General features: G+C 34.8%; 3 protein-coding genes across 4 annotated transcripts; 1 reads left to right on the plus strand and 2 right to left on the minus strand.

Moving 5' to 3' along the window:
• Positions 1 to 44,297: 44,297 nt before the first annotated feature.
• Positions 44,298 to 46,114, minus strand: LOC127096913 (uncharacterized). Its single transcript, XM_051035444.1, has 3 exons — positions 45,553 to 46,114; positions 45,310 to 45,477; positions 44,298 to 44,666 (listed from the first exon to the last, which is right to left on the minus strand). The coding sequence occupies exons 1-3, from the start codon at positions 46,030 to 46,032 to the stop codon at positions 44,460 to 44,462; spliced, it is 855 nt and encodes a 284-aa protein (XP_050891401.1). The 5' UTR covers positions 46,033 to 46,114; the 3' UTR covers positions 44,298 to 44,459.
• Positions 46,115 to 48,770: 2,656 nt separating this feature from the next.
• Positions 48,771 to 50,633, plus strand: LOC127096915 (peptidyl-prolyl cis-trans isomerase, chloroplastic). Its single transcript, XM_051035448.1, has 7 exons — positions 48,771 to 49,080; positions 49,204 to 49,347; positions 49,441 to 49,582; positions 49,672 to 49,760; positions 49,866 to 49,920; positions 50,004 to 50,089; positions 50,230 to 50,633. The coding sequence occupies exons 1-7, from the start codon at positions 49,012 to 49,014 to the stop codon at positions 50,386 to 50,388; spliced, it is 744 nt and encodes a 247-aa protein (XP_050891405.1). The 5' UTR covers positions 48,771 to 49,011; the 3' UTR covers positions 50,389 to 50,633.
• On the minus strand, positions 50,215 to 52,588 carry LOC127096914 (uncharacterized protein C24B11.05). 2 transcript variants are annotated; one of them, XM_051035446.1, is made up of 8 exons: positions 52,517 to 52,588; positions 52,094 to 52,160; positions 51,905 to 51,970; positions 51,714 to 51,811; positions 51,504 to 51,629; positions 51,213 to 51,404; positions 51,048 to 51,113; positions 50,215 to 50,939 (listed from the first exon to the last, which is right to left on the minus strand). In XM_051035446.1, exons 2-8 carry the CDS (start codon positions 52,140 to 52,142, stop codon positions 50,787 to 50,789), a joined length of 750 nt encoding a protein of 249 aa, XP_050891403.1. In that variant the 5' UTR covers positions 52,143 to 52,160; positions 52,517 to 52,588; the 3' UTR covers positions 50,215 to 50,786. The 2 variants fall into 2 exon arrangements, with proteins under 2 accessions (XP_050891403.1, XP_050891402.1); XM_051035445.1 differs by lacking the exon at positions 52,517 to 52,588 and having other exon boundaries at positions 52,094 to 52,166.
• Between the last annotated feature and the right edge of the window lie 19,501 nt (positions 52,589 to 72,089).

Below are 72,089 nucleotides of genomic sequence, written 5' to 3' on the forward strand. Positions count from 1 at the left end.
GTTGACCAAAATTTCCCTAAAGTCCAATCTCAAAGAGTGTAGTATCGAGTATCAACCAACCCCAGTCGGAACCGAAGTCAGTTATCTCACTACTTTCTAATGGCTAGGATGAGTCAATTAGGGTTCTAAAGGTCTGGTTAATGCTTTGATGACACTACACAGACGCCAAATTTTTCCTCAAGTAAACATGAGGAACATCAGGACATCCAAAGTGTCACATTAACCGTAGCCATCATTTTAACCATTCCAGTATACGCCGGACAATCGCGATGATCTCTTGCTACTTACCTAAGGTACACTAGATCCGGGTGTAGGATCTTTCACTCAAGCATATAATACCCAAACAATCCCTTAAAAGTAAATAAGACAAAGAAACAATTCAAAAACATAAGTGATCTTATCTTTAAGGTAACCTCTCTTTTTAAGAGTCCCCAGCAGAGTCGCCAGTTCTGTGATACGGTGAACTGACTTTGTGTTTTTGCTTTGAAAAGCTATGTTGCGGATAGCAAGAGTCGCCACCGACTTTTCTTTTATCCAATAAGGAAAGGCGGAAAAGAACAGGAAAGACCTTGATTAGATTTTGAGTTCGGGAGGTACATTATACAAAGGGAAGGTGTTAGCACCCTTTGTATCCATGGTTATCCATGGGCTCTTAATTGCTTAACTCACTTATGTTTTCCTTGTTTGAGAAAGTGTTTAAGAAATGTGGTGTGTTTAGAAAATATTTTGAAAGGAGAGTTTAACTTTGTAATGATTCTTGTACGAATGTATACAAAGTGTTTATCTCGTTTGATTTTGAAAGATGTTTAGAAAAATATAACTCGACGATGATTCTGGTGCGAATGTATACCAAGTGGTGATTTTTTAAAAGATGTTTTGAAAAGTGTGAGGTGTGAAAAGTATTTTAAGCTGTGAGCAAGCATTTAAGAGTTATACCTAACCAAGGTCTTTATAGGTATTTCCTATCCTTATGAGGGTAAAACTGTCCTTACTATTGAGAAGTAAGTAGTCTTATCCTTTGGATGTAAAGGGACATCGTGGGGTCGTCGATTGGTCATTGAAGGCAACATTTGTAAGGATACCTTAGCATTCGAAGGGACGATCATCATTTAATCGTAGGCTACAACGAAGGGTCATCGAGGGACAAAGTCATATATTCGAAGGCAACGTTCGAGGGACAAGGTCATATATTCGAAGGCAACGTTCGAGGGACTATGATTTATCTTGTAGGGACATTGACCTTTTGATCGAAGGGACTATGACTTATCTGTTTAGGGATGATGATGATTTAATCGAAAGGGTCTTTGCTAAGGGTATCCCCACATTCACGGGACATGACCGTAATATCGTAAGGCAACAAAGAGAGGGTTACCCTAGAGGTGCAAGTGTGGAAATGATTGGATTCGGATATATTATCTTGAATTAATTTATCTAAGTTCGATTATTTATCTTTCCATGCAATCCTATTAGCATACATGTAGACAATTATATTCACAGTATGGAAAAATTAAAGTGCGAAAAATAAGACTACGCTATTACATGACTTCGGGATGGGGGGTACATAATTTAAAAGGGGATATAAAATATCTAAATCTTAATTAACGAGTACAAAATTAAAAGGGTATAGAAAGTTCATGACAAATGAAATAAATAAACTAAATTTAAGAATGAATTAAGAATATTTTTAGTCTATAACAATAGAAACTTTTTTTTAATGAATTTATGGAAAAACTTAGACTAAATTGATAGAAATTTTAAAAGAAAAGAGAAAAAATATATATAATTAGATTTTTATTATTCAAAATAGCCCATTTTAATTAATTAAGTGATATATGAAAATTTAATTAATAAACTAGATTAAATTATATCCTTAATTATAGTGGAAAGGGAGTAAACATGCAGTGAGGGGGAGCTACCAACGAGCCATGTTGGTCCATTCATTATTTATTGGCCTTCATTAAAATATATATTAATTCTACATGGATTTTTCCATTCTGACACAACACCACCATGCATGTTACAACTTTCTCTCTTACGGCAAGCTACTTTATTTTTTCTCATGCTGTTTCTTTCATGTGAATACAACAAACCTGTAACTTCATCTTATATCAAACCACACACATAAAATAAGATCATATGTAATTATCATGCAATAATAAAAATAGCCATGCACAAATCAAGAAGCTTATATTATTTTACTCATGTATTAGTTCTCTTTACTGCAAGTGATAATGATAAAACAAACCTTACACATACATGTTAAAGACAACCAAGGATTTATATTATCACCATTATATCATCATCATCATTATTATGTAATAACAACATGTGAAATAAACATAATCATGCTAGAAACAACACTCATATAATAATAATAATTAAATGGCAGATATAATTCTTTAATCATGCAAACAAAATTTCTCCAACATGCTATGACATATCAAGAACAGATGCATACTTGAATAAAGCAATATCAACATCCACCAAACCATGAATACATCATCTCAATATATATATATTAAACCAATATTATTCATACATGAATTAAGGAGTATTGCAAGATAATCATGCTGGATGCAAATTCCATAATGAACACTTACTGGGGATTTGATTCTTCTAGCTTGCTCACTGTATGTGTGTTGTTCTTATTCAGGCTATGAGTGCTTTATGGTTGCTTCTCTTTTCCCTGCCCGTGAATCTTCTTGCTTCTGCCTTGCCTTGTGTATCTTCTTCTCCTGTATCTCTCCTCTTTTTTCGTCTTCCCTTTTGCTGCAGCCATATGAAGTATTTATAATGGCGTGGATTAGGGTTTAACCTTGCTAAATATTTGGATCCTTTCCTATACTTTAGGGTTTAACCTTGCTAAATATTTGGATCCCTTCCTATACTTTAGGGTTTAACCTTGCTAAATATTTGGATCCCTTCCTATACTTTAAGAGAGTTAGGGTTTAACCTTTTGCATGGGCTTTAATAATAAACCAAAAATAAAATTAATTTAAAGCTTTAATTGCATAATTTAAATTTAAATTTTTGTTATTAAATTAGAGCCAAAATTATTTTTATAAAACAAAACCATCATATGATAAATAATACTATGATTATTTATATATTTTTGGTTTGGATTTGGTCTTAAATATCTATTATTATAAATAAATATTTATTAAATACAAATATTATTATAAATAATGAATAATTTAAATGACTTTTAAAAAATAAAAATTAATTTAAATTTTAGTTACATAATTGAATTAAAATTTAAACCTATTTCTATTTTTACTTTCATCATTTAAAAAAAATCAAAATTATTCTTACTTATATCAACCAAAATTATTTTATAATTTATGGACTTTTAAAAAAATGTTACTCTTATAAATAAATTTTATTAAGTAAAAAACGTGAATTACTAAATAAATACTATTTATAAATAATGAATAAATGGAACATGAGTCACTAAATTATAAAAAATAGTTATTATAATTTAATGAGCTTTAACAAATAAAATTAATTTAAAATTTTAATTATACAATTAAAATTCAAATCTATTTTTATTTATCATTAAATTAAAACTATTTTATATATATATATATATATATATATATATATATATATATATATATATATATATATATATATATATATATAATTTATTTATATCATACAGATAACCAAAATCATTATTATTTTTTATATCTGTATCACCTAATAAATAAATTAAAATTTATAATTTATATGAGAATGTATGCTAATGAATGAATGCAAATGTGAAATAAATGTCATGCATGAATCAATTTATCATAAAAATTAACAGGCAAATTTTGGGGTATGACACATATCTCTCAGGTAGGTGATGTATCCTACTTGACCTGCGTTGGTCTTGTTCTACCTGAGCATGTTGCTCTTCCACAACTACTTGTGTTTCCTGCTTTAATTCCTCCATAGGTGTATCAATGCTTTGTGATTCTTGAATTTCTTCAAGCTCTAATTTCCTCCCACTGATTCCTTTGGAAATAAAATCCGTTTCTAGGAAGACTCTAGTTCGAGCGACAAACACTTTGCCCTCAAAAGGATTGTAGAAGTAATACCCTTTTGTTTCTTTAGGATACCACACAAATAAGAATTTGTCAGATTTGGGCTCAAGCTTAGTTGAAATTTGTCATTTCACATAAACTTCACAATCTCAAACCTTCATGTAAGACATATGTGGTTTCTTACCACTCCATGTCTCATATTGTGTCTTCTTAACCTTTTTGGATGGAACACAGTTAAGTGTGTAAGCTGATGTCAATAGTGCATGTCCCCAAAAGGAGTTCGAAAGATCGGTGTGACTCATCATGGATTGGACCATGTCTAACAAGGTTCAATTTCTTCTCTCAGATACACCGTTCCATTGGGGTGTTCCAGGAGGAGTAAGTTGGGATAGAATCTCACACTCTTTCAGATGGTCATCAAACTCTAGGCTTAAATATTCACCACCTCGATCTGATTAAAGAGTTTTAATATTCTTACCTAGTTGGTTTTGTACTTCATTCTTGAATTCCTTGAATTTTTTAAAGGACTCTGATTTGTGTTTCATTAAATACACATAACCATATATACTGAAATCATCAATAAATGTGATAAAGTATTGAAAACCTCCATTGGCTGGTATGTTCAGTGGTCCATATACATCAGTATGTATGAGGTCCAAAAGATCATTAGCTCTTTCACCTTTTCCTGTGAATGGAGACTTTGTCGTCTTTCCAATTAAACAATAGTCGCATGTCTCATATGATTCATAATCAAACGAGTCCAAGAGTCCATCTTTATGGAGTTTGGAAATGTGTTTCTCATTTATGTGGCCTAATCGACAATGCCAAAGGTAAGTTGGATTTAACTCATTAGGTTTCATCCTTTTAGTATTAATGTTATAAATAGGCATTTCAAGATCAAGGACATATAGTCCATTGTTCATTTGTGCAGTAGCATGGAATATATCATTCAAATAAATGGAGCAACAATTGTTCTTTATTATGAATGAAAAACCAAACTTGTCCAAACAAGAAACGAAAATGATATTCATGTTAATTGCAGGTACATAATAATAGTTCTCTAACTGAATTATTAAACTACTAGGTAAAGTCAATACATAAGTTCCTACGGCTAAAGTAGGAACCTTTGCTCCATTGGCAACTCCTAAGTCAACTTCGCCTTTTGCCAAATCTCTACTCTTTTTAGCCCTTTCACATTGGTACTAATGTGAGAACCGCATCTAGTATCTAATACCCATGGTGCAAAAGTAGATAGATTTATTTCAATAGCAAAAATACCTGAAGTTGAAGTCCATACTCCATTCTTCTTATCTTCCAGGTACTTTGGGCAGTTTCTCTTCCAGTGTCTGGTCTTACCGCAATGGAAGCATGTGTCATCCTTTGTTATGCATCCACTAGACTTCAAAGCATGAGCAGTGGGTTTGGGTTTGGAAACTTCCTTGCCTTTCCTTTTACCACCCTACTTGGTGGGTCTTTTGTTCGGTGTCTTTCCATTTTCGATCATCAGAATGGACTTCCCTTTTGACTTCAGATTCTGCTCAGCAGTTCTTAACATGCCTAGCAGTTCAGGAATAGTTTTGTCTATATCATTCATGTTGAAATTAATGACAAATTGACTCAAGCTCTATGGAAACGATTGTAAGATCAAATCAGTCGCAAGTTCCTTTCCAATGGGAAAACCCAACCTCCCAAGGTTCTCCATATACCCAATCATCTTGAGCACATGGGTACCTACAGGGGCTCTCTTACCTAACTTTCCTTGAAAAAGGGCTTTTAAAACTTCAAATCTTTCATGCCTTGCCTTCTCTTGATAGAGCATCTTCAAGTGTCTGATCATATCGAACGTTGCCATGTTCTCATGTTGCTTTTGCAACTCTGAATTCATGGTAGCTAGCATGAGGCAAGCAGCTTCATTGGCATCATCGACATGCCTCTTATAAGCATCTCTTTCTGCCTTAGGTGCAGAACTAGGAGGTTCCTCTTTAGGAACAGGTTCCTTTAAGACATACAACTTTTTATCATGCTTGAGGATAATGCTCAGATTTCGATGTCAATCTAGAAAATTTGTCCCAAACAATTTTCCTTATCAATGATTGATCGTAAAATGTTGTTAGAGGTATTTGTTGTCATGGTAATCTACATGAAAAATATGAAAATATAAGTATCATAACATATTCAATTAGGGCTTTAATTAAATATGCTCCCACTATTTTACTCAAAACAAATGACTCTCATCATTTGATTCGGAAAATCCCCTTGGAATATTTTCTAGTGGGTCGAGATCCACATTTCACTTTGTTTTAAGTCCGCGTAGGCGGATTACACAAAACTAGGTTATTTAAGTAGGAACTCCTTCCAATTGTATTTAATACAACTCTCGAATATTTTAGTTGGGTGAATAACTCCTTATTCCAATCCATCATATGGATCATTTCCAACTCTTGCTTCTAAACATATATAATCTTATTATAATTTGTTTAGTTAAGTTTGATACATTGTTTTAGTAATTGAATATTACAATTATCCCATTGCACCTTACTAATATAGAACATGCACCCCGCATAGGCGAAACCTACATTATTCGATACTAGTCTTGATGAGTGCTAAAACTTGGAAAGCCTAAACTTAATATTTAATTTGAGGGAATTTGCAATTATTTTGATCTCACTGACTTATTTATCATATAAATCTTCTCTCACATGAATCAATATACATTCACATGTATCAACATACATACAAAATGAAATAGTTATGGCCCCTAGCATAATTGTCCTCTCAAGCCAATGAGAGAACCTAAGCTAACCTAATAACGATCTAAGCTTCTCCAAGCAAGATCTTCAAGGTTGTCCTCCTTTGATATTGTATTCTTATCTTTCTTCATAATATTACATTACATAAAAGAAACTCGTTTTACATACGGGGGAGTGAGATGAGAAAAGAAGTTACATTAAGAGATTAAAAGAGAGGCACGACACGCATGCCGTATTTTAAAATCCCAAAAACAAAATAAAGGAAAACTAAGTCCATAATTGATCACCACAAGACAATAATAATAAACACATTATTATTAGTTCAAATTCTATTAATTAAATAAACCAAATTAAATTTCAGTGATTGATCACACTACCCAGAGTTAGCCGGGGGTTCCGCTGACCGTTCAACGGACGGGGGTCAAGGGGGGTAGCTCCCCCTGCAGGGTTGTCAGGGGCAGCGCCCCAAAGCAAAATTTTAATGAACAATTCATTTGAAACCGACGTCGTTTTTCGCATCAACACTTGATACTTTAAAGCACAACCCTAATTGCATAACTCTTTCACAGCACAACCCTGGTACCATCATGGACTCTAATGCAACAATTTCATACCGTTAAACACACCTCGATTGATAATTCAATATGATTGATCAACACGTCATTGCTTCACCATACTAATGTCGAATTCCGAAGCAAATGACCATTGATCGCTCAAAGGAATAACAATCATTAAGTGTTTGAATGAACGAAATAGAAACAGTATATCATATATACCATATTTTGCATGAGAATTACTTATATCATATATATAAATTGATCGATCTCATTTGTGTAACCTATGGACGGTCGATTTATTGCTGCTTCACCATACTAACATCGGATTCCGAAGCATAGTCAACATCAATCATCCAAATCATACACACATTATGCCATATTTAATTACTCGTTTATTTTTTAATTTATTCTGTCTTTTAATCATATTAATACAAAAAATATAGAAAATAAATAGCTATCAGATGCATGGTTTCGTAAGTTGCTCAGATACCACTGAAGGAAAATTGTGATCCAAAACACAGCGAAAATTAAAATTTTCCCTTTAGTGATCCTTACGAATGGGCATGATCAGTGATAGAAACCGTTACCTCTTGTGGCGATTGAAACCTTTGATGCAGATCTAAGGAGTGATCACGAACGTTAAATGGTGACAACACCTCTACTCAGTCCACACTAACAGATTCCTTCGGACTTAGTGCTAGCTGCTACAAATGAAGGTTTTGAATGAGAGAGAGAGAAACAAAATTTCATTCAATGAAATGCTTCTGCACAAGGGTTCTATTTATAGAACCACTTGTATGGGATGCAAGATAAAAATCCCACTTAAGTGTATGTGGCCCATATCTTATGGTATACCGAAAATAACTTAAGCGTGTGGTACCTTACCACATTTCTTATTCTACTTAAGTGCACCGTACCTTACGATGTTCTACAATTCACTTAAGTGCCCCATACCTTACGATGTTCCTTATTTACTATGTCTCTCATCAATCTATCCTTTTAGGTGTGACCCTTTAGGTTTTCACGATATTGGCAATTATATTAAATCACTTATTTAACATAATAAATAGTGAGCGGTATCTAGCAACACATCACTGCTACTCAAGACACGAAAATGTCATGTGATATGACAAATCCATTTTTATGATAATACTTATGTGTATAATTATCCTTTTTCCCTTATGTCTATATTGAACACAAGGCATAGACTCTGTCATCTTTGTCCAATTCAATATTGGTCCCTTAGACATTTATCATGTTACGCAGGATGGGCAAATTCCATCTAGGTCACTCATGTCCCTGAACATGCTTCGTGGAGTATCCATCAACTGTCTTTATGGTCATCCAGTTACGGATAATGTTTGATCAGCAATAGAACACTCAACTCTACATTTAGGGTCCATAGTGGTTTCAGGTCGAAGGGTGGTATATACCACTATCACCATGAGAATAACTTATGACATTTTGCATAACATTCTATGTAGTATTCTCATAGCGGGTCAATCTAGTATAAATATTACTCATAATATTCATACCTATGTTTAAGAGCTGATAACTCCTTATCCATGATCCATGAGATGTGATCATCAGTCTATATATATAATAATCTTAATGCTTTAATTTTATCCCACTTCATAACAAAGCTCGACTGCTGATACTTTAAGAATAATGTCCTTATGTTTAATGGGATCATGATTAAGTCACACTTGATACATTAAATGGACTATCTATTCTAAGGACTTTATTAAACAAACATAATAAAGAAAAAGCCTTTTATTATTAATAAATAATTTAATACAAGTACCAAAAGTATTGGCCTCTAGGGCTTACACTAACATCAATAGGGGTTTGGAAAAGATTGCTTGGGTTACAAGGCTTTATGATGATGTCAGACGAATGCGATGATATCTGAGTAAAGCGACTTGATTAATGCATGACAGTGATCTATACGATGATGATATGCATGCTTTGTGACTGTTTTCTTGCCATGCCCCTTTTCTGGAAAAAAATCCATGACTACTCTACTTTGAAATAAAAGTCCCAAGGTACCCCCATTTGAAGAAGAAGCGCGACCATTGAATGGTCGAGGGTACCCTGCGTTTTTTTTTGCGTAGGGCCTCGGTCAATGAAAGGACAAGGACATTGATAACAATATATATATATATATATATATATATATATATATATATATACCCCTCGGTCATTCAATGACCGAGCTCCTTCTTTGCTGAATCTCACTTCATGTCCTCGACCAATGAATGGACGAGTGTGTTCAGAAAAGAGGGCAGTTGGAGACTTTTTTTTAACTTAGGGTATTTTGGGATTTGTATTTCAAAGAAATGGGTATTTTAATTAAAAACTCATGCTTTGTTGTTAGAGCGAAGCAACCTGATTTATGCATGATAATGATTTATGCGCGGTTTAGCAAATACTCATGTGACGAGAGATGGAAGATTTGAGGCTAGGATATAGGTTATAAATACATGATTCCCCGATGTCTACTTCAGGTTCAATGGTTGTTGATGTGCTTTTGCACTTGCCTAAGCAATTTGAAACATGGTGAGAACTTACATCTTCGTCGCCTATCTTTTCCCCTATATGTTGGGTATTTGCATGGATTGCCTCAATCACAAGTTATGAAACAACCTTGTCATAGGACGATCTCGAGCTACTTTGCCTTAGTGTCTTGAAAATGTATGCCCCTGATTAACCGTTTCTTGTAGCAGTTGACTTCTTGTGCTCTTGAGGTGGTATGCCCCAATACGAGCCTTGAAGTAATTTTTCCCCTGGCTGGGTGATCTTTAAGGGAATGCCCTTGACTAACTAATCTCGGATAATGCCCCTAGTAGGACCATATGATGTAGCTCATCATTGCAACCTTCTTGATGTTAGATGCTGATTTGCATATTAAAATTGTTTCTTAGAAATTGAAATTTTAAAGCGATGCTCACACATATTTTGAGATCAAAACCATTATTTAAAGCTTGAAAGATGATGTGGGAATTTGACATCAATACAAAATGTTTTTAGCAAATCTCTAGGAGTCAGGTTTACGCAAACTCGTTGTAGTATGCCTTCAGAATACCTTTGCTTCAATTAGGTCTTTTGAAGGTTGTAATGTGGTTTGGTTCACGGTTTGAGAAATAAAGGATATAAGGATCAAATTTTGATTTTAGCCCACCCCATTCTACTTGAGGTTCTTCAGTCATATGTTCAACTAACTCAGCAGGTGCATTCAATTCTCCAAAAGAAATTTTGGTGATTTTTAGAATCAATGAGGTTTTTCTTTCATTTACTTGAGTGGCAATCCCCTTTTTATTAGTAGTCACAATGTTTTGCTCTTGCTTTTTTTATGAAGATTTTTTTATTCTTTTGTTATCCCTGACTTTATCCTGGACTAATTTTTCAAGTTTGCAGTCCACTAGGATGCCCTAATTTTTGCCTAAGTCATTATTTTTTGCTTTTAACTTAGCGGATGTCAAAACCATTGGGAGATATATTGTCTTCAGCATGTCAGTTATTTTTCTTACAGAACAATGACTTCAATTTTTTTAGAAAGCAACTTAGTTGTTAATAGCATAATGTATTCCATACAATTTTGTGATCCTATATCTTTGAGTAAGTCCAACTATTTCCTAAAGTTTTTCATAGGAAACTTTCTGCAATACAATTGGCACGACTAAGAGGTTCAAGGATACTCGTTTAGGCTAACATTATGAAATTTGTGCAACCTGTAAAAATACCATCAAATCACCCGGCTCCCCCTTTGAATGCAATTGTTTCGACATCAAAACTCTGCCGATCACCAAGTAACCGTTACCTTTATTACTTAATCAATATGATATTATGAATTCTTCTGTATACTCTGTATCTAACTAACTATCTTTTCCTTTTCTATTAGGTTTAAAATTTAAATAGAGGTTGAGTATGAAAACAAGATCGGTAATTTCGTCTTCTGGGACAAGGAATGTATACCGTTTGTTGGCATGCCAGCTCATGATTTAAGACAAATTATGAAGCATGTTTGTATTTCTCAATCAAATATGTCATACAGTGTTGGACTGTAACTAAAACATAATAACTCCCATTTCTTGGACAATAAACTCCAATGATACTCCATTCAGAACAAATATATTGATAACACATTCAATTTCCCTATCATCAATAACTATACTATGTTCATGGTTATTTGTTATTATTCATACTTATGCAATTCTTGCTTCATCAATTAGAATGTGAATATATAATCTTACTTCAAGCATTGAGGGATTGCATTCAAATAGATCTTAGAATTCCTTCATCTTCTTGGCTTTTGTGAATCATAATCCACATGTCATTCAAATGCTTCTAATATGTGAAACCTTATCATTAAAGTAGCCATGCTATATTGTTTCATTTTGGCCTCATCATGCAACTTTCTATGTTTCCATAAATTCTAGCATGTTCATTACTTTTTCTACAATAATTTAAGCACAATACTACTAACTTTCTTATTACTCTATCATCATTCTGTAACATTTCCCATATAACAACAACATGATGGCTTATAGCTTTACATTTAAATTATATTTATTTTTATAAATTATCTGTCTAGATAAACGTGGATCATCCTAAAATATACCCAACACATCTAGACAATATATTAGAAAGAGATTTTGTTTTTCGTGTGAAGTACCAACCAACCTATAATCATACGTTTATCGTCAAGCTTACTGAAGATAGACAAGTTATCCAAATGGTTACAGATGCCATGGCTCCTACTGCGGTATGTTTTGTTACATTACTAATTGTAGCGAGGTATTCGTTACCATTAGAGATATTGGTTAAATCTAAGGTAAACCATACAAGTCGAGTCGCCACCGCACTTCTATTTATCCAAAGGAATGGTTAGAAAGCGAACAAAAACCTAAAAGTTTTATCGAATCAAAAACTAGTAAAAATGTCAGAGATCGGGGTAAGGGGGTTGGTTATGCAATGGGAAGGTGTTAAGCACCCAAAACATCCTAGGTACTCCTAGGGAGCCCTTTTCACATTTGTTGTAAGGTTGGTATTTTGTGAAAATTTGTTTGTGCAAACATGATTGAAAAGATGAGAAGAGAATATACAAGTTATTTACATTTTGTGATTGGATGGATAAACCCATTGCCTACGTACCATCTTAAAAAAAAGATTAGGATCAAAACCTCGTAGTTCGGGATAAAAATCTCAAAACAAGTTGGTGAATTGATTGGTCTAAAATCCTTAAGGTCTTTTGTTATCCAAGGGAAAAAACTCAACCTAAAACCACAAATCCACCATGTGAGGATATCTTCAACATGCTAGTGAGGGGTTAACCCTATAATAAGCATGGAAGACTCATTGTCCATCACTAAGGATATAGGTGAGTATTACATCTACCTCAAGGATAACTCAAACCTAATAGCTAAAGGTTATGAAAAGTTTTGGTTAAGGAAGTGGCCATTGAAACCATAAAAGTATTTGAATGAGTTATATTTACCAATGAAAAGTATTTACAAAATATGGTCAAAGTTGATTTAAAGGTTCAATTCAAAATAAGTGTTATGAAAAAGTTTGAAAATCAAAAGCATAAGGCTTAGGTTTCTAATATTTGAAAAGAAATGTTAAATGTTTGCACAAAAAGTTTTGGCTTGGGTTAGAGTGGAGGGAAGAAGAAGAATGACTAAAGTCCTAATTATATAAGAGATGAAGGAGAAGAAATAAGACCACAAATGGAGTTCCTCTCTTGAGATCATATTGATGATCCAAGTAGCTCTCATCCTTTGGAATATGCAAGCAAAATAATTGTAAGCTCAAGCAAACAACATAATCAAACAAGCTCTTAGAAGATCCCCCAATGTTTCTTGTATCTTTCACTTTGGATGAACATGGCAATGATTCTTCAATTTGAGCTCTCATAGAATCCCCTAGCACAAAAGCACACACATCAAAATGTTCTATGAAGTAAATCAAGAATGGACAAGAGTCGGTTTAGAAATTTGGTCCTTCTAATCCATCTTCAACATTAAGGTCCTTTTACTCCAATTTTGCATAGGGAATGTCCTAGAAACTAAGTCCATTTGTCCATTTTTGAATTTGGTCCACAACAAACAAAATAAAACACAATCACAATAATATATACACAATTATGTACTCAAGTGAGCAAAAGGCAAATTACATTAACATAAACATGTGCTCGAATGAGCAAAGGAAAAAGAAAATGAATAATATGTACAAGAATAGTAAATTGCATAAATGTAAAGTGCAAGAAGTAAATGTTAATGGTTAATGGTTAATGTTAATAGTTAGTGTGCCATAAGGCAAATTTAGCGCTATGTTAAGCAATCGTAATTGGACTTATGTAGAAGTCACAACTATCTGAGGCCGGTCAATAATAATATAGGCAACAACACAAGTTAGAGGTCTTGATTAGTGAATCAAACTCCAACAACTTGCCATGCCAAAAAGAAGATGAGAAATGATCTTGTATTAATTTAGGTCCTTTGCATGATTTAGGAAGCAACCTATCCTTAATGCAAAGCCATTCACTTGATCCAAGATCAAGATGAATTAGATTTAAATCAAAGAAGATTAAACCTCCATGTATCAATACTAACCACCAATCTTTAACTCATTGATCAAAAAGAAGAAAAAGGAGAAGAAGAAGATGAAGAATTAAAGTGCATTAATGGAAATGGTATGTGTTAATCAACAAGCTTTGACCAAAGATAGGGAAGATCAAGGTCAAACCATAGAAAACAGAAGCAAAATGAAAATTAGAAGTCAAGAAACAAATAAAATATTTTTGGCATTTTTTAATATTAAAATAAAACTTGAATTAAAATAATAAAGAAAGGTCAAACTTCAAACTCACTTCAAATCAACTTTGAAAAGTCCAAGTGAATTATCCCAAGTTCAACAAGGTCAAACAAAGTTTGACAAAAAATTTCAGCATTTTTAGAAGTCAGAAACTATTTTAAATCAATTAAAAATGCATAAAAATAACCTAATTGAATTAAAATCTCAAATCAATTAATAAATTGATGAGAATATTTTTCATAGATCTATCATCATTCAAAGAGGTTGGAAAAATATTTTTGTATTTTTTGAATATCAAAAACTATTTTAAATGAATTAAAAATAACCAGAAAAGAGAAAATTACTAAAAAATATCAAATGATAGAATAAAAAATATTAAAAATCATTTTTAGAAAGTAGAAATTAAAAGGAGAAGAATGAAATTGGTCCCATAATTTTTGGACCAATAATGAGAGAGATATGAATTTTAGAAATAAAATGGAATTAAAAGAAATAAAAGAAAATAAAATCAGAAATTAGAAAATAGGAAAAAGCTTGAGCCATTGGATCATCCTTCATTAATTGACGTGGATCATCACACGGCCTAGAAGCGCGCATTCACCAAACACGTGAGTCAAACGAGATACACCCAGCCTTTAATGAAGTCATAACAATGGATGCACGAGATTCAATCTGGAAAAACAAATGGAAGATCCTGATTGAATCTGGAGACCAGGCGGTGGCCAGCGCCACCGTCTTCTCCGGCCAGCTCCGGCGAGGGTCAAAATTTGCAGAGGAAAAAATATTAACCAAAATGCACGATCCAGGTATCATTCGAAAGCTGGGGTGATGTAGATCACCCCTGTACCACTCAATTCCATTCTAGATCTCTAGATTGAGAGAAATCAGAAGTGGAAATTCTGTGGCGTTCATATGAACTTCATGATTTTCAAAAATTGAAAGCATAGCAATGTTGCCTCTATGCAGAGGACTTCATATCACACAAGAACAAAGCAAATAGAGCAATATACAAGCTGGTTCGAAGCAAATAACAGTTGAAGTAAACCTGTGAGTTGCAAGGATTTGAGTCAAGATCTTTGGATTCTTTTGCAAACAGTAAACACTATGGATCAAGTAGAGAAGGTTTAGGAACTTTGAGATCTGAAGATTGATCAATGAAATCAAAATTCAGATCTGAAAAATTGGAAGAGAAATGAAATAGTTTCTTTAGTGATGGCTAGGATTTCAATTCAGTAGCAATTGGGGCGCCTTTAGGTTGCTAAAATGAGAGGCCAATGCATTGTATTTATAGCTGAATCAATGCTGAATGCATGAATCAAAACTTGCGTGAATGGAAAAGGCCTCCATGCATGGGCCTGTACAGGCGCATGGAGGGCCCAATTCCAAGTGGAAATGAAAGCTTATGCATGATGTAAGTAGAATGAACGTGCAGATTGGATTATATGAGCTCATGCATGGCAATTGAAATGATTTTCACAATATGCACTATTACATTCAAGTCTTCGAAAATGCCATGTCCAAAATTGAAATGCAACCTTATGAGTAATGGTTGGAAAGCTTATTGCATAAGGAACAAATGTTATGTTGATCAAAACTCCATTTGGGCCTTGTAAATTAGTGAAAATTGAACTTGAAGTGTAGGGTGCAAAACATGCATAAATGATATTTTCAAAATTGGCCAAAGTTCAAGCCCTTATGTCTCAATGATGCAAGCCCCAAATTACAAAACCTTCAACATGAAAGTTTTAGATCTTTTCAAGGAAATAAAATTGGACTTAAATTTTGCATCATTTGGATTTTTGATGAAGAAGTTATGGGCACTTGAAGTTGGACTTTTTCACATTTTAATGCATTTGGTCCAAAGTGACCTATAATGTTTTGCATTATCACATGTATTTCTTTTGCGATTTTGCAATTTTTCTCAACATAAAATTTTAAGTAGACATCTTAATATTTCCAATGCCTTTGATATCACCTAAAAATCATGAAAAATGAATGAGTTATGTTCTTGGGAAGTTGACCTAAAATTAGGGTTTCAGTCAAAATGACCTATAATGTTTTGGAGTGTATGATGACCTTCCAAGCTTCAAATAAATTTTTGATGAACATGAAAGTTGTTCATATTGTCCTTAAGAACCTTTTTTCTCTTAGGGTCATCTCCATTTGACCAACACATAAAAAGTTAGGTCCTAGTGTATTTCAAAATAGTCAGATGAATTGACTGATCAACTTCTCAAGTCCACACCTCATATCTTGATGAATTGATGATTGAGGGAACTCAAATAAGTTCAAATATGAATGAAATGATGAATTAAAGAACTTCCCTTGATTGTATTTGATCATGGGTTGAGGTTGCTATGAGCAAGGCACATTTGATGAGCAGATGAATTAGGGTTTCCTTGGGAAACAAGCCTCAAGCCCTTTGATTTTCTTTGATCAAGATGATGAATTGAGACACTTGGGAGGCATATTTGATGGATGAGGGCTTTGGGAACCATTTCCATGCTTGCTTTCATCTTCTCTTGGCCATATCAATGCACATAGGATCTCCTAGAAGCTTTGGACTTTGTGAGTGCTCAAGCTACAAACAAGAGATGTTAGTGACATATTTTTATGCTTTTGGTTAATGAAAAAAAATGAGAAAAGTGATGATATACAAATCAAGCATGCTTGGTGATCTCAAACCAACTCACAAGAGATCCCACCCAAAGGCAAAGGGAACCAAGATGCTTATGATCCTTGAGGCAATGTAAATGCAATGCTATGATGCCATGAGGGATCTTAGGGTATAAATTAGGGTCTTACAGATGCCTCTATTTAAGGTCATTCTAGCCGGAGAAGTGAAGGTTAAAATCTTCGTCTCGATGAGGTAGAATGGGCTTAAATAATAACAAAGAGACGAATTTTGGTCCCTAAGAGACCTCATGATGCAAATGTATGAATGTAAAGGTTACTATTCTGTGGGGATATGTATCCACAAAGAGAAAAGAAATCGGGAGAAACTGACAATCCATATGAGTAATACACTCATAAATGGGATAGAGACTCTGGGGATTCTTATGGGGATAAGAAAAGGAATAAAATGCGTGAGCAGGTCACGACTTAAGACTTACCGAGAGACAGGAGAGGAATTCCATGGAAATAAATCAATGGAGAGACTCGAGCTGACTCAAAGGTGTATGTATTGGGGAAATGTGCCAATACAGCAAAATTATCCACAAAGGATACTCCGGATGAAATCCGGACTCATATGGGGAAAATCCACTAAGGGATCTTCTAATCCCACATTAAGTTTTTCTTCATTCCTATTGATACCTTTAATAACAATAAGAACCTATTCCTTACCATGCTCATTTCCTTTTTCAGATTACCACTTCTACTGCCCATAATTGGAGCCCCGAACCTAGCTATAATAATACGCCATCTAAGAGGTTGTCAGGAGATGATTCTATTGAAGAACCAGGTTCGTCGGATTTCTTGTCACCAAAGTAATTTGCCACCAAGAGTTTAAGGGGAAAAAGTGCAAGGCATACCAAAACTAAATGATGGCCACACATTTGTACTCTAAGCTTATATCTTATGATGTGCATCTTCATTTTTTTTTGGCACATCATCATCTTTTGTGTAAGGATTAATTAATATCTACTTGTCTTTTGAACACTCTTGAAGTGAAACATTGAAAACCTATACTACAAGAGATCATGTCGGGTGAGATAATGATGTTAAGGAATCAACTTTTGAATTGGGAAATAAGGATGAAATGAGATTTTATTTGATGATTGGATAAGTGCATGTATGCAAATTTTATACAAAGCTCTTAGTTATCTTTGTTATTTATTTTCAAGAATGTTAAGACGTTTATGTTAATTTGTAAGCATTTATAAAAATAAAGAAGCAAACACAATAATGAAGCTAATAGAAATATATTTTTCATTCATTTGAAATTCAAGTACAAAGAGTTGCTAAAACTACATTTGTACCCTATGGATCATTTCAAGATTAGTCGTAAGTCCCTCTAACATCATCTTACAAAACTTTACAAAGTGAAATACCTCATGAGGGGTATTCTCTATACACATGATCTCATGAGCACTTTGTAGATTTTCAGGTAGATCTTGAATGATTTCATTTGCAAATGTGGAAATATTTGCAAATTTTCCATTCCATTCAAAGTAGAGACTGCAAAAATCATTGATGATAACATCTTTTTCAGCCATGAAAACCTTTATTCCTTTGTATAAGTTCTCCAAATATATGCTTTCATTCTTCAAGACTAAGTACGCTACCCATTGATTCTCGTCTTGTGCTTTGAGAGTCTTTATCTTATCAAGGGCTCACCCATTCGGTACCTCTAGTAGACAAGAGCTTGCCTCACCTCTTCCTTTTGCAAACACTCAAAATATATGCTTTCTTTGGACTACTTGATTCCTTGAGATCAAGTATTTGCTCCTTAAAGTCCAACCTCGACTATCTTTGCATCTAGGTAGATCTATCTACCATTCTTTGCAGCTCATATATTGTGAGTTTAGCCTTGTCCAACTCTTTGTTTCTAGCTTTGAGTTTAGAACCACCCCCATGGAGAGCATCTATAATCCACTCTTTCTTATTATCCTCATATTTTACTCTCTTGTTATTCTCATTAAGTGATTTCTCCTTTTCTTAACTTTTACCACTTCAAATATTTGTTTTCTTGGATGGTTTGGTCAAGCTTGAGTTGTAAATCTGAGTTTTCTAACTCATGTTTTTGGATTTTAGCTCTAAGCTCCTCGACCTTTTCAACTGAGATAGGAACAAGCTCGTGAATCTGCGGGAAAATGGAGGAATCAAATATGAAAGGAATCTTAATCATTTGGAACTTATCTTTACCCATTAAATGTAAGGTTCTCTAGAAATGTAGTTCCTTTTTCTAAACTATTTGCCCTTCCTATTGATATTTCCCTAAGCTCTTTTAATTTTCTTCATAACTAGGTTTTCTGCCCCAAAGTTATGCAAGATAAATGCTTCTAGGAGTTTGTCATTTGGTGGACCATCCATTGGGTATCCAAATTACCTCATTGATAACACAGTGTTATAGTTGATACACCTTCGAGTTCCCATTAGCGGCACATCGAGGAAGTCCCCACAACTAAGGATAATGTCTTTTGTCTCCCAATCTTGTTTATACCACTAAATAACATTGGAGGCAAGGGATTCCCTCCTTTGTGATCATTTAAGATCCTTGAAGACAAAAGAGCCTTCTTTAGGCATATGTGTCATGAGCCAAGCATGGAGGAGTGGAACAAAATATAGGAGAGTTCCACCTTTCTTCTTACGGCGAGTATGGACAGAGTAGTATATGTCATCTAGAAGATAAGATACAAGGTTACCTGATAAGAATACTTCAATAGCCAAGTTGTCCACAAAGTTGTCAATGTTGGGGAATAGTACAATCCCATAGATCAAGAGGGCTAGAAGGACACTAAACGCCTTCCAATTTTCATCCTTCTTTAATTCTATGGATCTACTCTCTAGAATCTTCCTTGAGAAACCCTTTAAGCCCCCTTTGGTTTCCAAGTTAGATATCACGTATTTGATATCAAGACCCAAAGCTAAAGCTATCTTATCTAGAATAACATCCTCACTTGTTTAGCTAATGCATTATGGTCTTTCAATGTTCAGCCCAAGATTCTCTCAAATTCCTCCAAGGTGGGAGAAAACTGGAAGTCTGGGAATGTGAAGCAGTGTAAGACTTACAAGGATTGGCACGAGATGATGCATTTTGCTTTTCACGGATACCAAACAGTTGTTCACACTTCAACATGAGTAACCCCTTTCTCTCTAGACTATGGCATGGAGGTGATGCTACCAATTGAAGTTGAGATCTCCTCGTTGAGAGTCTTGATGGAGACTGAATTAGAAGAGGCAGAATGAGTGCAAACTAGGTTTGAACATCTCGATTTAACCAAAGAAAAGAGACTGACAACATTATGTCACGGTCAATTATATCAGAAAAGGCTCAAGAGGGCAATTAACAAGAAGGTCCAACCTTGAGAGTTTAGAGTAAGTGACTTGGTGCTAAAGAAGATAATCTCCCTCTAAAAAGATGCACGTGAAAAATGGATCCTCAGCTATGAAGGACCATATATAGTGAAGAAAGCTTTCTCTGGTGGAGCTTTAATTCTCACGAACATGGATGGAGAAGAGTTGACACATCTCGTCAACTATGATGCAATCAGAAAGTATTATGCCTAAGAAAAAGAGATGGATAATAAAAGTTTGCTAAGTTGAAAACCTGAAAGGGCGACTTAGTCAAAAAGGAGCATCCCTGTGAGTTGAAAACCTGAAAGGGCGACTCAGAAAAAAATTAGGGATAAACAAAAAATTAAGCCCGGTAAGTCAAAAACCCGAAAGGGCGACTTAATAAAAAAAGGGTAAGTCTCCCGGTGAACTAAAACTCTTCGGAGCGGTTCACGCAAAAGTTAGGGAATATCCAAAGGCATAAGACTGCAGCACGCAAGTCTACACCGCAACATAACTCGGATGGAAGGGGAGAGTCCAATCACCATCTCCAAAAGCAAAATAATGAGGATTAGAGGACATATGGAAAATATCAAATGTTGTAATTTGGTGGAAATTCAGTCAAATTTTCATTGCCATTTATTTGTTTACTTTCTTTGTAATATCCTCTTAAAGGGATTTACATATTCATGTTTCCCATCTATGAGTTATTCTTCTCATTAAATAATTTTTTTTCAAGTTGAACACTCCTTTATCAATTATCTTCGTTTTTTCTACTTTGTTTGCATAATGTTATTTTTACTCTTGATAAAATAAGATATTAAAACAGTGGAAACAACATAAAGCTTTTGAAAACTTTAAATTGTTTTGATTTTTGAAAATGTTGAAGGAATATTTGTTGGTTTACAATAATGCATCCAAATTCACAAGACATGAGGCATCTCATTGATCATCTTGATCTAAGCAAGTCAAAAGTGTTTATTTCTCCCAGAAACAAGAATCAGTATGAGCCCTCCAGGCGGCAAAGTAGAAGTTTGAGTTTTGCAAACCATCTTCATGGTGTTAAAATCGTTCACGACCAGGGCATCGGGGAATCAGAGCTAGATACCCACTAAATGCATAAACTAGTAAATTCATGCATTCATTTTGCATATCATGTACAAAGCAAATCATGTATAAGCCTTAACCCATATTCATTAACCTCTCAAGGAGGTTCAGTGTAATCCTCAACATAATTAAGATTCAAGAGGTGTTCTCAAGAGTAGAACAATTATTTTCTTCAGTACAAGTTACTTTCAGAAGACCATTATTGATAGTTATGATCCTCAAAGGCAAGTTTTTTTCCCCAGCAAGGTGATTTATATTCCCCATTTGAACTCTGGCGTCAACAAAATTTCTGTTTGGTTTCCCCAGTAGATATCTCCCCACAAAATTTCCTCAGGATTTTTCTCTAGCCAAATTTCATGAACTCGCCAAGCAAGTTTCATATCAGCAAGATTCCTTAGAAAGGTATCCCCATCAACATTTTCCTCAGCAGGTCTCTTCGAAGTATTTGTCTGAAATGAACATCTCGTGACAAGTATAACTCAAATTAGAAATCTCCTCAGCAATTTTGTCGGGAAGGAGTTCCCCAAACCGAAAAGCTTTACTAATTGATTCTCAGTATATCTCCAACAAGTCTCTTATGTGTTTATTCCCTAGAGAGTCTTTTATATTCCCCAACAGATTTGACTTTCATCAAAGAGTAGATAGACACAATAGCTTTAATCAAGAGTAGTTGAACGCAATAATATCATCCAAGAATAGTTGTGAATGATATTTCAGCCAAGAGCAGTTGGATACATTATTTGCATATAATAGTTTCAGCCAAGAGTAGTTGGATACTATTTTGCACATATTTGCTTTCAGCCAAGAGTAGCTGGATGCCATAGCTTCAACCAATAGCAGTTGAATGCGATATTTTCAGCCAAGAGCATCTGAATGCAATGATTTCAGCCAAGAGCAACTAGATAATTGTTTTCATCTAAGAGCAGCTAGATACTATATTTACATAGTTTTACTTCCAGCCAAGAGTAGTTGGATGCAATAGCTTCAACCAAGAGTAGTTTGATGCGATCAGTTTAAGCCAAGAGCATCTGAATATGAAATGTTTAGCCAAGAGCAACCAGATATGATCATTTCTTCCCCAGGAAAGCCCGCCTTCAAAAAAGAATGTTTGAAGAACATTCGAACATGATACTTTGTAACAAATCCATCCATAGAGATGTCTATTGTCAGTCAAGAGCATCTGTACATGATTCTCTAATCCCAAAAAAATTTGCATTGCATCTAATGATCAAGAAATCAAGAGTATTTCTTATTTCATTCATATCATTTGCATTCATTTTTAAATAGTCAAGAGTACTTCTTAACATTCATATGATTATCATTTGATGATTAAGAAATCAATAGTATTTCTTAATTCATTTGCATTCATTTTTAAGGAGTCAAGAGTACTTCTTAACATTCATATCATAAATCATATGATGATTGAGAATCAAGAGTATTTCTTAATCTCTTTGCATTTATTCATAACCATAAACATATCACTCTATTGCATAAAAGGGAAGAATTTGGGTATGTTTGGTATTTAAATTATCTTTCACCATGATAATTTGAAGACAAGAGTTCTTCATATCCTCTAGTTCAAAATATTTAAATAGGGGAGATTTTTGTACCATAAATTTTACCCTGAGTTTTTCACATGCATCCGCATAGCATAACCATTTCATTTTATCATGCATTTCATCAGTTAAAAGCATTCATCGGGGTTTAGATGAAAAGTCAGGAGTTTTGGCATTTTATGTGATCTTGATGACATTCATTCTATCATCTATTAATTAATAATTCAAAAGGTTTGTCTTCTCAATCTCAGTGCATCATTCTTTCCATTTGCATCATGTTTTAGAGATCCAGGAGGATGACAATCAAGAGTACTGTTGTCGTTTGATTCTTTATAGAGTTTTGATTGTGCTTGAGAATTAGAAGTAAATGGTTTGAAAGTGATTATTTTGAATCTTACTATCTATTCACAATTCCTTAACAAGTAAATCAATGCATTCACCAAACATCTGCATTATCTACTCATCACAACACGTAGTTTATTTTGCATAATGCTTAAAATGTCAACAAGAATAAATTTTTGGATCTACAGATAGACTGACTGAACCAATTTTCAAATGTACATGGGATTATCGGGTGACAAATTTCATAATCAAGCTTGCAGATGTCAGTATTCTTAATCTACAGTTCGCGTAGTTTAACCTGGTGTGCTCATTTTATTTTTTCGACTACTTTTTTAGTAGCATTTTGAGCAGCCTGAACATGTTTAACCGATCATTTTTCACTTCAAAAACTTGTCTGTTTTCCAGAAGTTTATTTCTAACTGATCATTTTACTATATTAGGTTTAACTTTTTAGACTTTTTTGCACCTGATTTTTGTTTATTTTTTATCAGTTTATTATTGTTTTTAGCCAAAATAATCGTTGGAATTATTTAGAATTAATCGAGTAATAAGTTTGGGTTTTACTATAGGTTGGCTCATGTGCTGCATTATTAAAGCTTGTTGGCTCTGTTAGATATGCCGCCTCTACAGGTTGGCACATGCATCCAACAGGTCAATGCATGACCTATACAGATCGACACATGTGTCCTTTATAGGTCGACGCATGACCTATATAGGTCAGCACATGCGTCAAATAGGTCGGCACATGACTTGTATAGGTCGGCTCATGCAACATATTTTTCCAGAAATACATAACTTTTTCAAATCTCTTGCATTCCTTTTGCCTCCAAACATGCATGCATACAAATACTTTATACATTCATCATTTCTAGCAAGGTTTCTAGAGAGTAAAACCTATACGAAACCAGGATTCCAAAGCATTCTCATCATCTTCAACCTCATTATATGCATACATATAATTAAACTACACAATCATTTTTTGATTGAGTGCCATCTAGAATTAGGGTTGATAACGTCCAATTTAGGTTGATTATACTGTAAATTGGGTTGAGATCTTTGAGGGTTTCAAATAAGAAAGCTAAGTTGGGGTTTTCCTTCAAGATCATTTAGGTTTTGAAGGTTTTGGACAAGATTATGCAATCCAGATCCGACCGAATGAAGTCTTTGAAGAACAGAAGGTTCTTTCAAGTGAGTATCGTGGGACAATGAATCACATTGATAAATCTAGGGTTTCAAAAATTGTGTGTTTTGGATTCAATCGAGTGAAAACTTTGAAGAACAAGAGGTTTCTTGCAAAGAAGTAGTGTGAGACAGTGAATCAAATCGGTATTGTTGGGTTACTTGATCAAACTTTGATTAAGGGGAAAAAGTGTTAGAATCAACATCAACCTTAGGGTTTGTGTGATTGGATTGCTATATTTCTCTTGTATACTCTTTTTGTGAAGTAACGTTAATTACACTATCTCAATTCTAGTTTGAATTAAGGGCAGATGTACCCATAGCAATGCCGATTAGGGAACTTCCTAAACAAGTCCTTGTATAATCTCTCTCTCTCTCTCTCTCTCTCTCTCTCTCTCTCTCTCTCTATTTTCCATTTTGCAAATTGTTGATTTCATCGATCGTATGATAAATTTGTTTAGATAATATTTTTTATCACATTTTGAAATTGGTTATGTTGAGTTGATCACAATCCTTTAGATTGTGATTGGATTTTAAGATAAAAAATACCATATAAATTTCTAAACAATATCGATTGCACACTAGGTGTTCGACAAATTATCACAATAGATTTTTTTTATGAATTATCATTGGAAGAAGACTATCCTTGTTGCTTTGCATTCAACTGGTTGTGACTAATTATGTTTGGTCAATTTGTGATTCATTATCATACCGTGATTACTATTACGCATATCTGAGCTTTTTGATAGCGGGCTCGGTTAGACGATTTTGATCCGGGATGCTTCCGCTTGCTTTCGTGCGCCATAAATGTTTCAAAAATACTTTTGTCAAAGTTTTTAACCAGTGATTTATCCACCCCCTCTAGATCTAAGCATATCGTCTAATAAGTGGTATCACGAGCTCTGGTTTATTCTGTGCTTAAGTATTTGCTTGTTAGAACATGGCTATCGAACCTAAAGGGGCGTACAATAGAGCCCCAATTTTCACTAGAGAAAATTATGGCTATTGGAAAGCTTGTATGCGTAACCATATAAACTCGGTTGATAAGAGTGAATGGGATGTCATCATCAATGGTCCTAATCAAATTACAATTAGCAATGGTGAAAGCTTTGTGGTACCAAAATCATAAAATCAATGGAATGATAATGATAAGAAATTGTGGTCACATGATTGGAAGGCACAAAATATTCTCATATTCGCATTAGGTGTTCATGAGTATTATTATGTTTCCCGTTGTGAAAGCGCCAAGGCTATGTGAGATGCATTAGAAGTTGCTCATGAGGGAACTAATGAGGTCAAACAAGCTAGGATCAATACATTTAATCAAGAGTTTGAACTCTTTCATATGAAGCATGGCGAAACGATTGCCGAGATGCAAAATAGGTTCACACATCTTATAAATCGGTTGAATTCTCTAGGTAAGTCTATTTCTAATGATATTACTACTAATAAAGTTTTGAGGTGTCTTAATAGGGATTGGCAACCCAAGGTCACCATAATCAAAGAGGCAGATGATCTTAAAATACTTGATCTCACTACTTTGTTTGGAAAATTGGAAGAACATGTGCAAGAACTCGTTTGCTTGGAAAACATGAAAAATAGTATGAGAAGAAGATGAAGAAAGAGAAAGGTAAAGACAATAAGGTAGAGAAGAAGTTTATTGCTCTAAAGACTTTAAGCTCAAAGTCCTCACACAATGAGCAAAGTGATTGTGAAACAAGAGATAACAATGATTCCGATGAAGAAGGTATGTGGTTGTTCATCAAAAAGGTTAATAGATACATGTGGAAACATGTTTATAAGTACTCCGACAAGAACCAAAGCAAATCTAGAATGCTACCTAACTCCTCAAAGGAAGATGAGAATAAGAAGGGTAAACCTATAAGTTCAGGTTAAACTTGTGGAAAAGCAGGTCATTATAGGTTGGAGTGCCCTGTCATCAAGAAAGACAAAGAGAAAGGCCATCGCAGGAAATCTAGCAAGTATAGAAGAACCTATGTTGCTTGGGAGAAATAAGGAGAAATAAAGGCCAAAAAAGATACAAAAATGACTAAGTATGAAGAAATAAGGACTTAGTGAAAATCAGATGGAAAAAAGAGGAAAAAAAACATGCAGCTACTAGAATAATCACGTGCAACATCGCGCATCATCGCACGCGTGATAGAAAAGCAAAGTCAGCATCACGTGTGATGCAAGTTATCACGCGCACGATGGGTCTTTTTCTGGGCCTATTCTGACACATTTTAGACTGATTTGACTGATATAAAAGGGAGTTTGGGGCATCTTTTCAAGGGTTCTGTGTTTTAGACTGAAAGTGACGGTAAAGAGCACCAAAAGGGCAATTCTGAGAGCATTGGAAGCCATTTGAGGCCAATTCTTCAAGGATTTTCAGATGCAATCTTCATCTAATAAATTGGTATTTGATTGTATCATTATGGGTAGCTAAGCATCTCTAAGTTAGGTTTTGTTTGATGAACTTATTTTGAACATATTGGGATACATGTTTAATTTGTCATTGCATGAATAATTGGAGTTATATTTCTATTCAATTTCTTATTTTTCTTAATGATTTTTATGTGATATACTCTTTTAATCTTATCTTGGGAACATATGGAATACTGACCATTAGTCTATATGTTGGAACTATGGCAATTATTGTGCTTACGCTAGTTGAATAGGGATAAGAGACCTCAAGTAGTGGTAGTTGAATTAATGTTTTGTGCATCGCCTAATTTCACTTATGCTGGTCAAATAGGGATATGAGACCTCGAGTAGTGACAATTGGATTAACGTTTTGTGCATCGCCTAATTTCACTCACGTTGGTTGAATAAGGATAAGAGACCCTAAGTGGTAATTAGTGAGCTATACACCAATGGTTGTGTATAATGGTTGTGTTAATTCGCCATAGAAATGTGATAACATTCTCATTCATGTAATGCATTAGACATCAACAAAGGAGAAATAAGGGATTCTATACAAAACCTGACTACTTTCTTATTAATTCAAAAAAACTTTTATTTTCTCACATTCAAACTCACCCCCCCCCCCCACTTGTTATTTTGTATAATTGCATAATTGTTCTCTTGTTAAATAGGAGTCCCAGTGGAATCAATATCTTTTTATTACTATGCCATTATCAATACACTTACCGAGAAGTCATCAGCATACAATGCAAAAGGATTCAAAATGAATAAAGAAATTTGGTGGGACAAAATTAGGGTATGACAAAGAGTAGACAAAATCTACCCAAGAAGATTTAGCATTCTTTTAGGATTTGTTAGCACTTTTTTATGATTTTTGTACCCATAATGCACTAACATTTTCAAATGCAGGAAGGAGAAATGTCGAAAAGGGAGATAACCACCAAATTGGAAACATGACTCAAAGAAAACAACGGTGACTCTTCAAGGATTATACTCTATCATGAAAAGGAAACATAATATATCCAACATGTTAAATAATTTGTATGCAACACTCAAGTGTTTCAGTTCCCAAGAGTCATAATGATGACACCTCCAAAAAGACATTTGAAGTATATGGCATAAAATGCATGAATCCTTTTCCTCTTCCAAACATAAATGCAAGATTGGTCAGCAACTGAGGCTGAAGTACCAAACTCTTGTCTTATTATGCATAAACACGAGCTTTGTGGATAATTGTTTTGCACCGGTGATGATTTCTCAACAAGTATACTGATAATATTGCAGTAATAAAATAAGATCGAATCCACATGGATTGCTATTTAACAAGAAAAATTTATGCAATGCGTATAAAGTAGTAAATACGCGGGGTTTAGGTTCAAATGCTAAAATAAAATAATTTTGTTTGACAATAAGAAGCGGTCAGGTTGTGTATAGAATCCCCTTTTTATCTATTGTTGATGTTCGATGCATTAGATGAATGATATTGACACTATAATCCCATGCCGAATTAACAAAGCTGTTATACCCAATCCCTTGCAGTATAACTCACTAATAAGTACTCAAAGTTTTCTATCCCTAGTCCACCAGTGTAAGTAAGATTAGGTAATGCACAATGCATTAATTCCTAAGCTACTACTCAGGGTCTCCTATCCCTATTCAACCAGCGTAAGCACAACAATTGCCCTAGGTAAAAGACTAATGATCAGTATTCCCTATGTACCAAAAATCAGATAAAAATAGTATCTCATATAAAAATCATTAAGAACAATATGCAATTGAATAGAGTTATAGATTAAATTACTCATGCAATATCAAATCAAATATATGCCCCAACAATATCAAAATAGGTTCATCAAACACAACCTAACCTAGAGAGAATTAGCTACTCATGATTAAAATTACAATACCAAAATAAGAATAAGATATTTGCATAAGAATTCACTTGAAGAATTGGCCTCCAATGACTTTAAATGCTCTTCCAATATGCCTTATCGTGCTGCAAATCGTCACTTTTGGTGCAGAAATTTGTAACCCTCGAAAAAGTATCAACATTCCCCTTAAAAAGCCTTTAGAACGGACCAGAATGTGTCAGAAAAGCCCAAAAAAATGGGTCATCGTGCGCGTGTTAACCTTCATCGCATGCATGATGACCTGTATCATGTGCACGATGCAACTTTTATTTCCCTATTGCACGTGCGATGTTGTGCATGATTATTCCAGTAGCTGCACTCTTTTGGTCCATTTTCACCTAATTTTCACTAAGTCCGTATTTCTCCATACTTAGCTATTTCCCCTCTTTCTTTGACCTTTGTTCTTCATTGGCGCTCCTCTTTAACTTGTTTTAATCCATTTCTTCGACTAAATTCATGCAATGACGGAGTGTCATCACAACCCCAAACTTAAATTGTTGTTTGACCTCAAGTAACTTGCCTGCAATGCCAATTCCGAACAGAAAACAAGTTGCACAATAACAATTTAACATCATCATATAACTCTTTCTTTACCTGATCATCGTTCTAGCTTCCAACTTCCATCCGATTTACAAAAACATCCTCAAACGTTGACAAGTACTCAAACTATCTCTCATCTCACCTTGGTTCACTCATGTGATAGGGTAGTCTCTCAATCAACATGCAAAATAGTCTATATTGAGTTTGATCATGCTATAATATAATTTGTCAAAGAAATCAAAACACACACATTTAAGAGCTTTTTCAGTTGTATCTTGGCTTATGTTCGGGTATGATATTTTTGGAAAAGTATGTTTAAACCTTTGAAGTTAGGTGCCTAGTTCTCCTTCTATTATCATACTTCTTTATTCCTTCCTTATGGTACTAGATATATTTGAATTGTGATCCTTAATATGCATTCTTTTTTGAATAAGTTTCTTCTTTTTTTTCACTTCTTATTTTCTTAAACTTTTGAATTTTTTGACCATTTTTTTCTAGTACCCCAACCCCAAACTTAAAAATTTGCTCACTTCCAAGAGAAACCCTAAATTAATCTTTTTCATACCCTTTAAGAACTATAATTCTACCTAACTCTAAAGAAAGGGTGGAAAGATAAGATCTTTCAAGTCATATGGCTAAGAATTAAGGCTAAGTCACCAAAAGAAAGACTAACCTCAAAGTGGTTAGCAATAGATGTACCTATTACTACATGGTGGTTTACAAAGACTCAAAGTTAAAGAAAACAACTAGCTCAATGCGTGTCAATCGAACCAGACAAATTTAATCAGAAATAGTTCAAACCTGATAAACTGATCGTGCATGGATACACTAAATAAGAAAGAATAGTAAATAATGGAATTTATTTGGCTCAAACCTTACTAGTTGAGGTATCTGAATATGGAGTAAAAGTCCTTTGATTCTTTTCTCATCCTTTTCCTTCAAGTTGCAAGTTGCTTTCTTGATGATAAAGTTTCCTTTTGGCTCATTTTCACTACCATAGTTGCAAATTTGTACATCTGAAAGACACAACAACTACAAACTTATTCATTAAAGACAATATAGATTGTAATGGAAAGGCATGCTCGAGTAGCTAATTATTATTATTGAATGTCTTGAAAATCATAATGTAAATTTTGCACAAAAAAAAAGATGGTTATAATTGATGGGTTGCCTCCCATCCAACGCTTCTTTTCCGTCATTAGCTTGACGATTGGAATCAGAGATCCGACAATATTAGGGAGGCTTTTTCATTTGGAATTTCCCCTCCATAATAATGCTTTAGTCATTTCCCATTCACTTTAAATATCCTCATATCACTAGGATATTGATTTCAATGGCACCGCTTTGGCAAACTTCTGTGACAACAAATGGTCCTGACCACTTGGGTTTCAATTTTCCTGGAAACAATCATAATCTTGAATTGAATAATAAGATTTGTTGGCCGACTTGAAAGTTTTTCCTTACGAGCTTCTTGTCATGGCATCTTTTATTCCTTTCCTTGTAAATTAACGCATTTTCATACGTCGATAATCACATCTCCTCCTATTCATCCAATTTCAATGATTTCTTCCTCCCAGTTAGCTTTTTGCCAAAATTGAGGAATTTTACTACACAATATGTTGTATTCCCCGGTTCTACAGGGAGATGACATGCTTTACCATACATAAGCTGATACAGATAGAAGCCTAAATATGTTTTGAAAGCTGTTATGTATGCCCACAGGGCATCATCCAATTTTTTTGACCAATCTTCTTGTGATGTTGCCATTGTTTTCTCTAGAATTTACTTTAGTTGTCTGTTTGATACTTCAACTTGACCATATGTCTGAGGATGATATAGTGTTGACACTTTATGTTTAACATTATATTTTTCTAGCAGTCTTTCCAAATACCTGTTGCAAATATGTGTCCCCTCATCTCTGATACAGATATTCTTTTTCAAAAAATCAGTAACAGTTCAGCGTTATTAGCATTGCAAGCAATTGCTTCCACCCATTTGCTAACATAATCAACACATACAAAAATATAAAGATACATGTTTGATTGGGGTAATATACCCATGAAATCAATTCCCCAACAATTAAATGGTTCTACCTCAAGCATAATATTGTAAGGCATCTCGTCTCATTTTGAGATGTTACCAATTATGTTGCATTCGGGGCATGTAGACACATATAACTTACAATCGTTAAATATAGTAGACCACTAAAACCCACTTTGCAGTACTTTAGCTGCAACTCTTTTGCCATTATGGTGCCCTCCATATATTGAGCTATGGCAGTGTAACATAATGTTGTCCGCTTCTTTACCTGCAACACACCTGTGATGTAAACCATTTGACATTCTCTTAAACAAGTATAGATCATACCACAAATAAAAATTTGCTTCTTTATAGAAGCACTTTCTTTGTTGTCAAGTGTATTCTTCTGGTACTGCATTTGTCGCCTTATAATTTGCCATATTGGTAAACCATGGTCTTTCACTGATTGTGGTTAGCTGCTGGTTTGAAAATGTTTCTGTAATACTTTGCTTATTTTGTGTCACTTTAACATTTTCTAACTTGCAGAGGTGACCCGCCACACCATTTTCTACTCTTTTCTTATCTTTAATTTCTAGATCAAATTCTTGCAACAGAAGTAACCATCGTAGCAATCTTGGTTTGGAGTCACTTTTATTGAATAAACACTTCAAAGTTGCATGATCTGTAAAAACAATAACATTTGAACCAATTAAATACATGCATAATTTTTCCAAAGCAAATAGTACTGCTAGCGATTCTTTCTCAGTGGTGGTGTAGTTAACTTGATTTTCATTTAAAACTTTGCTGGCATAGTAAATTGCATGGAGATATTTTGCGAGCCTTTGGCCAAGTATTGCGCCAACAACATAATCACTAGCATCACACATAATTTCAAAAGGAAGCTCCTAATTTGGTGACACAATGATCAAAGCAGTTATCAATTTCTTTTTTATGACAGAAAAAGAATATAGGTAGTCTTTAACAAAGTTGAATTCATTCTCCTTGATCAGCAGGTTACATAAAGGTTTTGAAGTTTTTGAAAAGTATTTAATAAATCTCCTGTAAAAACCTGTATGACCTAGAAAACTCCTTACTCTTTTAACATTTACGGGAGGGGGAAGTTTTTCTATCACTTCAATTTTTTCCTGATCGACCTCTATTCCTTTAGTATAGATTTTGTGCCCAAGAACAATGCCTTCAGTTACCATAAAATGACATTTTCCCAACTTAACACTAAGTTTGTCTCGGTACATCTCTTTAGTACATTATTTAATCAATCAAGACAACATTCAAACGATGTGTCGAAAACAGAAAAAACATCCATAAATACCTCTATTGAGTTTTCAATCATGTCGAGAAAATATATAAATCATGCACCTTTGTAATGTTGCTGGTGCATTACAGAGTCCGAAAGGCATCATTTGATACACAAAAACTCCAAATGGGCATGTGAATACTGTTTTCTCTTGATTCAATGGGATCTACAACAATTTGGTTATATCCCAAGTATCCATCCAGAAAATAGTAGTAGGCTTGTCCGACTAGTCTTTCAAGCATTTGATCCATCAATGGAAATGTAAAATGATCCTTCAGTGTGACTATATTTAACCTACGATGATCAATACACACTCTTTATCCCGTAATATTACGGGTTGGGATTAATTCATTTTTTTCATTACGAATAATAGTGGTGCCTCCTTTTTTTTGGAACTACATGCATTGGGCTTACCCACGAGCTATAAGAAATAAGATAAACCATACATGCTTCAAGTAATTTAAGGACTTTTTTTCTTACCACTTCTTTCATTGTTGGATTTAATCGTCGTTGAGGTTGCGTAACCAATTTGAATTCTTCCTCCAACTTGATTTTAAGCATGCAATATACTGGACTAATCCCCTTCAAATCTGATACTTTCCATCCCAATGCTTATTTATTTTCTCTTAGGACCCATAACAACTTCTCTTCTTCGAATTTTGACAAAGTGCGACTAATAATTTCGGGGTGCCTATTTCCTTGACTTAGAAAAACATATTTTAAATTCCCAGGGAGTCCTTTTAGTTTGGGATCCATAGGTTTCTCCTCACTACTTCCTCCTAATTCTTCAATTTTTTTATAAGCACAACCCACTATGCTGCTTGTAATTGTAGTATCAACTCATTTACCTCAACATTATCACCGTTTTCACCTATTTCTTCGATTGATTCCACTAAAAAAATTCCAATTAGAGATGATGGACTTTCTTCTTTCGAAACATTTTCTATCAATTCATCAATTAAATCAATTTAGTAGCATTGCAAATCCTTATGAACATGTTTCATAGATTCAAACACACTAAAGACTACCAACTCTTTACTAAATCGAAGAATCAATTCTCCCATTTACACATCAATCAAAGCTCTTCCTGTTGCAAGGAAAGGTCTTCCTAATAATAATGGTGTTTCAGCATCTTCCGGCATATCCAAAATGACAAAATTAGCGGGAAACAACAAATCATTAACCCTTACCAATACATCCTCCAACACTTCATAGGGATAAGTGACAAATCGTTTGGACAAAGTCAAAGTCATCTTTGTAGTTTTTGGCTCCCTACATTTTAATTTCTACATCATAGACAACAACATCAAATTCATGCTCGCCCCTAAATCACGGGGTGTCTGGCCAATTTTTAATGAACCTATAGAGCAAGGAATAGCAAACCTACCTGGATCTGTTAGTATATGTGGTAATTTGCGTTGAATTATGGCACTATATTCCTAAGTTAAATCTAAGTTTTCATCTTCCTTCAATTTGCATTTACCATTTAAAAGCTCTTTCATGAATTTGGCATAGATAGCATTTGGTTTAGGGCATCACAAAACAGAATATTTACTTATAACGCTGTGAACATCTCCATGAACTTCTTAAATTTCCCCACTTCTATCTCTCTCTTTGGATTTTTTCTTACTCAAAGGGTAGGGTGGTTTGATGTAATAAGGTAATAAGGGCTTTGGTTTATTTAAGATTTGGTCTTTTGTTCTCCTAAAAGGTGAGTCTTTATCAATGAATTTATCGAGTGTCTCTCCCCTCTCAAGAGTCTCGCTTGAGACCTCATCTTCTATAACTAAGGATTTTGGTTCCTCATCTTTCTCATTGCTTTATTCCTGTAGCTGGGTTTTCGTTACCTTTAGGCTTATTGACTAAACCAAAAGTCAACATACAATTCGAGTCGCCACCGCACTTTTATTTGTCCAAAGGAAAGGCTAAAAAGCAAACAAAAGCCAAGTAAGAAGTTTTCCAAATCAAAAACTAATAAAAATGCCAGATATCTAGGTAAGGGGGTTGGTTATGAAATGGGAAGGTTTTACGCACCCAAAACATCCTTAGTACTCTAAGGGAACCCTTTTTGCAAATATGTGTTGTATGTTGGTATTTGTGAAAAAATTTGTGCAAAAGATTGGAGGGATGAGAAGAGAATAGATTATATTTACAGATTTTGTTATTTGAATGGATGAATCCATTGCCTACGTACCATCACAAAGGAGGATCAAAACCTCGTAGTTCAGGGTAAAAATCTCAAAGATTGGTGAATTGATTTGATCAAAAGCCTTAAGGTCTTTTGTTATCAAAGAGAGAAAACTCAACCTAAACCAACAATCCACCATGTGAGGAAGGCTTCAACATGCTAGTGAGGGGTTAACCCTATAATAAGCATGGAAGACTTATAATCCAACACTAAGTATGAGGTGAGATTTACATCAACCACTGTGATAACTCAAACCTATGACTAATGTTTTTGAAAAGGTTTTAACAAAGTGGTCATTGGAACCATAAAACAACTTGAAATGGATTGTATTTATAAATTAGATTTATTTACAAAATGAAGTCAAAGTTGAATTAAAGTTTATTTACGATGAGTATTTATGAAAATGGTTTTGAAAAGTCAAAGGCATAAGGCCTAGGTTTCTAATTTGAAACAAAGTCAAAGTTTTGAAAATGATTTTTGGCTTGGTTAGAGTGGGGAGAAGAAGAGAAGGGTTATTCCTAAAGCATATAGATGACTCAAGGTGCTCCTTTCCTTTGGACTTAGCACACAAACAAGCAATCAATAATTTGAATTCAAGCTCCTATGATCTCCATTTGGCTTGGCTCTTAACTTGGTTATTCATGACAATGCTCCTCTTTTCATAATCTCAAGATGGGATCCCTATCACACAAAAGCAAACATCAAAAAATTCACAACACAATAAAGGGAAATGGACAAAGAGGAAGTTTGGAGGAGAAGTCCTTTAAGGTCAACTTTGAATTTTAGCATTCTAAAGGCATGAAGCCTAGTTGCTCTTCAACAAATTTTGCATTCTAAAGGCATGAGGCCTAGTTGCTCTTGAACTCCTTTAAGCATAGGTAAATCCTAATTCTAAGTCCTTTCTCCTTTTGCATTTGGTTCACATCACAACAAACACAAACAACACAAATAGCAATATATTTATATACAATAATGGGCTCAAATGAGCAAAGGAAAAATGACATAAACATAAAATATATGCTCAAGTGAGCAAAGATGAAAATCAATATGAATAATGAGCAAGAAATAAATGACATTAAAAGTAAATGGCAACAAATTAAAAGCTCAAATTAAAGTTAGTAACTAGTAAGGTTATATTAGCTTGTCATAAGACAATGTAGCGCTATGTTAAGCAATCGTAAGTGGACTAATGTAGTAGTCACACCTATCTGAGGCCGGTCAATAAGAATATAGGTAAAGAACACAAGTTAGAGATCCTGACTAGTAAGCCAAGCTCCATAAACTTGCCATGCCAAACAAAAGGGGAAGGGCCTTGTATTGACTTTTGGTTTTTTGCTTGACCAAGAAGTAACCTATCTTCGACACAAAATAACTCACTGGTTTGGATCAAAGAAGGTTAAACTTCTCATTTGTCAAGACCAACCTCAAGACTTTAACTCATTGGCCAATAATGGAAAGAAATGGATGAAGATGAAAGGGAGAGGGTAAGAAGTCAACAAACAATCCCGATTGATCAAGGGATAACTCATCCTTGATCAAATTCATTCATCTTTCTAAGTGATGATCCATAAGGATTTTCAAACTACAAGATTCAATGAATTTGATCAAAGTTGAATCAATTCAACCTCAATCAACACCAAACAGAAGAGAAATGAAGATAACAAGTCAAGAAGTCAATGATATTTTTTGGCATTTTTTGAATTAAAATAAAATACAAATAAAAAATAAACAAATAAAGTTGAACCTCAAATTCCATTCAAAGCAACTTCAAAAGGTCCAATTAAATTCTCATAAGTTCAACATAGTCAAACAAGCTTTGACTAATTTTCTCACAAAATTTTGAAATCAGAAAGTAATTAAAAACAATTAAAAACAATTAAAAATAGCATAATATGAATTAAAATCTCAAATAATCTCAAAACAATCAAGAAATTATTAAGACTATTTTTCATTGACTTGTCATGATCCATAGATGCTATGAAAATATTTTTGAATTTTTTAAAAGTCAGAAAGTATTTTAAAATGAATTAAAACCATTAAAAATCAAATAATCCATGAAAAAGATCAAATGAAGTCACAAAAATAATTAAAAATCATAATATGAAACTAGATTTTTCAAGAAAATTTTTGGAGTTGGTCTCATATTTTTATGACTTCATATGAATTTTTAATGAATTTATGAAAATAAAAGGAATTAACAGAAAATAAAAAGAAAATGGAAATAACGAAAAATGCACAGCCATCAGATGTGTTTCATTAATTGACGTGGCACTTGTGTATGGTTCAGATCTGAGGACACACAATGCACTTGAGTCAAACGCGCCACATCCAGCATTAAATGAAGTAATTGAAACGGACGTGTGAGATTAGATCGTGGCAACAAGAACCAACGGCCAGGGAATGACACACATGGTGGTGGTGGTGGAAACCACCATCTTCTCCGGCCACACAATAAATTCCGGCCACCAGTTGCAGGAAAATAAAACTTAATGAAAATTAAAAACAAGGCCATGGAAATAAAGCTCGTGTGATGGAGATCATCACTGTACCAATGGATCTCCCTTACTACAGCAACACAAGCAAACTACATTGAATTAAGAGATTCAGATCCAAAAAGTTTGAGAATAAACCTTTGAATTGATGCACTTCTAGCCACGAATTCTCCAAGATCCTTGCTCCTCTTTGATCTATGAATGTAATGGAAGTGATAGGCTAAGGAATTTGGCTTTAAAACTCATCTAATGATGCTGAATTTCAAGCTCGAAAAATTGAAGAAAAGTGATTAATTCCTTTAGTGATGGCTATGGTTTCACTTCTGCAGCACTTGGGATCTCCAAAAGGTTAGCAAATGAATGAGAGGAAGCCTCTATTTATAACTGAATGCATCAGCTGATCATGTTGTGTTCATGTGCATGGAAAATGGAATTTGAATTGCATGGGCCTGTGTAAGCGCGTGGAAGGCCCAATGATGAATGTAGAAGCTTACTGAGATCAAGTGAAGGGCAATTGGTCGTGTGCATTGGACTGAAACATGCTTGCAATTCAAGTTTCACCATAAGATATTAAAATGCACCTAAATGAAAAGAATTTCGAATCTCCCAAATGGTGAATCCAAAAGACTAATGTGAGTAATGGTTGGAAAGCCCTTGAAATGAGGAACAAAAGTCATGTTGGGCAAAAAATCATTTGGCACGTGCAAATTTATCAAAACTGGATGTGAACATTCAAGTACAAAACATATTCAAATCACTTTGAAAAATTTCACCAAAAGCAAGCTTAATCAAATCCCTATGTTTTCATGATAAAAACTTCAAATGAAAACACCTTCAACATTAAAGTTGTAGATCCTTTCAATATAGTCAATCTAGGCTCAAAGTTTGAATCATTTGAATTTTCTATGACAAAGATATAGGCATTTGAAATTGGGTACTTTTTCAAATTCAATGAATTAGGTCCAAGATGACCTATAATGTTTTGCATTATCACATGTATTTATTTTAAGATTATGAAATTTTGTCTAACATAAAATTTTAATTATACATCTCAAACTTTCCAATACATTTGGTCTCACCCCAAAATCATAAAAATTAAGGAAGTTATGCCCTTGGTAAGTTGACCCAAAATTAGGGTTTCAATCAAAATGATCTATAATGTTTTGAAATGAATGATGACCTTCCAAGTTTAAAATGGATTTTTGATGAACATTAAATTTGTTGATATGGTTCTTAGGAACATTTTTTCTCTTGGGGTCATCTTCATTTGACAAATACATCAAAAGTTATATCTCATTGAACCTCAACTTAGTCAGATGACTTAACTGGTCAACTTTTCAAGGTCAAACTTCCAATCTTGATGAATAAATGATTGAGAGGCCTCAAATATGCTCATATATGCATAAAATGATAAATTAAATAACTTCCCTTGATTAAATTTGATCAGAGGTTGAGATTGCTTCATGGGCAAGGCACAATCAAAACATAGTGAAATTAGGGTTTCCTTGGGAAACAATCTTCAAGCCCTTTGGGTTATCTTGATCAAATTGGAAAATTGAGATACTTGGGAGACATATATGATGATTAGGAGCTTTTGTGGACCATTGTCATGCTTTTTCTCTTCTTCATCTAGCCATTGCATTGGGCTTAGGAGCCTCCTAGGAGCATTGTGGAGCACATGATCACTTGAGCTTCAAAAAAAAAGAGTTAGTGACATATTTGTGTGCTTTTGGTTAGTAATCAAATAATAAAATCAATAACATACAATACAAGAATGCTTGGTGGTCTTAAAACACTCAAACAAGTCCCAACCCTAGGGTTAAGGAGCCAAACATGTTATGATCCTTGAGGCAATGCACTTGTGCAATAACATGATGCCATGAGGGATCTTAGGGTCAAAATTAGGGTCTTACAGTTCCACTAATTTTTTTTGTTTCCACTGGGAGTTAGTGGAACAATGCGATTTCTCAATTCTATTGCATCACAGTTTCCTCTTTCCTATGCTAATGATTGATTTGTTAAGATAGGATATACATTTTCCCTTCCAGTCTTCTCATTCACTCGTCATGTTTTTCGTTCAACATGTTTTATAATTTGTTAACCTTTAAGAATTCATTTTGTGTTACCAACATAAATCGAGTCAATGTTTCTTCCAACAATGAGATCTTGACTTTTGTATCTGTTTGTGGTGCTCTCTGATTGGAATTCATGGTTATGGCTTGTACTTATACCATAAGTAGTTCTTTAACACAATGACTTGTAAAAAGGTTCTTCCCTACATTTAACATATAATTCAAATACTACCTCATTTGACGATTCTCAATTTGTACTTGCTACATTCAACTTTTGATTTATCACTTCCAACTTTGTGAAAAGCTCTTTGTATCCTCCTAAAGTCAACTCACTGTGAAATTTATTCTTCGTTTCCACCTTTTTAAAGCCTCTAGTATTTGCAAAGTTGTACTCATTTTCTCTATCAATTCTTTTACCTGTAGTTCGATCAATGTTCTGATAGTACCTCCGGCTGATGCATCTAAAAGCATTTGTGCTTGCGTTTGTAAACCCTTTACAAAACTTTGCATTTATTTGATACTGCTCATATTGTAATTTGGACATTTGCGTAACAATAATTTGAATCCCTCCCAAGAATCATAGAGAGATTATGTCTCTTGTTACTCAAAGTGTGTAATCTTAGCTTTCCTCTTTGTGACTTATACTGTAGTGAAGAATCTTTCCAGAAATTTGTCTTCCAATTCTCTCCAAGTTCTTATTACCCAATTTGGAAGACACAATAGCCAATCCTTCGCTCTCCCCACCAAAGAGAAGATGGATAATTTCAGTTTAACCTGATCCTCAGTAATGCCCTCTAGTTGACACATCGATGTTGTCTTGTACAACCTTGCTAGATGTTCTCATGGGTCACTGGTTGCATTTCCGTCAAATTGCTTATCTCCAAGATCTGAAAGTACAAAGTATTTGATGTTGAAATTTGCAGGAGTTGTTGGGGCGAAACCCAAAGAAACCTGTGTTGCATCAGTATGCCTGCAGTAGTCCCCCATAGTTTGTGATATTTCTTCTGGCATGGTAAGCTTTTCTATACCTGAGACCTGCAATACACTAACAAGAACAAAAACCCACAGTAGTATGGTAATTAATGAAAATAAAAAACAAAATTCAAAAACTAAATAAACAAATGTTGCCTTGTTGAAATTATCAACAGTCTCCAACAATAGAACCAAAAACTTGATGAATTTTTGGCAAGTGTACCGATAATGTCGCAGTAATAAAATAAGATCGAATCCATATGGACTGCTATTTTACAAGACAAATTTGTGTAATGCATAAAAAGTAGTAAATTAGGGGGGGGGGGTCAGGTTCAAATGAGAAAAGAAAATAAAGTAGTTTGACAATAAGAAGAAAGCAGACAAGTTATGTATAGAATCTCCTATTTATCTATTGTTGATGTTCAATGCATTACATTAATGTTATTAGCACTATAATCCCACGATGAATTAACAAAGTTGTTATACCCAATCCCTTGTGGTATAGCTCACGAATCAGTACTTAGAGTTTTTTATCCCTAAGCCACCAGGGTAAGCAAGATTAGGCAATGCACAATGCGTTAATTCCTAAGCCACTACTCAGGGTCTTATATCCCTATTCAACCAGCGTAAGCACAATAATTGCCCTAGGTCCAACACATAGACTAATGGTCAATATTCCCTATGTGCCCAAAATCAGATAAAAATAGTATATCGCATAAAAAAGCATTAAGAACAAGATGCAATTGAATATAATTATATATTAAATTACACATGCAATATCAAATCAAACATATTTTCCAACAATATAAAAATAGGTTCATCAGACACAACCTAACCTAGAGAGAATTAGCTACTCATGTTTCAAATTATAATACCAAAATAAGAATAAGAGGTTTGAATAAGAATTTCCTTAAAGAAATGGCCTCCAATGGCTTCAAATGCTCTCCCAATATGCCTTATAGTGTTGTAAATCGTCACTTTTGGTGCAGAAATTCGCAACCCTCGAAAAAGTACCAACATTCCTCTTAAAAGGCCTTCAGAACACGTAAGAAAAACCCCGAAAAAGGGGTTATCACGCACGTGATGACCCGCATCATGCGCGCGATGCAACTTTTATTTCCTTATCGCGTGCGCGATACGATGTGATAATGCACGTGCTTATTCCAGTAGATGCACACTTTTGCTCTATTTTCACCTGATTTTCACCAAGTCCCTATTTCTCCACACTTAGTTATTTTTTCCTCTTTCTTTGACCTTTGTTCTTCATTTTTGCTTCTCTTTAACTTATTTTGATTTGTTGCTTCGACCGAATTCATGCAATGACAAAGTGTCATCAGGTGGCAATGGCGACACCAGCCGACCACCATGAATGATTTGCAATCCTTCTAGAATCTTCTCAATACACGAGGACTCTCCTCTTGATGATCACAAAGGATCTCAATTGCATCTACAATAAACAACTCTCTGCACTTTACTTCTAACAGATAATGAGTTGTCATCATCTCTTTAGTATATAGAGAGAAGGCGCCAAACTCAGATAACGAGTTTCAAACTCAACTAAACATTCTCTTCTTTCTCATATTTGAGCCTTGTAGTACTAACTTTGCAGGTCAATCCTCTCTCCACTGTTTCGGAAATTCAGATATGTTGTTACTTATGATCCTCACTCCATTTTTAGTTTATATATATATATATATATATATATATATATATATATAAAAGAGTATAATAAAAAAAGTTAATAAATTATTGATATTATAAAATGATTTATTATTTAATAAATTTTACCCTTAAAATAATGTATAATGAAAGATAGAAAGAGTACTGATTAATAGTGTAAGAGAATAGACTAATAAATTAGAATAAAAAGTGGTGTAAAAACATGACCACCTATTCCACAATAAGCACCAAGACAACCTCCCCACAAATGTTGACCAACCAAACCAAATAAATTATGACGTTTGAGGCAAACTATGTGGTCCCCACTTGATCTCCTTTCAACGCTAAAATATGGTGAAATAAAGTGAAATAAACAAAATCCATGACTTCATGGTACATCTTATAATAAAATAACAATAGATTCATTTTATGACGCCAATATATCTTCAATCAAAGTCTTCGCTCAGAAAATTCTTAATTTATACAGGGATAAGAAGCAGGACGACAATCATTCAATATAAACCATCCACGTGAAACCATATCAAACAACACTATAGACTTTGAGAATGACCACTATGGACATAGGATTATATTATTTAAAGTATAAAAGTTGTAACGAAATGGAGCAGCTTTAAGGAGTATATTTGATGACGATATCCATGTATCTTCCAAAACCATATGCTAGTAATTAATTAACAGCATATGCTTGTTCTTTGCGGAAAGAGGTTTACGGTGACAAAATAAAGTGATATATTATTTATATATGTAGTTTTTGTGGATAACAAGAGAGCTTGCAACACTTATTCTTCTAATGTTTAGAGATGAGATGAGAAACATTTGAAATAAGGTACTCGACTGACTGTAGATTCCACACATACCAGAAGGTTGGTAAGAAAAAATGCAATGGATCATCAATGGATGCAAAGAAAAGGACTGGAGGGCTCAAATTCTAAGATGTGCTTTCACATAAACTATCTATGAAAGCTAGAAGTATAAGAATGCTATATGTTTTGGAAACGCTATATGTTTTGGAAAGTCTTATGACAGAACAAATATACATACTTATATTATTGATGTAGCTGTGTATAGAAGTTTGACTAGACATAAAAAGTTAGATTGCTCATCTTATGATGCCTTAGCATAAGGATCTAGTTTGGTTGCATACGTCTGCTTGTTAAATGGATCCTTAGATCCCTTGGTTGCAATGCTTTAGTACACAATCAATTTATTTTTTTGTTTCCAAAAAAAAACATCTTCTAAAGTCATATTAGGGAGAAGCAATGCTTATTGCTCATGTGTTTAATAGGCGTCTGACAAGGAGATTATGAGACATCACATAAGAAGAATTGTTGTCAAGTGTCACACTCTTGAGGATTTTTTTAGATTTTTATGTTACACACATGTTCCAAATGAAAGAAGAAGGATATTGGTTGATAAAAGTGGCACATTGATCTTGATTAGCTAAGATTCTAGAGGAGCATGCAAGTTGTTTGATCCTCATCAATAAAGATGTCACTATAGATGGAAAAACATGCTGAAATCAAGAAGGAATGCCATATAACATGATTACATTTCAATATGATAATGTGTAAATGATGAACCACCTCGTAAAGATGAATCACAGACTATCAGAAGATTGGTAAGAACAAAATTATCTTTAATAAAGACTCAATGATCATAAGGTCCTTTGAGATAATGCAATCAATGATGATGGAGAGTTGGTACATCCGGCTTTCAAGGAAGACACCGGGCTTTCATGGCAAACACCGGGCCAGGCCAATCAGTCGGTAGAAGGCCTTTGCATATCCACAATAGAGATCAAATGAGCAAGATGAAATCAATGCTATAGAGAGAAATAACACATAGCCACTTGTTGAGCTTCTTCCTCATAGGTCAATTAATTTGTGTATACATAAAAGGTATCGAAATCACAGATTTTGTTATTTGTCTCTATGTTTGACATGTTCCTATTACTAGAGGTAACATCGATATCCTTGAGAAATTCAGTGAGAGACTCAAGTATGTGTTTGATGTGAGTGATATATGCAAACATCTCAAAAAATATTAATTGCACTAAATTCTCAATGTAAAAAATATTAATACTAGGTTATAACTAAAATATTTTAGTATTCTTATTTACTAGTATATAAATCCACCCCAATCAAAGTAACAACAACCATCATTCATCTATGAGTGCTGCATTCCTAAGTCAATCTTTTCATTGGGTGTGGTTATCATTGTTGGTCAACCAAACATTTCCAACTTCATGGATACCTGTGTTACAGACCTTTGCACTTGCATAGCTTAAATTCTACATTCAGCAGTATTTGGAACTGTTGCCAGTAGCAGAAAATAACAACTGGCACTTTATAAGTGGAGTATAAAGGGTTCAAAATAAATATCAAAGTGTGGTCAGTCCAGAACTTGAACATAATTTAGGAACAGAATATGGCCAACCTTGAAAACTTTACAATGTGAGAATTGACGCAATGAATTTGACTTGTATTCATTTTTTCTATGATAATATTTACATAACTCATCCGAATTGATTTACATCCAGAGTTCTATCAGTAGCTTTCTGAGCTTCGCCCCTTATGGATATAAGGTTCTTTTTTATCTCTTTACAAAGTCTACCCTCTATGAGCCGAACTGGCAACCACAACTTCGGCTTAACGTCAACAATGTATGTAAGTGTCGTGCTAATCTCCCGTATTGGAGACTCATCACTTCCACTGCTGAAAAGCTGCAAAACCGCCGCTCTAGGAAGTTAGAACTATCTTTGTGTCAAATTTTCTTTGAATTTATGGTTTCAAAATATCACAAACTTAGGATCTTCAAAACTAAGTCGACGAACATGTATTGAAAATTGAGGAAGTTTTCAAGCCAAAAGCAAGCAAGATTCCCTTTTGTCAATATTGGTCAATAGTTTAAATTACTAGTACAAAATTTGAGTTTCCAAGATATGATGGACATCATTCCTAGTTGGTCACAAAGACACTAGCCACTACGCATTCAAAAGATTATGTCAATTTTCGAAACTTAGACCATGTTTGATTTAACAAACAGTTTTCCTAGTTTTCTACTATAGTCAGATTTTTTTTTCCCTATTTTTGCTTTTAACTATAAAAGTTACACATTTTTTCATGTTTTCCAAGACCAGCATAGGAAGTAGTGAAAATAATGGAAAACTGGTTTTATGATTTTACTATACAAAATTTTGAAAATAGAAAAACAAATAAAATGAAGGTATCAATTTTAAAGAAAAAAGAAAAAAGTTTTCTCAAACCAATTCAGTTCTAAATATTCAACATTTGAAAAATACAAGTGAAGTAGGAAAGTAACTAGTATGATTTTAATGCTGGATCCAAAGGAGTTGTAACAAGAACCTGTGAAATAGACCATTTTCCTTCAAAGAGTTGAAAATCCCCTTCAATCATCTTGAAGTCTATGTCACGCTTCATACCAGATGGAAGAGTCTCCAAGTCTTTCTCGAAACAATCTATAACTCCTTTAGCATCAAATTTTAGCCCAAATGCCAAGTTCTGCTCTCCAATCTGTCGAGGTGATGACCGGTCAGAAAGAAAAAAAGTGTTTCAAAAACCAAATTGATGAAGCAGAGAGGAAACTACCTGCAAAAGTCTAGCAAAATTGGGAGCTTTTTGGATCAATTTACTAAGAGCAAGGCCAGGAATAAAATCCGCCAACCTCTCATAATCAGTCAAGATACTCCAAACGGAATCAAGTGAAGCGTGGATTGAAATCCTCGACTCGATTCTGCGTGAGTTCTTCTCAAGCTTGGTCACCTCTATGAAAACTCCGTCCTCAACCAAGGAGTCCGGCTCTTGAGCTTGGGTATCCGCCGTGAGCAAGGAATTCTCAGAATCGTCGTCGTCGGCATCGTCGTCCAGAGTGATTGGGTTGTTGGATTTGGAAGCTGGGTAGAAGAATGGAGTGGTTTTAGAGTTGAAGGAGCATGGTGTGGTGGAAAGGGTTTTGTTGTAATGAAAAGGATGAGGGTGTAAAAGAGTGGAGGAATGGGTAATGGAAATGGGAGTGGGTGATGGTGTAGGGAATAGGAATGCTTCTGTGGAGACTGGAATCGCGCGCATGGTTCTATTCTCTTCTCTTTTCTTTTCTTTTCTTCATTTTGGTATATATTCTCGTCTCTTATTTATCTCTATTTCACATCATACACTAACTTGTAATTGTCGCCCACAGTTTATTATATTCTCCCATTCATTTTTACTACTAGTAACATTTTTTTGTTGGATTATCTTAAGGAGGAAATTACCACTATTGAAGTGAAAACTTGTTACTACTTTCACCATTTCAAAATAATGTGTTTAAGGTTTTTTTTTAATGAGAATAATATTTATTTTGAAATAATTTTTTTTTTAAACGGATGAAATAACAACTTTGTAAAGGATTTTTTTTTGTCAAAGTTATATTATTTTTAGACGAACAGATTATCTACGACCGGCATTTTTGAAATTTCAACCATTTATTTATTTTTCATAAACAGTTAAAATCAATTGCTAGAAATTTGAATGATACAACAAATAAAATTAAAATAAATTGTTAGGAATTTGAATGGTACAGATGCTAATGTGACTCTTTTGCTTGACCAAAGACAATTGATTTTGACCTCCATGTGTTAATATCATCTAAACGTGTCGGGTGAGAATATATATAGTAAGAAAACATGTTAAGAGGGTATGAATAAACTAAAAGAAACTTCAATTGATTTTTCAAAAATAAAATATTATAGATTTTTTAAAATTGTACGTAGAAGATTTTAAAACGAAAATATAAAGATTATAATTTTATAAGAACTTGATCACGGTAACACTAGATCAATTCACAATGAGTGTTTATAACGGTTTCTCAGAATTTAATCACTATAAAAGCTCGATTAGACATCAATTATAATAAAACATAACCTTATCATAAACGATAAATTACGCTAAGAATTGAAAACATAAGCATGCAATATCCTACGAAAATTAAATGTAAGAGTAAGAGATAGAGAGTATGCTGAGATTTATAGTGCTTCGACGTTCGTCATCGCTTTGCCTACTACACTCTTCAATGGTTTTTCAATGGAACCTGTTTTATTCCTTTTGATTTTGACAAATATTGCAAGAGTTCATACAATCACTAATCCACAATAATGCTGAGAAAAATAAATCTACTATCTGAATCTTGACTTGTATACAACATAATGTCAAACTCTTCTACATAATTTTTACTCGATTCACGCTTCTTGAATCTTCTAGCTTCATGAATCAACTTCAAGCCTTTCGTGTGTAGAAATCACCCATTGATCATACTGATTCTTTGAGCTATGAACTGTCTAAATATTTGAGAAGAACTCCACATTATCTGTAGTCTTCCACACAATCACTACCAAGGTAATCTGGAGAGAAGAACCACCTTCTTTTCACAGGAATTTGTTAGCACCAATGACAATAATCTCAATCTTACAAACTACCTAAAATATCAATCATATCTTCAAGAACGATTAGTTTCAAAATGACGTCTCCCTCAATCAATTATAGATCTCATGATCAAGATCTGAAATCAAACTAGAGATTGGAGATGCAAGAATTTTTTTTAACTTTCAAAAAGAGAGAATGTTGATTTCACAAAATCACAATGCAAAAATGTTGGAAAGTTGTGTCCATTTGTGAAAATAGTTTTTGGAAATGAGCTGACAAAAGTATTTTATATGGGTTTAGAATAAGCGCAAGAATGAATGAGAAATTTTAGTTAGATTCAAATCAAGAACATTTCATGATTTGAGTGAAATGAGTAAGTGAAGTGGAACAAGAAAGCAAAATTATTTTTACCCATTTCTCAGCTGATTCGAATAAAAAACAAAGTATGATTCGAGTCAATAAATCCGTGATTTGATCTAGTGTAAATACTGATTTAAATCAATTTAAACAGAGTCAAAAGAAAAAGATGAAAAAATTGTATGATTCAAATCAGATGTAAAAGTCTGTTTCGAATAAGTTTAAGTAGAAGTGACCCAGATCATTTTGATTTGAATCAAATGTAAAGTCTATTTCGAATCGTAAAGTTGCTTGATTCGAATCAAGTTAAAAGTCTTATTCGAATTAGAGTGTTTGAAATTTTTTTGGTTTGTGTATGTCCAATTTTATTTGAGTCAAGATATGTACAATGATTCGATTCATGCACACAAAATCTCAATTTTTTATAATTTTCAAAATACTTAGAGAGTTTTTTTTCTATCCAACTTGAACCAATGACACATATGGTTCTTATTCTACCGACTGATACAATCGACTAAAAGCATCATGATCAAGTTCAAATATAATCATTGATAGTTTCAAATTCACCAAAAATTAAACATAAAATCCGGAATAGAAAATAAAATAAAAAAACTTTAAACAAAATCCTCAAAATTCATAACTCAAAATCAAAATCGTTAGAAATTGAAACAGATCAAATATTTGAGATTTCTAAATAAATAATATATTTTATTTTATTTTATGAAAATGATTGAAAGTATTTAATTAGTTAGTGGCTAATACTTCTTATTAATAATTAAAAGATAAATATTTGAGATTTCTAAATAAATAATATTTTTTCTTTTTTTATTTTATAAAAATATTTAATTTGTGGTTAATATCGAGGAGCTAATATTTTTTATTAATAATTGAAAGTATTTTAATTATTAGTGAATTTTTGTAACTTTAATGACACTGCAACATTAAAAACATCTGGTGAAAAAAAAAGAAAAAATATGATAAAAAAAAATTAAAACTGATTTTTTTAAATTTTAAAAATAATATAGGAAACCAAAATTGCATTTAACCGGTCATTTATTTAAAATATATTAAGAAAACATTTATCTGGTGGAAAAAAGAAAGACAAAATCAATTTATCCTATAAGATAGCACATTGCGGTTGTGTTGTGTGCTTTAAGGTTTCAGCTAAAGTGAGTGAAGTGAAAGGATAAACCTGAGTGTGAAGTAGATTGGGTGTGAGATCCAGAAAGTGTTGTGCCATATTTCCCACCTAAAAGACTCATTTTTCTTCTTCAATCAACTTGCTATCCATCCATGGCATCTTCATTCTCAACTCAGCTGGTGCAGAGTCAGAACCTACTCCCTCGCTTTCATGCTGTCCAGGTTACTATTTTTTCCATGCTCATTTTATCTTCCATGCCTCAACAGAATGTGTTACTAAAAGTTTTTTTTTATCACTCTATTATTAATGGGAAATTTTTGTTGTTAATTTTGTTTCATGTTTAGGGAAAGCCACATGTAGTTTGTAGCATTGGATACAGTAAATTGTCATCAAGATATCATTATGCACCAAGGCTTTCTGTTTCACAACAATCTAAAGCCAAATCAATCACTTCTCGGAGAATAACATGTGCTAGTGCTCAGGGAGATGTAAGTGTTTCATCCAAAATTCAGAAATAATTACTAGTAGTTGCTTTAATTGAAAAAATATGTGATTCACAACATTGGTTCTGTTACTTTTAGGTTGCAGAGCTGCAAGCCAAAGTGACAAGCAAATGTTTCTTTGATGTAGAAATCGGAGGCGAATCGGCTGGAAGGATTGTAATTGGTCTATTTGGAGAGGCTGTTCCCAAAACAGTTGAGAATTTCAAAACTTTGTGTACAGGTAAACAATCAAAAGCTGTATGAGATTCGCCGTGGAATGTGTTATGTGACATATTGTGTTATTTATCGAGTTGAATAATGTTTGTGCAGGAGGGAAAGGATATGGTTACCAAGGAAGCTACTTCCATCGTATAATACAGAATTTCATGATTCAGGGAGGCGACTTCACCGAAGGAAATGTGAGTACTGTTTGTTGTATTTTGTTAGTATGCTCGCATGAACATAAATGAAGCCGCGCACTTCAATGGATGTGCATGATGCTAATATGTTTTAATTGGATGCAGGGAACTGGTGGAGTCAGTATCTATGGTTCTAAATTTGAAGATGAGAATTTTGATTGTATGTATCTTTTCGTGCTTCATCGTTAATATTGAAATTTAAATTACTTATTAGTAATCGGTATTCAAAGTTTTTCCTTGTAGTGAAGCATGTTGGTCCTGGAGTTTTGAGCATGGCGAATGCCGGTCCTAATACCAATGGCAGTCAGTTTTTTATTTGCACTGTGCCGGTGAGATACACGTGCCCATTTTTTATCACTTTAAGAAATAGCACGCACACACATACACACTAACATTGTTTGAAGATTGTTTAAGTTCGTTTAGATTTAGGTTTCGATACTAAGTATTTGCTGTGATTTTCATGATGTAGACTCCATGGTTAGACAACCGCCATGTTGTGTTTGGACATGTCATTGAAGGACTGGATATTGTGAAGAAACTCGAATCACAGGAGACAAGCAAGCTAGACAATAGTCCCAAGAAACAGTGCAAAATTGCCAAGTCTGGAGAACTGCCTCTAGATGGTTGATCTTTACTCCAAAGTGCTGCACATTCTTCTGACTGTCGAGTGCAATTCAGTTTTGGAGGGTGTTTGGGCGAGGGAGTTGTTCAGTTCATGTTTTTGAATTGTCATTGCTCTCTGCCGCAGTTAAAATTTTATGTTACTGAAAGGGCATTTGGTGAATAATTTTGTAATACTAGATTTGTACCAAAATCCTTGAACAGTAATTGTCGTTTTCTATAATAAATTTATGCTCAGAACTTTGCGTTTTATAGTCTCGCATCCGTTTTGTGATGCCATTTGCAAGATTCATACATTTAAGCACCACTGTGCTGTGGAGACAGTTGCAACATTATTGTAATTTAGATAGACAAAATTCTTGATTTGCCTGATAAGCTTACTAAAATATCCTATCGAAGCGAAACCTATGCATGGACTGTAGCTTCGACTGCAAGTGATTGGATTATTTGCTGTTGGTTGCCTTCTTCAACCTCCCATATTTCAGGTAACGCTTCTCTGATATTATGAATGCTGTTGAGAGCATGGTCTGCACCGGGCACTAAATCTGAACGACCGACCTGCCATCAATATGTTGTTACTTATTCGCTTGCATTGCATATGATAACATACTATGGAGTTATTAATTACTTAGATTTTTTCGCAGATAGAAAATTATAGTATCTTACAATCACAGTGTGAAATCCAGCTACTTTTCCACTTGCAACATTTCTAACACTGTCATCAAAGAAAATCTGCAGAAGATATAAGAGAAGAGAACTATCATGCATTGATTCCAAGAGTTTTCAAGCCTAGGCACAAAAATATACACAAGTAATTAGTATTAGTCTTACCGTTTTCTTTGGATCCACTTTCGCGATTCTAATAGCAGCCTCAAAGGCTTCAACAGAAGGTTTGCAGAGGATTTGTCGGCAAGAATTGAGAGGATTAAGCGTTTCAAAGCATATGATGCCCTCAAAGCAGTCTTCCAAGCCAAGCCTGCTGAGAACTTCAATCGCATGCGCGTGATCTGCGTTGGTGAATATCTGCAAATAATATTGAGTAGTTGAATAATAATATCATGTAATGCTCTTCAGTGAACAAAAACAAACTGATATGGAAAATTGAAGTTTTTCGTGACGTACTATTTTACGCTGAGGCATGGAAAGAAGAAGGTTCCTTAACACTAAATCTTGCTTTAGTTTCTCGTATGGTAATCTCCCGTGCACGTAAGCATGAAACTCATCGTTGTCAAACTCGTAGCCGAGGGCCTGATGTTAAGAAATTAAGACCAATGCTTACGAAAAAGAAGAAATAAAGATGAGAAAACTGTGGTTAATGTCAAATCTACGTACCTTCATTCCTGCCATAGTTGTTCCATGTTCGAGATACAAATCCAGACACATCTTTGATACTTTACTTTCTTCAATATGCAAGTGTTCTAACATATAATCTGCAAACAAGATTTATTATAACTATAGTACTTCTATCACATTACATGTACATATGAAATAATCTAAGATAAATTATTTATGTATGTATGTACCTATAATATTCTTGCGACATGCCAAATTGATCCCTAAGCTCAATGGATATAGAGTGTCATCCATATCTGTTGTTACCAACATGTAGAACCAAAATCAATACTACTAGTCCATTTATTTCTGAAAATCTAAACAACAAAGAAGAAAATGACAATTTAAATTTATAAAACAAGCATGAGTGTGCATCGTACCGAAAAGCAAGCACTCGAATTTGACTCCAGCAATCCTGCAACTACTCATCTTGAATGAACTTTGAATCTGCATAAAAATTTCAGTCACAGGCACCAAAATCTCAAGTTCAAGAGTACTTGTTGCAGTAGTAGCTTAATAGTAGGTAACACTAACAGGCACCATATTTGATGTTTCATGAACATAACAGAAAAGTTTTAAATAGAAAAGCTAGTAAAACAAACCTAATACAGTAGTTTCAAAGCAAGACTAGCAAAATCTAAGCCATCAACACACCAGATTTGACCATAAGAAAGACATACTTGATCACAAACATTGTCCATGAATTATGGACCATATAATAAAATAATATAAAAACTGTATGCATGTTATTAACAATAATAACAAATCCTAAGTGAATGGAGAAAAACTAAACGAAACATTACCTGGACCTTAAGGTATGGTGTTTTAATTGTAACTCCTATGAAGCATGAATTGGTTGTAGCAAACAAAATTCTATTTATACTATACGTGTGTATGATGAATTTGAGGGAGGACCCACCACTAAGCCGAATGTGCGAGCTGACACAATTTCTGAGGTGTTGAGCATCCTTATTTTACAATTTTTATATACTTCAGCATCTCACTAAGTCATTTTCCTTACCATAATTGATCTTTTTTTTAATCTCACGTTTTATGCGAGTCACTAGTTAGGTACATTGATTTTCTTTTTTATTGAAATGTTCTGGGTTGTCACAATGTCCACGAAAAAGGCTCCATAATAACTGTCAAAGAAAGGCGCGCTGAACAAGTAAATTTTTATTATTGTTGAGGATATATAATTAACTTTTCATAGTATTTTTTATTATTGAATCTAATCGTACAACAACACTAAATCACACATTGACAGTTTTAACAAGTTTTAACAGTTCATACTATATAAATACATTTCACTCAACCACTCATTTGGCTGAAAGTCCTCAATCCACAACACCTATCACTCCATCATTTATTTGGGAAAACTTTAAATTGCATTTTAGACAATTATTTTGGATTAACTAAAATAATCTCATATTGTTTAAATCTTGTGATTAAGGCTAATTATATACACCCCCGTTCAGCTCAATCCAAAGAGACATTTTTTACAGAACAAAATCGTGAAGATCCTCACGAGAGACAATATCTTACCAGAATAAAAGAAATATTAGTATTTTATGAATATAAGTTTATGGTCCATGTTGCATGTGGTGCATGCAGCGTCCCATGTGCCACCAAATCCCATGTGCCACCAAATAAGATTGGATCAAAGGATGGGAGCAGTTTATGTTGCTTTGGAACCATTCTACCAAAGAAAGGAAGGCATATTCTAGAGATTGAATTGTGAAGATGAGGTTTATGCTTTAACTGTAATGGAATATACAACTATATAGCATCATTGATATGATCATAATAAAGCATATGATTTATTGAAATGGTTGTTATTTGATGTTCTTTTGGTCCAGATCAGATGCCACCACCCCTGTTACTAGTTGAAGCCGAATCATCGCCACTACTGTTTTTTTTCATATTAACGAGATCAATAAAAGTGGTGAGTAGAAAATGTTGGGAAATTGTACCAAAAAAGAAGAAGATAATGTTACCAAAGAAGTAAACTAGGAAATAAAATATTTTTATTTATTTATGCTTACTAGAAAATAAAAGTACCCAAAAACAACAAAAATAATGGTTAAAGTTTCGCGCATATATATATATATATATATATATATATATATATATATATATATATATATATATATATATATATATATATATATATATATATATATTTCAAAAAATTGTTTTAATTTTATATACAACAATAGACAAGAGAAATTTTAAATAAATAATTGTGCCTTATTTTCTAAAATATTAATAATATTAAAGAATATATTTTAATTATTTTTAAAAACTTATTATTCTTAATCATCATTTCATTTTCTAATGAATTACTGTCAGAATTTCACATGTATTATTAAAGAATTAAAAAAATATTATCATAACTAAATGGATCCTATGCATTCTCTTAAGCTATGTTCAAAGTCAAGGCAGGAAAATAATTGTGTGTCCGGGTGAATAAATTTATTTGACACACTATAAAATATAATATGTGAATTTAAAATGTGTTATTTAATTATAAAATAACAATAATCACATAATTTTAATTGTATTAAATAATTATATAAAAACAAAAAAAATTGTGAAACAAAGAAAATAAAATAAATTTTTTGATATTTAAAAATAAAGATTTTGTCTCTCAAATAAAGACAATTGTTACTTAAAATAAATATTGTATTGATAATGATCCATAAAATTGGACATATTATTATCGTATTTATGTGGTAATTCTAATTCTCTATCATTATTATCTATCAATCATATAAGAATTTGTTGGAAATCCACCACAATCTATGGAGAATTTCAATCAATCTTGATGAATAAGATTGTTATCACCCACACAATAACAATGAAAAGAGAAGAACAATTTAGAAAGAAAATAAAGAACGATGAAGGAGAAGAAGAATATTCTGCAGAGTTTCTCTCTATCCACAATCTGTGGAAAACTTCTTACTCACTTTACAACTGCAAAATTCTGTGAATACAATGTTATGAATATAACATTCACTTTATTACAAGAATAAGGGTTACTCCCTCTATTTATAGATTTAGATTAGCTTGTACCCCAAATCAAAGTCCAAAGCTATAAAAGCCCAAAATAGTTAACACTGCTAAAAATAGGCCTAAGTCGAAATCCTGTGTGAAGCAACATGCTTCGACACTTCGACACACTAATACAACTCAAGACACTAGGTGATTCGACATTTCCTTGCTTCTGTCGAGCAACCTGCTTCGACACAAGGAATTACAATTCAACACACCATTTAATTCATTATGTCTAAGCTATCTACATTCATCATAACTCTTAGTCTTCTGAACACTTTGACCTGCACTCCCTTTATTAGGGGTGTTCGCGGTGCGGTTTGGACGGTTTTGACGATAAAAATCATCCGAACCGCAAGAGAAAAAAGCATGCGGTTCGGTTGGCTTTTAGAAATAAAACCAAACCAAACCAATGCGGTTTGGATTGGTTCGGTTGGTTCGGTTTTTTACAATATTTTTATTGAGCCATACATACACCTATAGAGAATAACATAACTTTGTATTTAGTCATTCATACATTACTAAATAACATCAAAACTTATCATATTTAGACAAAAACTTCGCATTCAATATACACAAAATTAGATTAGACAAAAATGGAATAAAAAACATAAATATAAATATATATATATATATATATATATATATATATATATATATATATATATATATATATATATATATATATATATATATATATATATATATATATATATATATATATATATATATATAATAGTAGAATAAAATAATATCAAATACATTATAATAAAACATAAAAAACATATGAGAGGAGACATTAGAGAAGATGAAAAAAAGAACATAAGAGATGCGGGATTGAGAAGAAATGTGCTATAAAAATGTAATTGGAAGAGAAAATAGTAACATAAAAGATAAAAAAGAAAGAACATAAGAGAGGAAATATTATAGTAGAAAAGGCGAAATGTACATAGTAAAGAAGATGAGAAGAATGTGCGATACTACTAGGAGAGATTTAAGAAGGTTGAAATTGAAACCCTAAGTGTGAGTAAGAGAAAATCATTTTTAATTGTAAGGTTAAGGCATACTAAGTTTGAGTTTTGGATTGGATATGGGATAATTGAAGTTTGAGTTGTAACATAATGCAGTTTGGTTTGGTTTAGTTCGGTTTGAAAAATAAAAACCGCAAACCAAACCAAACCGTGCGGTTTTGATAGAGAATGACCCAAACGCATCCGAACCAAATGCGGTTTTTTGCGGTTTTGGTTTGGTTTGGTTTGGTTTACGGTTTTCTATTGGGTTGGTTTGGTTTTGAACACCCCTACCCTTTATCATGATGTATGCAATCTAATTCTCAGTTCTGCAGTGTTTCATATTCATCTTCCCATCTGCTACCTGCTCTCGAAGACAATGGAACTTCATTTCGATGTGCTTGCTTCGACCATGTGCTATCAGATTCTTCGCCAGATTGATAGCTGGCATGTTGTCGATCTTCATGGTAATTGCTCCATGACTCTTCGATGTTATCTTTTCGACCAAATTCACCATCCACGTTGCTTGACATGCACAAAGGGAAGAAAATATGTATTCTGATTCGTACGACGATAATGTCACTACTGACTCCTTTCTCGAACTTCAAGCAACTGGTGCACCATCTAGCATAAACACATAGCCAGATGTGGATTTTCGATCCTCAGAATCACTACACCAACTTGAGTCGGGTTATCCCACTAGTTTGAATTATTTTCCTTCATCAGCTGAAGGAAACAAAATGACATAGCCGAGAGTTCCTTTCAGATACCTTAGTATCCTCTTCGGCGCTACTAGATGTGATACCTTTGGCTTCTGCATGAATCTACTCACCATATCTATAATGTATGATAAGTCAGGCCTTGTGTGACAAAGGCATCGAAGTAACCCAATAAGTCTTCTATATTGGGTTGGGTCGACATCATCTGAATATGAATCTTTCGACAATTGTAATTTGGGCTCAGCTGGAGTCGAAGTTGGGTTGCAATCTTGCATCTCAAATCTCTTGAGTATTTCGCCTGCATACCTTCTTTGATGCATCATCAAACCTCTATCACTCTTTTAGAATTTGATGCCAAGAAAATATGAAATGTCACCCAGATCTGACATTTCGAATTCCTTGTTGAGATCACCTTTGAAGTATTCGATCTCCTTCTTGCAACTATCTGTTATCAACAAATCATTGACATAGAGACATAGTATAAGCAATTCACTCTTGCTTCTTCTTACATATACTCCATATTCAGTTGTGCACTTCATAAATTCCTCCTCCCTTAGAAAGCCATATATCTTCTTATTCCAAGCTCTTGGAGCTTGTTTAAGTCTGTACAGGGCTTTATGCAGCATGTACACATTTCTTTCTTCGCCTTGTTTCACAAACCCAACTGGTTGTGCAACATAAACTTCTTCTTCTAAGGGGCCATTCAGGAATGCACATTTCACATCCATCTGACACATCTTCCAGATTTTCATGTTTGTTAGACCAACAACCAACATGACTGTTTCGGTCCTAGCAACCGGTGCAAAAACTTCATCGAAGTCGATTCCTTCTTTCTGAAGAAATCCTTTCGCCACAAGTCTCGCCTTGTGTTAAGTCACGTCTCCTTTGGGATTTAACTTCACCTTGTATACCCACTTCACATCGATTGCCTTCTTGTCTTGGGGCAATTCGATAAGTGAACAAGTGTTGTTGACTTCAATTGACTTCAGTTCTTCATTCATTGCTTTCATCCACTTCAAATCTTTCAATGTCTCAGTTGCATTGACTGGTTCGACATCTGCATAGAATGCATAGTGTACCAACTCACCTTCTTCATTGACCATATCATCTAATGTAATCACACATTCTTGCAACCTTGCAGGCATGTGTCTTGTTCTTTGAGGTCTACTTAGGCTTGCTTCACCTATGACTTCTTGTCGAACTTCTCTTTCGATTTCCCTAGCTGGTTCATCATATAAGATTCTTACTGAATCCTTTTTAACCTTCTCGGTCCAATCTCATTCCTTAAGCTCATCTATGATCACGTCCTTGCTGATCACCACTTTCTTATTCACTGGGTCGAACAACTTGTATCCTCCAGTCGAATGATATCCTATCAAGATCATCTAACTCAACTTGTCATTAAGTTTTCTTCTCAACTGATTTGGCACATGTCTATGTGCTATAGATCCAAACACCTTCAGATGACTCAAGCTAGGCTCAACACCAGACTAACATTCTTCTGACGTGATTCCTTCTAGCTTCTTTGTCGGACATCTGTTCAGGATATATGTTGCAGTCGACACAACTTCTCCCCATAATTCTTTGGATAGATGCTTGCCTTTCAACATACTTCTAACCATATTCATGATGGTTCTATTCTTCCTTTCTGTGACTCCATTATGTTGTGGAGTGTAGGGAGGCACCACCTCATGCACAATCCCTTCTTTTATACATAATGCATCGAAGTATTTCGACACATATTCTCCACCACCATCAGTCCTCAGAATCTTGATCTTTCGACTGCTCTGTCTTTTGACCATAGATTTAAACTTGGCAAATATCTCGATCACTTCACTTTTCATCTTGATCAGGTAAGACCACAATTTTTGACTAAAATCATCTATGAATGTAACAAAGTATTTGTTACCTCCAATCAAATCCACCTGGATAGGACCACATACATCAGAGTATATGACTTTAAGATTTGCCTTCGACCTGCTTCATGTATCCTTACTGAAATTGTTCTTATGCTGCTTCGCCTGCACACATTCTTCACACACTTCGTTTGGAATGTTGATTTTTGGTAATCCTGAAGCCATATTTCTTCTCTTTAAATCTCTAATGTCTTTGAAACTGAGATGATGATAACGCGAAAATGTGTCGTATATTTGGCTTCATATGCACTGCTTTTTACTTGGTTAACACCTATTATCACATAATATTTTATGTTTATTTCAGGTATTTATCGAATAAGAGATGTATAGGCAAGCAAAGTGGAAAATAGAAAAAAGGAAAGAAAAAGAGAAGAAAATGGAAGAAAATAGAAAGCATGGCGCTCACCACACCAAGTGGACATATGGCGCCCACCACTTGGATGTGTGACGCATGCCACATGACCTAAAGTAAGTGGTGGCGCCCGCCACGAAGCTAGGAAGTGGTGGCGCCCATCCCACAAAAGGTGGTGCCCGCCACGGAGACCATATTAGGGTTGTGGCAGTCGCCATCTGTGAAGACATGACTTCTCAAATGTTTTGATGACGACAAACTTCTCTACAAGTCTAAAATTGATTAACAAAAAGGATTGATCAAGATTCAAGCTCATGAAGGAAGTTTTCAACTAAATGATCAAGTCTCGATGAAACTCGTGAAGATTCGTATTTCAAATGAATAGGTATAACACTTGACCTCTAGATGATTATACAAGTGTTTAAAACATGTCTCATTCATGCCATAATCATTGGAAGTAATTTTATGCATCAAAGAAATCATAACACTTCATTTTTTAAGCTATTTTTCAAATCTGGGATGAAGTAATCGATTATCCATTTTAAGGTAATCGATTACTCTGTGAAAAATTCAAATATTTTTGCACGTTGGAGGTAAGTAACCGATTACCCATATTAAGGTAATCGATTACCACTGAACCAGAGGCAAAAATCAGTGCATCTCTTCATGGAAACTTTTCTATTTTCTTTACCATGAACCATGGCATCCTTTGGGTAATTGTATCCATTTGAGGAGGTGTTTAGACAACATATATACATCATTTTTTCAGATTTCAAATTCACCTCCTTGCAAAAATTTCAAATCAATTACTCACATTCTTTCAAACATTTTTTAAGTGTTCTTCCAAATTTTCTTAAGAGTGAGACCTTGCATAAACCTTCTTTTTAAGCATCATAGTTTCATTCCATACAAAGAACACTTGTATAATTACTGTGAGAATTAAGTGTTACAAAGGAGAAGATCAATTGATAAATTGATATACTTCAAATTTTCAACTATTTCATCTTCTACAAAAATTCAGAATTGTATATATTGATTACAACTTATTTTTAGGATTGTTAAGAATAAGTTTATAAGGTTTTATCCTTGTTATCCGGTGTGTGGATGCAAGAGGTCCTTTTGCGAGAATTTGAGTCTCGATTGGACTTTAAACATTGTAAATCCAAGAGGATTGTTCTTGGTGTGTTAGAATTAGATAGAAAGGCCTTAAGGTGTCTTGTCTAGGAATCTAACATTATAGTGAATTCTCTTTCGTGTTGAAAGGGGGGTGGAGTACTCTCGATCTGTGACGGGAACCACTATACATCGTGGTTGTAGGTGTTTAATTGGCTGCATTGTATGGTAAAACACTAGCTGGATTCTAATGTCTTGACTGATGTCATGACATGATGTGGAGGTGTTTGTGTGACTGCATTGTAGGTTAGAATATCTAGATGTACTCTGATGTCTTGACTGATGTCATGACATACTTGAGTAGTTTATTGCAGGATTAGCTAATGCAGGATGTATTGAATGTCCAATTGGATGTTGTGACATTCATCCCTGTCAGCAGATACTGAGGAATAGAACAGTTGGTGCTCTGTTAGAACTCAGTATTTATTTTCAGTCTGGTTATCAAGGAAATACCAGACCTGGCATAAGGCCTACTGTCTGAATGTCAAACTAGATGTTATGACATTCATCATTGACAGCATATACTGAAAAATAGACATAGTGGTGTTCTGCTACACTTCAGTATGTTTCTCAGTCTGTTCTTCAAGAGGATAACAAAACTGACTTAAGGCTAAATGTGTAAATGTCAAATTGGATGCTTTGACATTTATTAATGTAAGCTGTTACTGTAGAATGGGCAGATTGGTCCTGTACAGTTCAGCAAATTTTGTACAGTCTGTTTTCAGGAAAAACAGACTTAGCATATGGTCCTTGATGTCAAGCTGAATGTTGTGACATTCATTCCTGACAGCATATGCTAAATTGTAGGTTATTTAGTTTTTCTGTTTCGGCATTTTTCTCAGGCTATTCTTCAGGGATTCAACAGCTGAGAGAAAATCCAGGAAACCAACAACCAAGCTACATTTAATGAACCTAACAAATAGCCTATTTGTTAGTAACCTAGATGTGGAATTTAGGGGAACTCGCGTGACCTTAAATTCAGGAGAATACAAGTACAAGGCCCAAGTGCTGCAATATAAAAGGAAGTCATTCCTTCATTCAGAACTGGGGATTTTGAGGCGTGAAGATTTAGTGTGTCCATCATACTTCACTGCTGTATTTTTGTGAGTCTTGTATTAGACATATCTTGTAAGCCAAGCTATTATCACGTAGATGATTGCATTGGTATAGGGTGTTCATTGAGTTGTAAGTGTTGTGTCACTCTAAGCTTTTAAGCGTGAGTGCTGTGTATCTTGATTAAAGTTGTTAAGCACAATCAAGAGTTGTTTGAAGTGTGACTTCATAATTGTCTTTAATATTGATTAAAGGTAGTAATCACTGAGGTGATTGAGGGGGAGTGAGTAGGAACTCTGATCTTAGTGTAAGATTGAAATTGCATTGGGTAGGGATTAAGTGAAGAGTTCTAAACGGGGGAGTTTAGATTTGAATTAATACTACTAATAGTGGATTTCCTCCCTGGCTTGGTAGCCCCCAGACGTAGGTCATGTTGGACTGAACTGGGTAAACAATTACTTGTGTTATTTACTGCACTTACTTTTAAGTTCTGCATAATTCTTGTCTGTGCAGAATTGGATGTCATAACAACCAGTGTGACATCGAAAGTCTGATAACTAGAATTTCAATTGGTATCAGAGCAGGCACCCTGCCTGTTAATTTCTGGGTGAGATCTAGGGAAGTTACTTTCTAGTACCATGGACAAGGATATAGGACACTCAAATAGATCACCCATGCTGGATGGTTCTAACTATGATGACTGGAAGCCTCATATGATAGCCTTCTTAAGGTCTCTAGATAGCAAAGTCTGGAGAGCTGTCAACAAAGGATGGGAACATCCAACGAAGACAGGTGAAGATGGAGTCAGTGTGCAAATTCCTGAAGAAGAGTGGGACAAGGAGCAAGAGGCATTAGCCCTTGGAAATTCTAAGGCCTTGAATGCATTGTTCAATGGAATCAGTAAGAACATCTTCAGGCTGGTGCACCACTGTGAGCTGGCTAAGGAAGTTTGGGATACCCTCAAGATAACTCATGAAGGTACCTCAAAGGTGAAGATGTCCAAACTTCAGATGCTGACCACCAAGTTTGAAAATCTGAGGATGAAAGAGGATGAGACTATTCATAACTTTCACATGAATATTCTTGAGATTGCAAACACCTCTGATGGCTTAGGTGAGAAAATGGCTGAAGAGAAACTTGTAAGAAAGATTCTCAGGTCATTACCTAAGAGATTTGCCATGAAGGTCACTGCAATAGAAGAGGCTCAAGATATATGCAACATGAAGGTGGATGAGCTCATTGGTTCTCTCCAAACCTTTGAAATGGGCTTGTGTGAGAATGTTGAAAAGAAGAACAAAAGCATAGCATTTGTATCAAATACTGAAGAGAATTCAGAAGAAGGAAACATTGGGGGAAATGAAAGCATTTCAGAAGCCCTAGCCATGCTTGGAAGACAGTTCAACAAGTTCATAAAGAAGGTTGATCAACAGGGTAGACCTAATGTCAAGAACTCTTCATATGACATCAGTAGAAAGTCAAAATATGAAGAAAAGGTCACTCATGGCAAGGGAATCCAGTGCCATGGATGTGAAGGTTATGGTCATATTAAAGCTGAATGCCCTACCTTCCTCAAGATGCAACAGAAAGGGCTAGCTGCCACCTGGTCTGAAGAAGACTCTGAGAGTGAATCTGAAGGAGAATCTGCTAAACATGTCACTGCTCTGACCAGTGTCTGTGCCTCAGAGGATAACTCAAGCGGGGATGAGCTTACCTTGGATGAACTTGCTGCTTCATATAAAGAGTTATGTGTTAAAAGTGCAGAAGTATGTATCCAAGGAGAAAAGCAGAAGAAACTCATCAAAGAGCTGGAAGCTGAGAAACAGAAGCAGCTGAAAGTCATAGATGGTCTGAATGGTGAGATATCTTTGCTGACAGCTAAGCTAGAACAAATGACAAAATCCATCAGAATGTTGAACAAAGGAACTGACACCTTGGAAGAGATTCTAAAGGTAGGACAGAAGTCAGGAACCATGTCTAGTGTAGGTTTTGCTAAGAAGTCTCCAGCTGAACTCAAAAGAGCTAAGGCTGAAGTTCAGAAATTCAAGCAGAAGTCACAACCGATGTCTCAACATCAGAGAACCAGAATGAGTAACCATCAGAAGAAGAAATTTCAGAGATGGAGATGTCATTACTGTGGTAGATTTGGTCACATAAAACCCTTCTGCTACAGGCTGCATGGTTATCCCAACCAGAATACTCAAGTCAGACCTAAGCAGAAGGCGTCTAAGCTTAATGCCCCCATTAAGAAACAAAAATGGGCTGATAATCAGACATCACATGTCAGACCTAAGCAGCAGGCATCTAAGCTTAATCGCTCCCTTGAGAATCAACAATGTGTTGCCAAACTAGCTCACACATCTCCAAGGGCACCTACTAGACAAGACTGGTACTTTGATAGTGGCTGCTCAAGACATATGACTGGAATGAGCAACCTATTGGTGGATCTACAACCCCATGCCACCAAGTATGTGACATTTGGTGATGGATCTAAAGGAGAAGTCAAGGGTGTTGGTAAGCTGGATTGCCCTGGAGTTCCAAAACTGAGTAATGTGCTGTTAGTAAGAGGACTAATTGCTAATATCATCAACATAAGCCACCTATGTGACCAAGGATTTAATGTGAAATGCACTAGGGGAGGTTGTGTGGTGTTGAATGGTTGCAATCAGGAAGTAATGAGAGGAGCCAGATCCAAAGATAATTGTTATCTATGGATATCCAAAGACTCAATCTTCTCCTCCAAGCGTCCCTTAGCCAAAGGAGAGCTGGAAGGGAAGCTGGAACATGGAAAACTTGGACAACTTCATTTAAAAGGAATGAAGAAGATCATATCCAAGGAAGCAATCCCAAATCTGCTTGTGAAAAGAAAGGCAGACTGTGGAAAATGTCTGATTGAAAGCTGTGAGTCATTGTCTTTTATTGGTCATCATACAAATGGTGCAGTAGCAAGGAATAAACAGATGTGTGGACCATTGTCCATTGCAGAAGCTAAGTACCTAGCTTCTGGTAGCAGGGGTTCATCATTGGTATGTATGAACCTGATGCAGATTGAGTACAATGTCACTCAGAATGTCATGACATTGAACGCTACTCTGGTTGACAAAGTTAGGGGCAAAGAGGGAATGTGTGCCTTTGAGAAATTATAGCAACTAAGAATGTTAGTTAGCTACTGTTTAGTAAGGCAACTTATTAAATAATTAATAATGCACTCTGAGTGGTCAACAAATAATAGACATTACTCGTGCAAAAAGCGTTTACTATTCCATCGCTTCAATTCTCAGTCTTGCAAACTTTCTTCCAAAGAAACGGTTCAACTCTCCTCCGAGACGTTCATCATGTCGCACCAATCCGGCTCAACCTCCTACACGACCATGTCTAATTCCCCCAGCACTGAGTCTTGCAACCCTAACCGGGAGGATCCTGTTGCTGACGCTGCAATTTCGTCCCATGCAAGAAGACCTAAGGAAATGGTATCCGGATTTTCCTCAGAAATCGCTCTTGATGAACAAACAAAGGAAGGCTCGAGGTATGTGCATAACTCCATTGCAACTATTGTCACTCAGATACTATCTGGTAATCGGAATGTTCCTGGGGTTTCTGTTCCCTTGAACACTATCATACCTGATATTGTTGCATGTCAAGATAACGCAGTAGTGTTAAGAAAGAATGTATCTGACAAGGTTGAGCAACTTGAGGCTCATGAGGGGTCAAAGATTGACAAACCCTCAGGCAATGTGAGGGGTGAGAAGGTCGGTGTCACTCAAAATGTCAGTGACAACCCTAATGTTGACACTGTGAATCTGGAAGAGCTCTCTGACAATGAACTGTTGACCTCAGTTGTTCCTAGCATAGCCAAAAGGGTTAGGACTAGGAGAGAGAAGAAGACTGTGGTGCAGAGGTCCCCAACTAGGGAGGTTGATGTGACAACTTCTCCCAAGCAACAGGTGACACAGAGTCCCCTCAAAAGGAAAGGACATGGACCTGGAAAATCTTGGAGCAAGGAGGTGCCCAAGAAAATGAAGACCAAGGCTGTTGTGGTGTAGTCTGATTCAGATGTCCCTTGTGATGTCACAACATCTCTGTCTAAGAAGAAGCCAACCACTAGCAAGCTGGCTGCTAGTGTCCCAGAGGTACCTATTGACAATGTGTCATTTCATTTTGCCTCTAGTGTGAACAGGTGGAAGTATGTCTATCACAAGAGGCTGGCCTTGGAGAGAGAACTAGCTCAGAATGCCTTGGAGTGTAAGGAGATTGTGGACCTTATTAAAGAGGCAGGACTAATGAAAAATGTGTCTCAACTCCCAAAGTGCTATGAGACCTTGGTGAAGGAGTTCATTGTCAATGTGTCTGAGGAATGTGCAGATGGGAAGTCCAGAGAATTCAGAAAGGTCTATGTGCGTGGCAAGTGTGTGACCTTCTCTCCCTCAGTAATCAATCTGTATTTGGGAAGAGCTGATGTAGTGCAACCAGAGCTTGAAGTAACTGACAACAGAATCTGTCAAGTCATCACTGTAAATCAAGTTCGGAAGTAGCCTTTTAAAGGGAAGCTGGTGTCCAGCCAACTCAGTGTGAAGTATGCCATGCTACACAAAGTTGGAGCTGCCAACTGGGTGCCCACAAATCACAAGTCAACTGTGTCTGTGATGCTTGGAAAGTTCATCTATGCTGTTGGAACCAAGGCAAAGTTTGACTATGGTACCTACATCTTTGATCAGACCATGAAACATGCTGGGAGTTTCAGTGTGAAGGGGCCTATAGCATTTCCTTCCCTCATATGTGGCGTTGTGCTGAATCAATTCCCAAACATCTTGACTGACAATGACTTTGTGAAAAGAAGAGAGAGTCCATTGGCCTTCAACTACAAACTGTTTCTGGGTAAGCATGTCCCTGACATTGTCATGACATCAGGAGAAACATCCAATGTTGGCAACCAACCAGATAAAGTTGTTGTCATTGTTGTGCTCAGAGAGACGTGCAAAGAGCTGGAGGTTAGGAAGCTCGCCTTGGAAAAGCTGATTTTTCAATTGGAGATGTCTGCTGAGGATACAGATGGAGCTGCAAGGCAAAGCTCTGAGGGTGATGAGGAGGCCAGTTCTGATGAGGAGGCTGATGATGAGGCTGAGGAATAAATCATTTTATGTAATTCTGTCTTGTGTGTGTAATTCTGTTTATGTTAAGTTGGTCTGTAATTTAAGGTGTTGCTTTGGCAACATTTTTGACAAAAAGGGGGAGTAACAGATGATACCCCAGGACAACAGATTATTTTGTTAAAACAGATATTCATGACAGATTCAAGATTCCCTCCCCTACTATGCAGCTAATGTTCCACTTCTATGAGTGTGAGTATGTATGTGTGTGCTGCAATTAGAAGTTTTTATTTAACTTCTGTATGTGTGCTGCAATTAAAAGTTTTTATTTAACTTCTGTATGTGTGCTGCTATGTGAAGTGTTTATTTAACTTCCATATGTGTGAGTGTGCTGCCACTCTGAGTGTATTAGCTAGGTCAATTTCCTGCTAGATGTGTGATTTCCGCTGCTATGGACTCTGTTGTGAGATCAAAGTGTTTTAGCCAAAAATTTGCCAAAGGGGGAGTTTGTAGGTGTTTAATTGGTTGCATTGTATGGTAAAACACTAGCTGGATTTTAATATCTTGACTGATGTCATGACATGATGTGGAGGTGTTTGTGTGACTGCATTGTAGGTTAGAATATCTAGCTGTACTCTGATGTCTTGACTGATGTCATGACATACTTAAGTAGTTTACTGCAGGATTAGCTAATACAGGATGTATTGAATGTCAAATTGGATGTTGTGACATTCATCCCTGTCAGCAGATACTGAGGAATAGAATAGTTGGTGTTCTGTTAGAACTCAGTATTTATTTTCAGTCTGGTTATCAAGGAAATACCAGACCTGGCATAAGGCCTACTGTCTGAATGTCAAACTGGATGTTATGACATTCATCATTGACAGCATATACTAAAAAGTAGACAGAGTGGTGTTCTGCTACACTTCAGAATGTTTCTCAGTCTGTTCTTCAAGAGGATAACAGAACTGACTTAAGGCTAAATGTGTAAATGTCAAATTGGATGCTTTGACATTTATTAATGTAAGCTGTTACTGTAGAATGGACAGATTGGTCCTGTACAGTTCAGCAAATTTTGTACAGTCTGTTTTCAGGAAAAACAGACTTAGCATATGGTCCTTGATGTCAAGCTGAATGTTGTGACATTCATTCCTGACAGCATATGCTAAATTGTAGGTTGTTTAGTTTTTCTGTTTCAGCATTTTTCTCAGGCTATTCTTCAGGGATTCAACAGCTGAGAGAAAATCCAGGAAACCAACAACCAAGCTACATTTAATGAACCTAACAAATAGCCTATTTGTTAGTAACCTAGATGTGGAATTTAGGGGAACTCGCGTGACCTTAAATTCAGGAGAATACAAGTACAAGGCCCAAGTGCTGCAATATAAAAGGAAGTCATTCCTTCATTCAGAACTGGGGATTTTGAGGCGTGAAGATTTAGTGTGTTCATCATACTTCACTGTTGTATTTTTGTGAGTCTTGTATTAGACATATCTTGTAAGCCAAGCTATTATCACGTAGATGATTGCATTGGTATAGGGTGTTCATTGAGTTGTAAGTGTTCTGTCACTCTAAGCTTTTAAGCGTGAGTGTTGTGTATCTTGATTAAAGCTGTTAAGCACAATCAAGAGTTGTTTGAAGTGTGACTTCATAATTGTCTTTAATATTGATTAAAGGTAGTAATCACTGAGGTGATTGAGGGGGAGTGAGTAGGAACTCTAATCTTAGTGTAAGATTGAAATTGCATTGGGTAGGGATTAAGTGAAGAGTTGTAAACGGGGGAGTTTAGCTTTGAATTAATACTACTAATAGTGGATTTCCTCCCTGGTTTGGTAGCCCCCGGACGTAGGTCATGTTGGACTGAACTGGGTAAACAATTACTTGTGTTATTTACTGCACTTACTTTTAAGTTCTGCATAATTCTTGTCTGTGCAGAATTGGATGTCATAACAACCAGTGTGACATCGAAAGTCTGATAACTAGAATTTCAGTGGTGTTCTTTACTTTCCGCACTTTACCGCTTTTCATCACATAAGCATCTCAAGAAAGTAAAAATCAATAAACCGTAAAAAATACGGAAAATCATCTAAGTGCATCATTCACCCCCCCCCCCCCTCCCCCCTCTCTAAGGCACTCCTTAAACTTACAATTGGCATCAGAGCAGGTTATAGGTAACCTGTTCCTAAAAGATTCGCATGGCTTCCGCAAGCACGAATCTGGTTTTCAAAGACGGTGGAAGTAGTAACAAACCACCACTTTTCTCTGGAGAATATTTTGATTTTTGGAAGATCCACATGAAGGCACATCTAGAAGCCCAAGGAGAAGGCATATGGGAAGTCGTTGAAGATGGTCCGCATAATCCTATGAGTGTGGTCAATGGCATTGGTACTCCAAAGATAAAGAGTTCTATGATGAAGATGATAAGAAAAAAATCTTAAATGAAAAGAAAGCAATAAACATTCTTCAAAGTGCTTTAAGCATGGATGAGTTCTTCCGCATATCTCAATGAAAATCGGCGAAACAAATATGGGACACCTTAGTGGAGACACATGAAGGCACCTCCGAAGTAAAGAGATCAAGGTTGAATACATTAAGTCAAGAATATGAGATGTTTAGAATGCTGTCCGGAGAATCCATCGTGGCGCTACAAAAGAGATTTGTTCACTTGACTAACCACTTGTTTGCTCTCGGAAAAACATTTACAAATGATGATCTCAATCTTAAAGTACTAAGATCATTGACTCGATAATGGCAACCGAAGGTGACGGCTATCTCCGAAAAGAAAAGTCTTTCAACAATGACGTCCGCATCACTCTTTGGCAAACTTCAAGAACATGAGTTAGAACTTGATAGGCTTGAGAAACATGAAAGTCAAGAAAAGAAATCTAAAGGAATTGCCTTGAAGGTAGACTCAAAAGAAGATAAAGATGATGACGCATTGGAGGAAGATGAGAATTTCATGCTCCTTGTTAAAAGGCTTGGTAAGTTCTTTAACAAAAATGATAAATCCTTTAACGCTAAAAAGAATAGACATTTCAGGAAAAAGGAGACCACCACATCTACGCAAGATATAACATGCTACGAATGTGGAAAGCAAGGCCACATAAAGCCGGAATGTCCTAAACTTTCAAAGAAAGGCGGATTCAAGAGCAAGAAGGATTTCAAGAACAAAAAGGCATATGTTGCATGGGAGGACAATGAAATTAGTTCTTCATCCGGATCGGATAGCGAAAAATATGCAAACTTGGCGCTAATGGCTTCTCATCATTCTGATGATGAAGAAGAGGTTAGTAATGATTTTTCTCTTTTTGATGATGATGCACAAGGTGCAATTAATGAATTGTTAAATGAATGCAAAATTATTTATAAAACGATATCATCTCAAAAGAAACAAATTTCTTCCTTGGAAGAAAAGATTGAAATTTTTGAAAAAGATTTTGAAAATGAAAAACAAAAGATGATTAGTGAAAAGAAGAATTTTGTATGTCTAAAGTGTGAGTCTCTCTCTTTCCAAATTGTCCAACTTAAAAGAGTCCTTGAAAGGTATGAAAAAGGACAATTTGGTTTGGAAGGGGTTCTTAGCCAACAAAGGTACTCAAATGACAAAAGTGGACTTGGTTACTCCAAATTTTCTAAACCAAGTCCAAATAAAACTATCTTTGTTAGGCCTAAGGATCAATCTCCAAAAGAAAGAGTCAACACACCAAAAGTTATGCATCAACGTCCTAAAAAGAAAAGGTTTACAAAGAAAAAATCTTATGTTCCTAGATATAAAAGCAATTTTGACCCAACTTGTTTTTATTGTGGTATTATTGGCCATACACTTAATGTTTGCTATGTTAGAAACTTTAGTGTAGCAAAGGGGCATTATGTATGGGTTGAGAAAGGTACTAATTATGAAGGACCCAAAGCAATTTGGGTACCTAACAAAACTTAATTTTGTTTTGTAGGTATGCTTGAAGGCCACATCAAATCTTTGGTATTTGGATAGTGGATGCTCCAAGCATATGACTGGTGATGTGCACAAATTTTCAGATCTAATGCTTAAGGCCAAGGGTTATGTTACTTATGGAGATAACAACAAAGGAAGAATTCTTGGCATAGGCAAAGTAGGTGCACCAAATTTCATATCCATCGAAGATGTGCTATATGTCGAAGGACTAAAGCACAACCTCTTAAGCATAAGCCAACTTTGTGACAAAGGATTCAAAATAAGGTTCCCAAAAGATGAATGTTTAATTGAAGACGAAGTCACACAAGAGGTAATGCTTATAGGTAAGAGAATTAATAATATTTTCATGATTTCCCTTGATGATGTTTCTTTGAAGGTTAAGTGTCTTATGGCAAATAACAACGACTCATGGTTATGGCATAAGAGATTTGCTCACATTCGCATGGAGCACTTGAATAAGTTAGTAAAACATGACCTTGTCATTGGATTGCCAAAGATAAAATTCATCAAAGATAGACTTTGTGATGCTTGTCAAAAGGGGAAGCAAACCAAATCAACTTTCACATCCAAGAATGTGGTGTCCACTTCTAGGCCACTACAATTGTTACATATGGACTTATTTGGTCATTCAAGAACAAGAAGCTTCGGAGGTAACTTATATGCTTTAGTTATTGTTGATGATTATTCTAGATATACTTGGACATTCTTTTTAGTGTAGAAAAGTGATGCCTTCAAAGCGTTCAAGAAGTATGCAAAGCAAATTCAAAATGAGAAATCATTAACAATTGCCTCCATAAGAAGCGATCATGGTGGAGAATTCCAGAATACTTCTTTTGAAGACTTTTGTGAAGATCAAGGAATATTTCACAACTTCTCGGCTCCAAGGACTCCTCGACAAAATGGAGTAGTTGAAAGAAAGAATAGGTCATTGGTGGAACTTACAAGAACAATGCTTAGCGACTCAAATCTTCCTAAGTATTTTTGAGCGGATGCGATTAGCACGACATATTTTGTAAGTAATAGAGTTAACATAAGACCTATCCTAAAGAAGACTCCATATGAACTCTTCAAAGGAAGGAAACCCAACATTACTTTCTTTCATATCTTTGGATGCAAGTGCTTTGTCCTTAACAATGACAAAGACAACCTTGGTAAGTTCGACGAAAAATCGGATGAAGGTATTTTTCTTGGTTATTCACTTACAAGTAAAGCATATAAAATTTATAATAAAAGAAATTTAAATATAGAAGAATCCATGCATGTTAAGTTTGACGAATCTAACCCTTCGAAAGAGGAAATTGTTGTTTGTGATGATGATGATTTTGTAGAAATTCCTAAAGAAGATACTTCAAACAAGAATCAAGAAGAACCGATTTAACAAGAGTCAAATGAAAATGATCTACCTAAGGAATGGAGGACTCATAAAGATCATCCTATTGACAAAGTAATTGGTGACATTAATCAAGGTGTTGCTACAAGATTGAATCTCAAGGATGCATGCTTAAACATGGTGTTCGTTTCGCAAATAAAACCCTCTAAAATTGATGAAGCTCTAGGAGATGATCAATGGATTGTTGCTATGCAAGAAGAATTAAACCAATTCGAGAAAAATCAAGTTTGGGAACTTGTTTCTATACCAAGTGGTAAGCACATCATTGGAACAAGATGGGTGTTTAAGAACAAACTTGATGAGAATGGAATAATTGTTTGAAACAAAGCAAGATTGGTCACTCAAGGGTATAATCAAGAAGAAGGAATCTACTTTGGAGAAACTTTCTCTCCGGTTGCAAGGTTAGAAGCTATTCGTTTATTACTTGCTTACGCATGTTCAATGAATTTTTCAGTTATTTCAAATGGACGTCAAAAGCGCCTTCTTGAACGGTTACATCAACGAAGAAGTCTATGTCAAACAACCCCCGGGCTTTGAAGACTTCAAGCATCCTTCACATGTATACAAATTGAAGAAAGCGCTCTATGGATTAAAACAAACACCAAGGGCATGGTATGATCGTCTAAGTAATTTTCTATGTGAAAAAGGTTTTGAAAAAGGCAAAGTAGACAAG

The sequence above is a fragment of the Lathyrus oleraceus genome, chromosome 6, assembly GCF_024323335.1.
Source record: "Lathyrus oleraceus cultivar Zhongwan6 chromosome 6, CAAS_Psat_ZW6_1.0, whole genome shotgun sequence".
NCBI lineage: Eukaryota > Viridiplantae > Streptophyta > Magnoliopsida > Fabales > Fabaceae > Lathyrus > Lathyrus oleraceus.

Coding starts and splice junctions, on each gene's coding strand:
- LOC127096913 (XM_051035444.1), bottom strand. CDS start 46,032: ATGCGCGCGATTCCAGTCTCCACAGAAGCATTCCTATTCCCTACACCA. Junction 45,478..45,552: donor ATTTTGCTAGACTTTTGCAG/GTAGTTTCCTCT, acceptor TCACCTCGACAG/ATTGGAGAGCAGAACTTGGC. Junction 44,667..45,309: donor GAAAATGGTCTATTTCACAG/GTTCTTGTTACA, acceptor GCGGTTTTGCAG/CTTTTCAGCAGTGGAAGTGA.
- LOC127096915 (XM_051035448.1), top strand. CDS start 49,012: ATGGCATCTTCATTCTCAACTCAGCTGGTGCAGAGTCAGAACCTACTC. Junction 49,081..49,203: donor CTCGCTTTCATGCTGTCCAG/GTTACTATTTTT, acceptor TTTCATGTTTAG/GGAAAGCCACATGTAGTTTG. Junction 49,921..50,003: donor TGAAGATGAGAATTTTGATT/GTATGTATCTTT, acceptor TTTTCCTTGTAG/TGAAGCATGTTGGTCCTGGA.
- LOC127096914 (XM_051035445.1), bottom strand. CDS start 52,166: ATGCAGATTCAAAGTTCATTCAAGATGAGTAGTTGCAGGATTGCTGGA. Junction 51,812..51,904: donor ATGTCGCAAGAATATTATAG/GTACATACATAC, acceptor TCTTGTTTGCAG/ATTATATGTTAGAACACTTG. Junction 51,114..51,212: donor AAGTGGATCCAAAGAAAACG/GTAAGACTAATA, acceptor TATCTTCTGCAG/ATTTTCTTTGATGACAGTGT.